Source organism: Erigeron canadensis, chromosome 1, assembly GCF_010389155.1.
Source record: "Erigeron canadensis isolate Cc75 chromosome 1, C_canadensis_v1, whole genome shotgun sequence".
Classification (NCBI taxonomy): Eukaryota; Viridiplantae; Streptophyta; class Magnoliopsida; order Asterales; family Asteraceae; genus Erigeron; species Erigeron canadensis.
This window is the reverse complement of record NC_057761.1, coordinates 27031532-27100730: the sequence shown is the minus strand read 5'-3', so window position 1 is coordinate 27100730 and position 69199 is coordinate 27031532. Positions and strand designations below refer to the sequence as shown.

At 32.7% G+C, this 69199-nt stretch overlaps 5 protein-coding genes and 2 pseudogenes across 6 annotated transcripts in view; 4 read left to right on the top strand and 3 right to left on the bottom strand.

Moving 5' to 3' along the window:
• LOC122584716 (ubiquinone biosynthesis monooxygenase COQ6, mitochondrial) overlaps positions 1-326 on the bottom strand; it is an 8994-nt gene extending 8668 nt beyond the window's left edge. For both annotated transcript variants that reach the window (XM_043756763.1, XM_043756765.1), the window contains exon 1: positions 122-326. The gene's annotated coding sequence lies outside the window, so the exon portion shown is untranslated. The remainder of the gene's footprint in view (positions 1-121) is intronic.
• Positions 327-9907: 9581 nt separating this feature from the next.
• LOC122588533 lies at positions 9908-17788 on the top strand (annotated as a pseudogene).
• A 53-nt stretch (positions 17789-17841) lies between these two features.
• On the bottom strand, positions 17842-19938 carry LOC122588522. Its single transcript, XM_043760660.1, has one exon. It carries the CDS (start codon positions 19936-19938, stop codon positions 17842-17844), a length of 2097 nt encoding a protein of 698 aa, XP_043616595.1.
• Positions 19939-31760: 11822 nt separating this feature from the next.
• Positions 31761-39200, top strand: LOC122588513 (protein RFT1 homolog). The gene is made up of 15 exons (XM_043760650.1): positions 31761-31863; positions 31944-32023; positions 32896-32990; positions 33173-33333; positions 33436-33587; positions 34321-34439; positions 34589-34743; positions 35118-35192; positions 35975-36046; positions 36129-36266; positions 36500-36655; positions 37325-37377; positions 37487-37665; positions 37797-37873; positions 38181-39200. Exons 1-14 carry the CDS (start codon positions 31761-31763, stop codon positions 37855-37857), a joined length of 1599 nt encoding a protein of 532 aa, XP_043616585.1. The 3' UTR covers positions 37858-37873; positions 38181-39200.
• An 11529-nt stretch (positions 39201-50729) lies between these two features.
• Positions 50730-54257, top strand: LOC122586095 (leucine-rich repeat receptor-like protein kinase TDR). The gene is made up of 2 exons (XM_043758201.1): positions 50730-53525; positions 53719-54257. Exons 1-2 carry the CDS (start codon positions 50912-50914, stop codon positions 54117-54119), a joined length of 3015 nt encoding a protein of 1004 aa, XP_043614136.1. The 5' UTR covers positions 50730-50911; the 3' UTR covers positions 54120-54257.
• A 1294-nt stretch (positions 54258-55551) lies between these two features.
• LOC122588503 lies at positions 55552-58411 on the bottom strand (annotated as a pseudogene).
• A 10282-nt stretch (positions 58412-68693) lies between these two features.
• Positions 68694-69199, top strand: part of LOC122585638 (F-box protein At5g07670-like) — a 3218-nt gene continuing 2712 nt past the window's right edge. The window contains exon 1 of the mRNA XM_043757766.1: positions 68694-69199. This exon is cut by the window's right edge and continues 724 nt beyond it. Coding sequence (XP_043613701.1) covers positions 68782-69199 — 418 coding nt within the window. The 5' untranslated portion in view covers positions 68694-68781.

Genomic DNA, 69199 nt, shown 5'->3' with positions numbered 1-69199 from the left:
TCAGTAAGTGTAAAACTTCAGTCGAAAATTATTATTAATCAGAAAATTATATATATATGTCTATAATTAATAATCAGAAATTAAAAACGGAATAGATAATCAAGTGGTATAAAATACATACCTCTAATCAATCGCTGGAAGAAGAAAATGGAGCTTTGAGGCAACTCAACACCCCACCGCCAGAATCGTCTTGTTAATTTAGGGTTTGATTTTTCTTTTGAAAGTTTGATTGGTTTGATGTGGGAATCGTAGAAGGAAAAAAGAGGGGAATTAGAAAAGAAGGTGAGCAGAGGGAAGAAGCCCCCAATCAAAACTTGTTGAATTGTTAATAGGAAAATAATTAATCGTTAATTAATTATCTTAATTTTTTATTTTTATTTTTTGAAATGCATCTCAAGCGAGCAAAATAATTACACTATATTGAAATTACACCAATCATCCCATTTAAGGATTAACTTCTTAGATATAAATTTATACCAAAAAAAGTGAAGTGTTTGAATACTTTGAAAATTTGCGGCCGGACAAGCTTCCTTTTTGCCGAACCTTTTGTCGTTCTCAGTTTTTCAAATACACCAACACGTTATCCATATAGTACCTTTAAACACCGTCTTCTCTTGTTGACCAAAACCCACCATTTGTGCAAATCCAACAGGTCACTAACAGACTAAATTATAAGTGGGCGAGTTTTACACCAACCGCTAACCAAGCCCCAAACTAGAGCCGCGACTCGACATGAACATAGAATATGTTCAATAGTTTCGCTAGCTTATGTATTATATCTATTTGAATGTGACAAATGATTTCTAGTTGATTCCTTTCATGACTTAACTTATTAATTTTTCATATCTGATCATTTTATAATTTAAAAAAAAATAGTCTTTTTTTAATGTTACCTTTTATAAAAATCGACCCAAATCACGGTTAACATTATTACGCTATGTACAAAATTTATGAAGATACAATATTACATAATTATATATCAATAGTGACCTAACACCTCCAATCTATGGTATATTCTTTTGATCTATTTTTAATCCACATGTAAGTTAAATTTATAAAGGTAAAAATAAAATTTTTAGTTAAACTTATAAATTAAAAGAATTATCATTTTACTTAATATTAATGTATCCCAATTTTTACTACATATTTTAACCCTTAACCTTTTTATGTTTATTTATATTGTATTATACAATAAAATACCTCTATTGTTAAAATTTAAATTGGATGAATTGTCCAAAATGGTCTTAATAATTAAATTACACTATCAGTTTTTTATCTTTAAAAATATTTCTATTAACTATTTACATTAATTATCTACAGCATTTGATGTCGTCTCTACTATCAACAGTCGCCCCCACTACGACACATTGTTGTCATGACTACCGACACATTGCCCGAGTACTATGCTAGTCCAATACTAATTAATCTTCTGTATATTCGTTATTGTTTTTCTTTATTGTTTTTCGTACAATTAATTTCTACCTTTAATGTATATATATATATATATAAGGCCGGTGCTTATAAACATCTTGGAGGAGCGTTCGCTGGCGTGGAGAAGCTGGGCGCCTTTGACAGCAAGCGTTCTTGAGAAGCTGGACGCAAAGCCGGCCTTGCTACTGGGCCAGAAGGGCTTGAGCCCTGAGCAGCAAATGGGTAGAGGGCAGCGGACTTTAAGTCCAAAGTAGTATATAGTAGGTCCAATTTTATGTTCACAAGTCTGGCCCAATTATTATTCACACATACGGAAGAGTAATAATATAAGGAAACTTCGAAATTTCGGGAGTAATATTCTCGATCATCTAAACGTCAATATCAAAGACATATCAATTTCAATTGTTTTCATCTTTTTGAATCAAATCTTTAAAACTTGGAGTTTCTTGTTCGATCGACGATCAACACCATCTTTTTTATATTGTTCACTACTTCACTAAATAGATTGTTTTATTCTTGACTTATTTATATTATTAGGGCATTAACCAACATACAATTTAAATCATGGAGGAGAGTGATAGTAAACTCTAAAACTTAACATTCAACAAGAAAAATAGAAAGGAATATTTTTTTCCCACTGTTTATATATAATAAGTTTATTTATAATTTTATATCCACTAGTTTTATAAATCTTTTGTTTATCATTTGTAAACTACTAAACCACATAATCTATATATTGTTTTTTTTTCTTTTTTCCAGGAGGTAAAGAAGATAGAGTCCACCAAATAAAAGATTAGAAGCAAGACACTTTTGGACTTTGGAGTTTTTTAGGTGATATCTATCTAAAACTTTATTAGGTGTTTAGGATATATAATATATATTTGTTTGTTAGTTTTTGTAGAAATTAAATAGTTATGTTTCCTCGTAAACAACCATCCGGTGCCCAAAATAGAAAAAGAAAAAGAACACAAGATGAACTTACTCAATCCTTACAAGGATCGTTAAATAGGTATTTTGTGAGACATGAAAATAATGTTGATAAAAATAGAGTTGAAGAAAGTAACATTGAGGAAAATAATGTTGAGCATAATGTAGATGAAAATAATATTGATAAAAATAATGTTAATGAAAAAAATGTTGAAGATAATATTGTGGAAGAGAATAATGTGGATGAAAATAATATTGATGTAAATAATGTTAATGAAAATAATGTTGAAGATAATATTGTGGAAGAGAATAATATTGATGAGAATAAAGTTGATGAAAATAATCCTACTGAAGATAATAATGGAAGTCTTGAAAATTCTTGTGATATTGGAGTTAATTACAATATTTTTGATGTGAGAGTTTGGGATGGTTTAGATTCAAAAATGAAAGATTTACTTGCAAGTAAATGGCCGGTTAGAGAAACTAGTTTAAGTTATCCAATGGATAAAATAGGTAGACACTTCTCTTGCTCATTTTATATACGTAAGTTACAAAATGGTGATGCTATTGATAGAAAATGGCTGGTTTACTCAAAAGAGGTGGACAAAATATATTGTTTCTGTTGTAAGTTATTTAAAACTGCAATAACTAGAAGTCAATTAGGAAGTGATGGAATAAATGATTGGAAACATCTTGGTGATATCTTAAAAAAGCATGAGAATAGTTCCGAACATATGATTAATTTAAGAACTTGGTCTGAGTTGCGGTTAAGGTTGAACACTAATCAAACAATTGATAAAGAGTTACAAGAACTTATTAAAAAGGATACAGAAATTAGGAAAGAAGTTTTAGTTAGAATAATTGCTCTAGTTGAATGTTTAGCAACATATAATTGCCATTTCTTGGTACAAATGAAAAACTTAATGAAAATTCTAATGGAAATTTTTTAGGATTACTTCAAATGATTGCTAAGTTTGATCCCGTAATGAAAGAACATTTTCGTAGAATTGAAAATAAAGAAATTCAGTATCATTATCTTAGTCATAAAATTCAAAATGAATTGATTGAAATGTTAGCATCCGAGGTAAAAAATGCAATAATTAAAAAAATAAAAGAGGCAAAATATTTTTCAGTAATTCTTGATTGCACTCCTAATATAAGTCACAAAGAGCAAATGACTTTAATTATTAGATGTGTTGATATGTCTAATATAGCTATAAAAGTAGAAGAGTATTTTTTAGAGTTTTTAGTGGTAGAAGATACATCAGGTTTAGGTCTTTTTAATGTGTTACAAGAAGTTTTAAAATATCTTGATTTAGATATTAAATATGTAAGAGGACAAGGGTACGATAATGGATCTAATATGAAGGGAAAACATCAAGGTGTACAAAAAAGATTACTTGATATAAATCCTAGAGCTTTTTATATGTCATGTGGTTGTCATTGTTTAAATTTAGTATTATGTGATATGGCAAATTCTTGTCATAAAGCAAAAACATTTTTTGGAACTTGTCAAACAATATATACTTTGTTTTCTAATTCTACAAAACGGTGGAGTGTATTACTTGATTATGTTGATGATTTGACCTTGAAATCATTGTTTACTACTCGGTGGGAAAGTCGTGTAGAAAGTGTTAAGGCTATAATAACTCAAATTCCCCAAATAAAAAAAGCTTTAATACATTTAAATAAAATAAGTGATGATCCAAAGGTATGTAGAGATACCGATTCATTGATAAATGGTGAATTTTCTAGTTTCGAATTTACTTTAAGTTTGGTTATTTGGTATGATGTTTTATCTAAAATTAATTTAGTTAGTAAAAATCTACAATCGAAAGATATGCTTCTTGATATTGCGATTAAAAGTTTGGATGGATTGGTTACTTTTTTGATAATTATAGAAACACCGGACTTGATAAAGCTATTATTGAAGCAAAAAAAAATTGCTGAATGCATTGATCTTGAACCCGAATTTACTGTTAAACGTGCTAACTGTAGAAAAAAACAATTTGATGAGATTCCAAACACCGAAAGAGAATAACAATCTGCTAAAGAAAATTTTAGAACAGATTACTTTCTTGTTGTAGTTGATATGGCTCTCTCACAAATAACTACTAGATTTGAACAAATGAAACATTTTGAATCTATCTTTGGTTTCATGTTTGATGCATCAAAGTTATATTATTTAGATGATGAACTCTTAAAAACAAGTTGCTTGAATCTTGAATCTGCTTTAACACATAATAAAGATTTAGATATTGATGGAAAGGACTTGTTTATGGAGTTACAAATTTTGCAGGTCATGTTGCCAAGTGTAGCATATGGGGGAGAAAAACCGTGGACTTCTATTCGAATCATGGAGTTTGCAAAGAAGATGGACATGTTTCCAAATGTTTTACTTGCATACAAGCTTTTGTTAACCATACCTGTTACGGTCGCCTTTGCAGAACAAAGTTTTTCAAAACTGAAGTTATTGAAGTCGTATCTAAGAAGTACTATGAGTCAAGAGCGGTTAAACGGGTTAGCAATTCTAAGTATTGAAAGTAGGTTTTTAGCTAATGTAGATTATGACAAAACAATTGAAGATTTTGCATCAAAAAATGCACGTAGACATCATTTTAGGTGATTCGTACGTTGTAATTTCAATTCGAACTTTAGCTCCTAAGGCTGTAAATTTGTAACGTTTCATTTACTTAATAAAATCGGCGTGGGGATGAGCCGCCTAGCATGACTAGGTTCCAAACCCTTAAAAAAATGTGTTGTATTATTTGAAGTTTTTGAAATGGGCATATTTTTGACCTTCAAGCCCTGAGCATCTAAATCCTCAGGACCGGCGCTGGCTGGACGCCATTGACAGCAAGCGTTCTTGAGCTTGTGTCTGGCCAAAACTTCTCCCATAAGAAGTTGGAAGACGACATGAGGTGGGGCCACAAAGATGTAGGTTTTCGTTTCTTTTTCTTTCTTTTTTTTGTTTGTAAACATATATATGTATGGTGTATGCATATAGATATGTGTGTGTGTCTGTCTGAAATTGGTTTGGCCGGAGGGTCGACTTTCGTGTTTTGGCCGGCCGATTACATACAGTGTATGTATATTGATGAAGACGAAGTACATATAGTGATGTGAATGTGTGATGATTTATATAGGTAATTTTCAAATTTAACCTTTAAATATTAACACACTGATGAATATATTTGCTAGTTTTATAAACTTTAAATATACCCCTTAAAATTAATTTAGTATGTTAACATTTGTATGTTTTAAAGTTTATTAATTTGTATGTGATTTTATTTTACTTTTTTATCATTTAATTATAAAGGGTTTATGTTTATTTTTCTTAAGTAAAAGAAAATAATAAAATATTTGATGATATGGGGAAAAAGTTCCAAGAAGCTGTCTTTATACACATGGAGAGTCTTGAGGGGAGTCCTGAGTGATGATGTTGATGTGGCAGACAAGAAGCTATAAGAAGCTTGCCCTTATAAGCACCGGCCTAAACTAACTTCTTCTTCCTCGCATACTACATTCGATCTCATTTTCATAAAGTACACCCAATCCCTTCTCACTCATTCTTGCATCATGAACATGAGCTCATCATCATCTGAACCCGTTCTCCCATTCAAACTGACTTGACAATTGCCGCTACTGGGGTGGCCATCGCTTCAAATAATGGTTTTTCCTCTTTCAATGCATTTGTCGTAACAGAGGTAAACCATCCCATTAATTTCACGTTCTCAGTTAATTTCAAAAATTAACGAGAAAATGTACCAACACGTGTATTACAGGTCAATATTACTCCTTCCATTGCTGCCCCATTCGGTGATGAGGTAATCTATACATCCATAATTCGTTGGTGTTAACCACTTGAAAAGAAAACTATTATGTGTATTAGTGTATGCATATGTTGTCGTTACACCCGGATAATGGGGGTTAGTTGAAAAGTTTGAATATTAAGAAATACGAGTAGTAATGTGGGTACCCTTCTGATTGAGTAGAATGGACTGAATGGTAAGAAGAGCAGAAGCTTATATCACTTTTATTGTTTCCTTTTTAAGTTTCATGTGTCACCTTGAAACCTCTGATCGGTTTAGGGTTACTACTCTTCATCTTCCTTTAACCATTATACTTCTGAATTTCTGATCGATAGTGTAACAATTTGGACTTTGGAAAGTCTACTAAGAGCTGTTGCGTTTTAATTAGTTTCATTGCATTGTTGCTTTCTTAAATCTAATATCATACTATTAAGGGTGGAGGGAGAGCTTCCCCACTCCTCCCCTCCCCTCCCCGATTTTGCTTCTCCTCCCCTCCCTTCCCCTAATGCTAGGAATGCCTTACCACTCATCCCTTCCCCTCCCCACTCTTTTCTATTTAATTTACTTTTCTATCTATTTTTATTTAAATAATAACTAAAACTAATTTTAAATAATAATAATAGTAATAATAATAATATATTGTATAGAAAACCAAAAAAAAAACTTTAAACTAGTATTATATATAGTTTAAACTCTAGGGGTATAAGTTGTAAAATTAGATTAAATTAATAATATATATATATATAGATGGTCACGTGGATCTTCTTCCCCATCCTTGATTCCCTGTAACATATATATATAGATATAGATATATATATACATAAAAAATGGCAGCTTGTGTAAAAAAAAAAAAAACATAAGCAACGGTCATCAAATCGGCAGGAAAACCGGCACCACCCTCCCCAAAACCCTCCCCACCCCACCCCACCCCACCGGTACCGGTTGGACGGGGCGGTGTTCAAACCGGTACCGGTCCGGTACCTATCTCCTCCCCTACCCACTCCGTCCACCCTAAGTGACACACTATGCTATATAAAGCATATATCGTTTGACTGGCTACATGAATTCCATAAAATATGTGCAGTAAGGGATTTCTCATTTAAAAATTCGTGTTGAAATCAATTTATGACATGGGTTGGAACTAACTTCACATAGTCCTGGACCCGTAGCTATTCATATCATATCATTGCAAATGTAGAGCCATGTATGTTGGAGGCTTCGAGTTTTGATCAGCTCTAGCTTCTCTGTGTTTAGAGAAGTTAATGCAAGTGTGTACATGGTGTATTCAGTTTGCCGCAACGCGTGGATATATACCATGTTAGTTTAACTAAACGAACGAACACGTGTGAATAACTGTTCAGTTCATTTACTGTGCTACTAACATCTAAAGTTCTAGAAAATGTGTGGTGACGGTGAGGATTGAGATCGACTGGACAACTGCCACATCAATAGATGCGGATATGGAAGACATATATATTGTTGCATCGACTTTGGACAATCGAAGTGATTTGCATACCAACTTTTTTGATGTGTACGTACACCAAATATATGCATAGAATGTGTTTCCCACACCATTCTAGTTTGTACCAAAAAAAAATTATATTGAAACGTAGAGATCTAGGCAAATAAACAATGAAATGATTATGAATATGAATGGGACGGCTGGGAAAAATCTAAGAAATATCGAGCAGGCGGCTGGGAATCATGAATGTGTTTCCCATGAGAAAAAAAAAAAAAAGGAAGACTAGACGGCTCCCACTCATCGCGTCGTAGCTGTCACTGATGGCACACCCACATCGTGGCCACATACCAGCATGTAAATCCGCCACCAGGTAATCACACTACTCTAGTGCTTTATCACGTCTTCTCAGCCTCTTTGGTTAATTATAATGTTTTCTACCGAAATCTTCCACTCTTTTAAGGCTCTTCTATTACTCAGACTAGGTTTAAACTTGAGTGATTTTAACGGAATTGAAGTCGAATAGCAGTGATGATAAGCTCTGTCAGTTGGCTAGCACTCCTTGTTCCGGTGTAAATATACTTGCATTTTGCTCTTGCCAAATAAAGTATATTGCAGCAGCTACTATGAGTCTTCCAATAACACTTTCCACTGAATTTCTTTTTGATGTTTCAACAACTTTTTGCCTATTAACCTTTGGTTAGTTGCGATTCCAAACCTGTAATGAAAAAGAACACTAAAAGAAAAGATGCGAGTGTGAATCAATGCCCAACTTGCACAATGGACAGAATATAATTAACATTCAGATTTCTTCCACTTCCAGCATCCGAAGGTTTCATATGATCCTCGGTCTTCAACTTATTCTTAGTTAAAAGACCAGCCGCAAGTGGAAAGCGTGACGGGGATGCATCCTGAAAACCATATACAACTGTATGCCAGCGAGCTTCCTTTTGTTTGTACCTAATAGCACGCCAGACTTCACTCGCTGAGTAGTCACGCTCAGTTCCATTCCGATCTTTCCATATAACACGATCATTTCTAGCAGTGAGTTATGGAGGCTGGACATAAATTAAGACAGGGAAGAGGTCATACCATGCTCGTGGCCAAATCCATTCTAAATTGTTTTTTTTTGGGTAAAGGATACCCTTGTGAATTTAATACAACATAATAGAATCAGTACAAGTAATATGGCTGAATTGCCACATTAGAACGTTTGCAACATACTGCAAACAACTTACAAGTAACAAGCTAAATAGCATAACCAACACCTATCCTACATTACACTCAACAAAAACATAATGCCGGAAGAAAATAATAATAAAATGGCTAAACAATGTTGGATTTGGATAAGTTCCATACGTCCAACAGATGCACATCAGCCGCGGAGGATTTAAACTTCAAAGAAGCCATCTTCAATCTAACAGTATCCTTGGTCAGCACTTCGCTCTTTAATTGAAAACAACCGTTGGTTCCTTTCTTGCCATATAACATAAGCCGAAGCAGCAACAAGAATTCTTCCAAGTACACTCTTAATTGAATTCGACCTAGCCATAGGAATCAGCCACGCTAGAACATCATGCCACTTCGTTGAGAGGTGATGAGCTCCCATCAAAGGTTTAATACAATACCATACCTGAGAAGAAAAAGCACAATCAAAGAATAGGTGGTCGTGAGAGTCCGGCCCATGTTTACACAACGTGCAACACATTCTAAATTGTTTCAAACAACATAAACTACATTTTTTCGAGCAATGAAACAAACATCAAATATCAAATTAGTTGTACCATAATGAGTTAACTCCTCGTCAAAATTTGATTACGAGGACTTAATGGTGGTCTATATATGGAGTTCACTCGGGATTTCAATCTGATCAAAGGGTGAATAGGAAGCCGCTGAAAGTCAAGAAGGAACATAACTAGCTAGAGATGTAACTGGTGATTATTTAACGACTTTTTAATTCTAAAACGCCCCTTTTTTACTAGCTTTATTGCCTTGGTTATTAGAATTTGATCATAAATTGTGTATGAAGGAAGTGCTTTGTTGAAGTACCTGATACCATAATATGTTTTGTGGCCCTCTTCATCCTTTCTTATCATATTCATTTAATTGGAGTTCCTATTACATCTACGTTACTCATATTGCTTACTATAAGATGTAACGTTCAATGTTTCAAAATGTTCATGGTCAAAGAAACTTAGTTTCTGGTGTGTGTCGTTACTCTAGTGTTATCTGTTTTATGTTGAACCCTTCATTTGTAGCGCTAAACTAGTGATAATATATACTGGGCCATGTGATCTATCGAGTAAGTGTGAGGCGTAGTGGAAGAAAGAGGCCAGTTCCTAAATTAAGGTATTGTTTATACAAATCATGGTGTCACACTGTCACTCAACTGCAGTTCCAATGCAGTACTGGCTGAGGAGCGAGCTGGAAGGAAATTAAGCGGTCTTAAGGTTCTTAATTCATAGTGGTTGAACAAGGTATTCATTTGGTTTATATCTATATATGAACACCATTTGGCCTTTTTATTTATGAAGAAAAAGCTTTATATTATGCACATCCAGTATATGCTTTTATATACCAAAAACTGGTATTGCCAGTTTTTTTTTAGAGGTAGTATAACCCAAATGGGTATTCTAATATGACTATCATTCAAAGAAAGGAAAGGAAAAAACTTATTTGGGTATCTCTGACTGAGTGAGGTCTTTTTTCGAGATGGAGTGAGCCAAACATCAGTTTTAACACATGCACTTATGAATGGTATGATTTGAGCTATGTCTTTCCTAATAGTTAGTCTGTCAACTTTTGGCCAAATAAAACTAATCCTAAAAGGTTAAAAGGAAATGGGCTAAGCCGGCCGAAAAGTTTTCAAAATGTCATTTGATTGAATAAAGTAGTAATCTAGATAAATCACTAATCATTCAAAATCTTTGGTCATTTCCGAATTAACATATTGTTTTCAAAATTACTTGAATGTAGGATTCAATTTACAAGTACTTTGTGGTTATTTTGTGGACCCTGCACATGTTGCAATTTACAATTATCCCAGAAGCAACTGGATCTGCAACCTGGTGCATAAGCACAAAGAGCTGCGAGGACTCACATCTGTTGGCAAAAAGTACAGAGTGTAAGAAATCACAACACAATCCAAGAATAATCTTACAGAAGGGATAAATAATACAAATAAGATACCCGAACGAATGAATGATTTATATTAATGTTTAAATGTTCTGATACAATGATAAATCTAAAGAGAAATATGAAACAATATAGAGATATAGATACAGATTTATTTCTGATCTAAAAAGAGAAGAATATGGCTGCTCATATTTTTGTGAATAATGATTGAATCGGGTATTAACCCTAAAAGGGGAAACAATGTTTGTATATATACACCCACTAATTTATATCTTCAGCCCCTCTATTCTGCTTCCTTTCAATTGAGTCCTTTGACTTCTTTCTCTCCAGCTTTAGTCCACTAACATTAGCCTTTAGCATCTTTGATTCTTGTCTACAATTAAGCAAGACATAATAAGTAAATGTTGTATATGATCAAATGATCTTGCCTTCATAACATCCCCCCTCAAGATCATGCTCTGAACAGATTCAGAAGCCCAAGTTTGTTACACAAAAATTCATGTTGGCTAATGCTTAAACTTTTGGTGAACAAACCTGCAATGTTAAGTTCAGATTTCACCTTAACAGTTTTCAAAATTCCAGCAGAAATTTTTTCCCTTAGGAAGTGCAAATCAATTTCAAAGTGTTTTGTTCTGTCATGAAATACAGGATTTGCAGCAATCTGAATAGCAGCATTACTGTCACAGTGTAATTCTACAGGAATTTGAACATTGATTTTTAAGTCAAGTAACAAATTTTTTAGCCAAATAATCTCACAAGTTACTGCAGCCATAGCCCTATATTCTGCTTCAGCAGAGGACTTGGCCACAGTAGTTTGTTTTTTACTTTTCCAAGAAATAAGGTTACTACCAAGATAAACAGAGAAACCAGTGACAGATTTTCTAGATACAATGCATCTTCCCCAATCAGAATCAACAAAACCCTTAAGAGAAAGGTCATTACCTTTCTTAATGTGTAATCCATTACTTGGTGCTTTCTTCAAGTATCTCAGAACTCTTACGGCAAGATTAAAATGCTCATAAGTAGGAGCATGCATAAATTGAGACAAGCTTTGAACAGAGTAACTTACATCAGGTCTAGTAAGAGTTAGATAAATCAATTTACCAATGAGTTTCTGATAAACAGAAATGTTCTCCAAAGGTTTGTGGTTTTCTGAAGCAGGTTTCAAGGTTTTATTCATTTCCATAGGAGTTACAGCAGGTTTGCACCCAAGCATACCAAAATCATTTAAAAGTTCTAAGCAATATTTTCTTTGAGACAAGCACAATCCTTCTTTGGTTTCTAAGACCTCAATACCCAGAAAGTACTTTAACTTTCCAAGGTCCTTAACTTTGAATCTAGAGCTTAACATGTTTTTTACAGAGTTAATTTCCACTCTACAATTACCAGTCAACACAATGTCATCTACATATACTAATAAAGCAACAAACTTGTCATTAACTTCTCTAGTGAATAAGGAGTAATCAGACTTACTTTGAACAAAGCCACATTCCAGCAAAGCATGTGTAAACTTAAAGTTCCATTGTCTTGGAGCTTGTTTAAGACCATATAAGGATTTATTTAGTTTGCAAACTAGATTAGCATTGTTCTGATTATAACCTTCTGGTATATACATGTACACATCTTCATCTAAATCCCCATACAAGAAAGCATTATTAACACCAGTTATGATGAACAGCAACATATATCAAGCATCTAACAGTAATAATCTTAACAGCAGGTGAAAAAGTTTCATCAAAGTCTATACCAGCCTTTTGACCAAAACCCTTGGCCACAAGTCTAGCCTTGTACCTTTCTATTTCACCATTTGACTTATACTTTATTTTGTAAATCCATTTACAACCAATTGGTTGTCTACCTTCAGGTAAAGTGACAATAGACCAAGTGTTGTTCCTATTTAAAGCTTCGATTTCCTCATTCATGGCATTAACCCAATTTATATCTTTACAAGCTTCAAATAAAGATCTAGGTTCTATACTTTTGTTAAGGTTTGTGGAGAAACAATACAAGTCATGATTAAGATTAGTATAATTCACCACTTTGTCAAGACTATACTTAACTTTACCATCTAATTGAAAATCAGAGAGATATTTAGGCAGGTTGGTATGTCTTTTAGATCTTCTTAAGTTAACTTGTTCATTTTCAAGACAGCTGCCCTCAGAATTGACAATGTCATTCACAAGTGAAGTTGCAGGCTCATTGCAATGTACAGTTGCCAAGAGGTGATTCAACATCTCTGGTAATCCTTGTTGGACTGCCAGACATATGCAATGAACTGCCATCATCACTTGAATGAATATTGATACCTTCTAGTTCATCACAGGGACTTTGATTAATGGTATTGTCCTCACTTAGGAGATGATCAAAGAAGGTTAACTTGTTAACATTAGAATCAATTTCTTCAATACTTTTAGTCATGACAAAAGGAAATATGTTTTCATAAAATCTCACATCTCTAGAATGAGTAAAGGTTTTTGTTTCCAGATTAAACAATTTGTATCCTTTTTGAGAATTCAAGTACCCAACTAAAACACATTTTTCAGCCCTAGAGTCAAACTTGTCAGAATTATTAAGTAGAGTAGCAAAACACAAACATCCAAAAACTTTCAGGTGTTTAATGGGTGGTTTAGACCCATAGATCATCTCATAAGGAGTTTTACCATTTAGAATAGAAGAAGGTGTTCTGTTAATAAGATAAGTAGCAATCAAGACACATTCACTCCACAAATACAAAGGAATTCCCCCCTGAAACATAAGAGACCTAGCAACATTCAAAAGGTGTCTATGTTTCCTTTCAGCAATTCCATTTTGTTGAGGTGTATAAGGAATAGAGGTCTGATGGACAATTCCCTCATGAGTGAGTAAGGTATGCATTTTGTTATTAACAAACTCAGACCCATTATCAGATCTAATGATCTTAACAGTAGTGTGAAATTGATTTTTGAGAAGTTGAAGAAAGTTAAAAATGTGATCATACACTTCAATTTTGGAAGTTAACATGAAGGTCCAGACAGCTCTTGTGTAATCATCCACAAGAGTTAGAAAATACTTGAACCCTTGTTTACTAGTGACCTTGTAAGGTTCCCAAACATCAATGTGGATTAAATCACCCAACCCTTTTGATTTATGTTCACTCAAGGGAAAAGGTATTCTGGTCTGTTTGGCTTTATGACAGATGTCACAAGGACCAACAGAACCACCAACAATATTATTTTGGGTTAAGAAGACATCCAGTGCAAGATCTGCAGGGTGTCCAAGTCTCATATGCCAAAGCAATTTAGATTCACAAGGTGTACTAACAGAATTACATACCACATTGGCACACAAAGGCATATCATCATAAAGATACAAACCACCCTTTTCACTACCAGTCCCCATCAGGTTCTTTTGAGCTAAATCCTGAATGTAGCATTTAGAGTCATCAAAACCTATATAAAGTTTATTGTCTCTAGCCAATTTATGAACAGACATTAGGTTGACATTGTATTCTGGAACCACAAGAACATCAAACATAATGACACCATTTGGTAGATGCAGATTTCCAATTTTTTTAACAGAGGCAAAAGAACCATTTGGGTGACCAATAGTTAGGTTTAAGTTACTAATATCAACCACATTAGTAAGATTATCTTCAGAACATGTCATATGTTGATTTGCCCCAGAATCAATGATCCATTTTAATATACTTTTTAGCATGACAGTGCTGAAATTCCACCAATTATTATGACACAAACTAATACCTGCCATATTAGCATGAAGACCAGAAGAAGAAGTAGTGCCAGATTGAGAATCTATCAAACTAAGTAATTTGGAGAGTTGGTCAGCAGTTAAAGTCACAGGAGATTTAGAAGAGTCAAAAGAAGAGTGCACATTGTCAGGTTTAGAGCAAGCAGGGGTTTTATCAATACTAGCATTATGGTTAGACATTTTGACATTTTGATTTAAGGACCTTTTATTAGCCAGAAGAAAACACCTTTCTATGGTATGACGTATCCTGTTACAATGTGTGCAATAAAGATTAGGGTTTGGGGGTCTCAGAGTTCTTTGAGAGGGTTCAAAAGTTTTTCTAGATTCAAAATGATTATCATAAGTTTTCTTAGAGTCAAAAAACTTTGAATTTTTGTTAAAATAAGTTTTTGCAGCAAAGGCAGACACATTGACAGGCTTACTACCCATCCCCCCTTTATGAGATTCTTCTCTGGACACAATATTGTAAGCAGTTTTGACAGAAGGAAGAGGGTCTTTCATAAGAATGTTAGATCTAAAGGACATGTAAGCATCATCTAGGCCCATAAGAAATAGCATGAGTTTCATTAAATCATTGTGTGATTGTACTTCTTTGGCAGCTTTGCAAGAACAAGCAGGCAGTTTCACAATAGCATCTAGTTGTTTCCACAGAGAGGTTAATTTGTGATAATATTCAGAGAGTGTAGAACCATTTTGTGACAAAGAATTAATTTTTTGATATAGATTGAAAATTACAGAACCATCCACTTTATCATAAGTTTCTTTTAATTCTTGCCAGACAATGGTAGCATTTTTTGAATAAATTTGACCTAAGTACAATTCTTGAGACACACAATCAAGAATCCAATTTAGAACCACATCATTACATCTATCCCACTGCTTAGCAAGAACAGGATCATCATCAGATTTCAAGCAAGAACCATCAATGAAGCCAATCTTATTTTTTGTTTCAAGAGCCAACTCAATAGCACAAGACCACACTTTGTAATTTTCTGTTCCTAACAATTTAAATCCAATTAAAGGTGTACTCAGAGTATCACTAGCATGCAAATACAGAGGATCTCCAAAATCTAATTTATTGATTTTAGTTGTTTCATCATATTCAGTTTCATTTAAGTTAGGTGTAGGTGGAGTAGGTGGTGTGATACCAGTATGAACAGGTGGAGTAGTACCAGAACCAGACATTGTAAAAAACTAGAAATAAGTATGAAGAATGCAAGAAATGTTAAATATTCAAGACAAGAAAAGAAGAAATAAGACAGAGCATGCAATAGAACCAGATAAAGAGTAAGAACCAGACAAGAAGCAAAGCCAAAAAATAACAGATAACCACAACAAAGGCAGATCAAGAATAACACACAAAGCACAGAGAACAAAAAACCCAAATAATCTCTTCTCAAAAAAATTGGGAAAGTATATCTTAATCTCACAACAGCGCCAGTGACAGGATTCCTAACCTCTCATATGAAGGCAGGTCAAGTATTAACGCTATTGTTTTTATGAGAAGAAGATAAATAAAAAATTTGATATATATATATATTATAAAATTTCAGAGTAGAGAAGAGACAATAGGAAGAGTTTTGTTAAGAATAAATAACATATAATAATTAAAAAATAAAAGGAGAAGGGAACAAGAAGACAAACAGTGCTCTCGGATGGAAGGAAGAGGAACCCTAACTATTTCTTGATTCACTTAGTCAAGAAACAATCAGGATCTGAAGATAAGGTAGTTCTGACCTTGATTCACTTAGTCAAGATACAAAACAACAAGCAACCAGGATTTGATCTTGATTCACTTAGTCAAGAATCAAATCGAAGATGAACAAACCCTAAAAAATCAAATCTAAGGTTCCGTAGTGGAATCCGCCTTAGATTTGAGAAATAACAACCATAATATGAAATAAGAGTCCAGAATCACCGTAGTGCTCTGATACCATGTAAGAAATCACAACACAATCCAAGAATAATCTTACAGAAGGGATAAATAATACAAATAAGATACCCGAACGAATGAATGATTTATATTAATGTTTAAATGTTCTGATACAATGATAAATCTAAAGAGAAATATGAAACGATATAGAGATATAGATATAGATTTATTTCTGATCTAAAAAGAGAAGAATATGGCTGCTCATATTTTTGTGAATAATGATTGAATCGGGTATTAACCCTAAAAGGGAAAACAATGTTTGTATATATACACCTACTAATTTATATCTTCAGCCCCTCTATTCTGCTTCCTTTCAATTGAGTCCTTTGACTTCTTTCTCTCCAGCTTTAGTCCACTAACATTAGCCTTTAGCATCTTTGATTCTTGTCTACAATTAAGCAAGACATAATAAGTAAATGTTGCATATGATCAAATGATCTTGCCTTCATAACACAGAGGACTCCGTGGAAAGGGATACTTAAACCACAAGTAACGTCTCCATAAGGGCTACCTGGAAGAGGAACAACACCTTGTCTGGTTGTCCCTTCGTCGTTACCATAGATAACCTGTGTGTTGCCTTTGTTAGGCCTATTAAGTTCTGTTGTTTGAGAATTGAGACTAAAAAAGTTGCATCATTTTTGATAAAAGCATGGCTGTGGTTGATGATTGATATCTGGTTGTTCCAATATCCTAATATGTTAAAACTGTCCTTGAAATGAAAGATTTTTCAACAGGTTTTTGATATTTTTCCATGGCGGAGATTCACAGTATTTTGTTGGTATTCGAATGCATGATGCAAATTATCCGTCAAAATAATTTCTATTTAATTTGCATCATTTGGCATACACATACAAATATAATTTGAAGTAACAAAGTTTGATATTATATTAGCATTGAAATACTGAAGTTTTCCTATTGCTTGAACATCTTGTACGTGCTACAATGGTGCATAAATGTGTAAGCAAATTAGAAATTTTGAACATTTTATGTTACCAATGTGAGGCTTTCTTGCAACTCTATGAATGCAAGAGGTTTGTATTCCCAGCTATTTTGCAATTTATAATGCCTCTGGCTAATTGGCTTGTTTGTTCAATTTTGGTTGTCATGTCACCGTTAATATTGTTCGTGTACTTTAACTCTCGTGTTCTCTTTGAGAGAACAATAGATTTGTAGATTTAAACAAGTCAATTTCTAACTTTTCCGTCTTTTGTAACCATGTCATTTCATTAATTTGATGTTGCAGTTCTTATTCAAGGTTTAGTACAAGGGCTGAAAGAAAAGGAATTTAGCATAGGAAAGCAAATAACAAATGATGGTATCCTTGAGCAAAATGAAAAGAAATAATGACATGTTTTTATAAGCTTACCTTATTAATACTTAAATAACATAAATGATTTTTAAGGAATAGAACATTTAAAATAATCACGCCACTTGTCAAGAAATGGCAACTCAGCTGGATTCAAATTTGGAAGTTCACGATCTTCAAGGCTATCGATTATTTTCATAGTCTCACCAAGAAGTTGGGCTGCAGCATGAACACTCACCTCCCTGTTCTCTATGGCATTTGTGTGGCATTTCAATGCAATGACTTGTGGTAAGTTGGTAAGACAAGCAGCTAATATGTCAGAGATCATTGATGATAATCTCATAAATAGTTCCTCGTGGCTTGTCTCTTCAATGTTTGCGTAGTAGGAAAGTAAGATTGCCTGGGTGATACGATACATTGAATTGGCAGAAATAAACCTGCAGATGGAGTTATCCAATGGGACATTAATATCTGTATTTTCCACCTTAGTGATCAAGTATTTAGCTGCATCCGTGAACCGTTGAAGGATTTGTTCAACCGAATTTACTTGAGTAGCAACACTTTGCAGGTTGTTTCCTAACCATTTGTAGTACACTTCGACTTCTAGCCACAACATTTTAGACGCCTTTTGAATGTTTGCATAATCATCCGTAGAATTGAGGCTTTCTTCAACGAGTGTAACATATGTAAGACCTTCACTTACACCGCTCAGCAACTTATCAACTATTTCTTTTTGGATGCTAGGAAGAGAAATGGCAATGGTTGTCAAAGTTACCACCGTTAAGCTCCAACACTCTAAATATTCACCTGCAAGTGAAGGTGGAACTTGGTTAATGTCATACAGTCCGACTCCTTCAAAACCACGAGATCCCTCTAGAAGCTTCATTAGATTGGTAGGTTGTTGCTTTTCGGCCTTTTGGATCAAGTAGTTCACAGATTTTGAAATGTCTTTCAATGTTCTCTTAGTGAGCTCCCTATCATCTTGAAGTTGCAAAGCATACTGACTAAGATCTTTATATTGTTCAAGTTGATCGGGCTTTTCTACGAGTGCAGTCACTGATGAACTAAACTTGGCCTTCAACCAGTTCCAAAAATGTTTGGAATACAAGACACACATTACAACAAAAACTGGAATCATCATTGTCATCTTGCATGCTACCACAATTGTCTTCTGAAATCCTATACAAAGGCTGAGAATTAGGACCTTCAGATTCTGCATAACAATCTTGCATCTGCGGTTACTGAATTTGAATGGTATACTTCTTTGTTTCCAATCACATAACTTCTCGGTACAATAGCTCTCTACTTTGTAAACCTTGATATCATTCCAAATCCATTTTATAGACACCTTAAAACTCAAGCATGCAAAACATCTAGAAAGAGGGGCGATTGTACCCAATAATACACCGATAAATTGAGTTAGGAGAATCAACAAAGTTGACCAATTATAATCTGACCCATAATACATCATATACGGTCTAGTGAAATGCATAATTATAATAATATGTATGACAGTGCTTGAAACACATATTACCCCAGCAGCACAGGTTGTTGCTGAGCACACTGTGATGAATTGAGGGCTGCTAGTTCCTGCCATGATCCAACAGTGGTTCACATGCTGCTTTAGCTTCTCGACTGTTGATCTTCCTTCTTCTTGTGACTCCAGGTCCTTCAAAGCTGTTTCATGACCTCTTTGGTATTTCGATTCTAATATTTGTTTGGATTTGAGAATTGTTAAAGCTGAACATGTGTAAATTATCAGCAAAAAGAGTAGCATGACAACATATATAATGGCGATCAACCAATTATGAGATTTTACAAATCTAAGATAAGCACCGCCATTAAAAATAGCAAGACCGCCATCATTAGCAACCAAGCCAGTGTCTATTTGAATGCACACATTCACAACCAAGGTGATCACCAGAACATCCAATGCTATGATATTTGTAAGAAGTTCTTTGTTGTTCATGGATGCTAACGAAGGTAATATATTAGCCATCATCGTGCACATATAAGCCATACTTCCCAGCTTTGCAGCCTGATCCACATTATATGGCATTGAATCATTTATATCCATGGGCAACTTCATTGCGACAGCAATCACAGAAAGAGAAGCAGCATTTAATGTGAAATATTTACATGGGAACCAAAGTTTTCTGTCATTCAAACCATGTAATAGATCAGCCATCATTTGTAAGATACAAAAAAGAGAAGCTATTGCGATATATATCCCAATCCACATCATAGGTTTGCTGAACTTTTTTTGGAATTCTGACTCGGACATTAGCATCCACATGGAAGATAGAAAATTGCTTGGAAGGTTGCTGCAAGACGCCAGATCTTTTTGAAGTTGTAATAGAGCATTCCACGATAAATTAGGGATGATCATGTTCCTTCGAAATGATCTACAATTTGAATGAGTATCAATTTTATGTTGCTTCAAAAAACTATAAGAAAAACTAGCAAGTTAAAAAAGCCCCCCGATATCAGGTTTACGTATGTTATTAATACTGATACTATATGCCATGTGTAAATACAAACATTCATTTGATGATCAAAATATCAAATACATAAAAAAGCCAAATGAATTCCCAAATCGGGTATCTCAAAAAAAAAAATCACTGTCACATTCTTTTTTCCAAACAACAGTTTTTTTTATTATAAGTTTTCAGCAAGACATCGAAGAGAAAGAATGTTTACGAAAAGGACTAATTTGCCAAAATGGCCATCATAATGTAAACTAGTTACACCTAGATGATACCCATTAAAAAAAAAAAAAGTTTTTTCTCTAAAACTCCTATCTACTTTCATTTTATCATTTCCAGACCATCAAACTTTTTTATCCCCCACCAGGTCATTAAAAGTTGTCGAATTGTTCCATCTAGGTCATCGAACTTTTTTATTTCCTATTTGATCACCAAAAGATGTTATTAAGGGTACCCACTTTCCCCTTTTATATCGTCACGGTCATTTGATTCTCAATCAGTTTTAAGAAATTTGAAGTATATGAGCCATAAATTAGTAGTTGTAATTATGGGATTTATGACTATAATTATGTTTTATTTAGATTTTCAATTTTAAAAAATCCATTGGTACTTAGAGATGTCAACGGGCCTAGCATGGACAGAGTTTAAGTAATTCTGGACCCAAACCCAATTAAAAATCTTTATCCCAAACTTGAACCTGAACTCGAACCCCGCGATACAACTTGTAAAACTTAATAACATCTTTTAGTGATGAACTAATAGGAAGTTAAAAAGTTTGATGACCTAGATGAGACAATTTGACAACTTTTAATGACCTATTAAGGAAAAAAAAGTTCAATGGTCTGAAAGGGACAAAATGAAAAGTATATGGGTTTCAGCCTAAAAAGAATAATGAAAAAGTGGAATAAAAAATATGGTTACGTGTTCCAAGGAAAAGCATGTCTGATTCAATTAGACCACAAGATCCACCACCATTCTATCTAGCCTAAATGTTTGACACATAAGTATTTCTTATTTCATGAGGACTTCTCCTTTAATATATTAGTAGATAGTAGACCGTAGACATTGTTTTTCTTGTATATAGTATTCTAAATATATTTAATTATGTATTTTCAAGATCTAAGACAATATTTAATTTTTATCCTTATAAAATGTTAATGTTTCATTTTCTAAATATATTTAAACTCATAATATGTTGAAATAAGTTTTCATTTTATTTCTCACCTTTTTTGGATGATGTCATAAAAAGTATCAAGATTATATATTAAAAAGTCTTTTTCATGCATGATCGTGTAAAGACAATCTATATAAAGTTCGTTTTATAATATCACATAAGCTATCATTCTGTTCATGGGTTTCATGTAAACTTCCATTTTTTTTTCTTTTATTTTTTAATAAAAAGTTGTAACTTATATGAAATTTCTAAATTAAGAAGAACCAAGAAACAAACAAACAAAACTTCATAAGTAATTGCGACAAACTTTCATTCCTACCATCTAACATGATTTGCATCAATAATATGAAAATCTTAGATTAACTAGATTATCAAGGAAAGTAAAAGCATACTAAATTAATTCTAGGTTAGTTACAAACTGGAACAAAGCAATTGGGTTATCTTTTCATGTGTTTATGAAACTAGCTTGGTGCCCGCGCATTGCAGCGGAATGTAAAGTGGTTGTTAAGTATGGTGGTTTATGGATATGACCAATTACGGCGACGGCGACAGGGTTATGTGCTTTTTAAGATGTGTGTTTGTTTGTGAATATGTGTTTATAAGATGTGTGGGTTTTTTGTTTGTGTGAAAGGGTAATTTTGAATTTTCAAGGATAAGGTAAGGGTATTTTCAGAAAAAACAAAATTATGTTTAATGTTTTAGTATTATTCTATTTATAAGGGAGTATAGATAGATATAGATAAACTGTAAAAAGTTTTTTTTTTTTTTTTGGTAAAAGATGAATTCTATGAACATGTCCTCTTACTAATAATGCATGCATTGCTAGAAAAATTGCTTCTAAAACCAAATATTATCACATACAAGTATTACAGGTTACAATGATTAAATTTAACTCTCATATTGGACTAGAAAAAAACCTTATAAATGTGTTCATCCAAAATACAATACAAAAACAAAAAAAGAGTTATAAAATAAATAAAGTGATGATTTTTAAATTTTAAACCAAACAAAGATTTTAGAATCATTTATGACTCATGGACATAAAAATGGTATCAATTACAACTCTCAAATGATGATAATTGATGAATCTAATGAAAATTCCATTCAAACATATAAAATTCGTGTCTGGACATTTACTACTGCAATGTACACACTAATCTAATAAAACTTGTCTTTAAGTTATATAAATTTCACCTTGTTGAGATTATGGAAAAAATTTAAATCTAAACTCAAATCTTTAAGAACTTTTTCTTTGTTAGAGAAATATATGGAGTATCTCTTAAAGTAACAATAATGTTTACAAAATAAATGGCCACAATTTAGGCAATTTGCAATTGAAAATTTAATCTCAATTTTTTTTTTCCAAACTCCGACCTTGGCCACATTAGGAAAAAGTAGTAGTAGCATAATGCCACATTGACAAAAACTTAACATGGCAAAACAAAATTAATGCCACAAAAGCAAGAAGTTCCTCTTTACTCTTGTAGTTATATAAAGAGATGAGACTTGAAACATTTCTTCAATTATTTGATTTAGTTCTTAAGAATTAAAAGATTACCTTTAGGCTAAGGATGAGTAAACTAACTTGAAATTCAGTTGTTGATTATTGATTATCAGTATGATAATTTCTTGCTTGAATCCCTTTTCTCTCTCTCTCTAGTCGTCTTCTTTCGCTGGAAGATTTCAGAATATGTACATATGTAGTTGGATTTTTGTTTAGGTGTAAGATACATTACTTAGCTTGCAAAACATATGCATATATATATGCGTGTGGAAATGTACGTATGTAGTTGGATTTATGTATAGTTAAAGATACATTTCTTAGCTTGCTCACCTAATTAAAGGAAAATAGAGCCTTAAATACGGCGGCATAATGGTAACAACGATGGTGTGGTGGCACACGGTGGTGGGTTGTATTGATAGTGACCGGTGGTGATGGTACCAGCGACAAGTAGTGTACGTATGCTATTAATGTAAAGGTAATTAATGTAAATGAGAATGGTTTAGTTATTTTAAAAAATTAATAAATAGATGTTGTAAATTAATTCATTAAATGTATTTTTCTTAAACCATGTTCATTAGTTGTTTGATGTGTTGATTCAATATGGGTATACTTGATTATTCAATTACCTGTATATGGTGTTGTCTCATGTATAAATCAAAGAGAACTCTTTTTAGAAGGTTTTTTACAAAATTAACTATGTAATAACTTTACATTCTTTCTTTTCATTTTTTTTAAATCATCACATCATATTCAGAATGATAATTAAAATGTATAAATATAAAATTTTAACGACATTTTAATTGTAAAAAAGACTAACTAATCGACTCAGGTTTTAACAGGGTCAGTTAATTAAAAATATAAAACCAAAACCTATGTATAAATACTAGCATGGTACTTGTGCAAATGCAGCGGTATTGTGGCAACGACAGTGTGGTGGTGGAGGTGGCGTCGAGTGGTGTGAATAATTGATGCAAAAGTAATTGATGTAAAGAGTTAATAAAGATATTTTAAAAGATAAAGAATTGAAAGTGTAATTTAATCAGTAATGTTAATGAGGTAGTGTATGTGAAAGCATTTAAAAGGGTGCTAAGTAAAAATATTACATATTTTTCAACATTTCTAAAAATAAAATGTTTTTCTTTTTATAATATAGTATAGATATAAATATATGTAATTTGTTGTTGATACATTATAATTTTGATACGAAGATACAAGCATACTTATAAAGATAAATATTAATTTATAAAACCGATTAGGGTGATAAAGATAGTAAAAGGTAACTATCTATATCTATACTATATTAATAAACAAACTACCCTCCCTTATTTTTAACTCTCTACCTTTATAATACCCAAAATACCCTTAATTTTCAACACATTCCTAACTCACACGCTAAATCTACCCAATATATCCCTAAATTATTTTATACCCATATTTATCCAAACTATCCATCTCCTTTATTAATTAATATAAATATTTATACCTAATATCTCTATAATATTTATAATAAAGTTATTTACAAAAGATATCTCTCTTAACCATAAAATAACTACACTAACATTTACGTCAATTACTTTTAGATTAATAACCACATTTGTGTAGATTAATCTACATTTGTGTAGATTGTGTCAACCTGACCCAACCCAAGCTAACTAAGCTGACCCAACCTGACCCAGACCCCAAGCTGACCCAACCCAACCCCAAACTGACCCAACCCAACCCTAAGCTGACCCAACCCCAAGCTAACCCAACCTGACCCCAAGCTAACCCAATCAGACCCTGACCCCAATCTGACCTAACTGATCATGCTGACCAACCAAGCTAATCAGAACCCAAGCTGACCCAACCCTGAACCGAAGCTGACCCAAAACCCATAATCAACATTTGTGTAGATTATGTGTAAATTGTCTCACACTGACCCAACCTGAACAGACCCCAACCTGACCCAGACCCAAGCTGACCAAACTGATTATGCTGACCAACCAAGCTGACCCAGACCCAAGCTGATCAGAACCCAGGCTGACCAAGCTGACCAACCAAGTTGATCAGAACCCAAGCTGACCTAGACTTAAGCTGATCGGAACCCAGGCTGATCACTTCAGAAAATTTGATTTATCTACCAAAATGCCACCGCGCATTTTTTTCATTTTGACACATGTCGCGTTCTGATTGGTTCATAGGACCTTCTCTCCCTTCTCTCCTTAAGACACCTTCTTCCAGGATCTCTACCCTATATATATATATATAGGGGAAGGTTATTTAGAGTCAACCTTATTTAGAGTCCAGAAAGGGTCCATATAACTTACACATGTAAGTTAACTTACACATGTGTAAGACCGTCCATCTTCTCCGGTGACTTTCCGGCGACTTTTCCGGCGAGAATCAGGTTCGTTACACATGTGTAAGTCGTGGTGGTGTCAGTGACTTACACATGTGTAAGCTAACTTACACATGTGTAAGTCATGGTGGCGGTGGTCGCCGTCGCTGGAAAATCATGGTAGTGGTCAGAGATGATGGTGGTGGTGGTAGAAGGTGGTTGGAATTTCAGGAGATGGAAGAAAATCAATGGACCCTTTTTGGACTCAAAATAAGGTGGATTCTAAATAACTTTTCCCTATATATATATATATATATATATATATATGTTTGATCAAAGAATCGCACAGACCTTCAATCGGAAACAAGGAGGAATTTTGACCGATTCGTTGGCGATTCCCTATCGGTGTAAAGCTTAGAGAAGCTTAACGCCACAAGATTGGAGGTATTTGTGTCGGTGGTGGAGATGACTCCGTATAGGAGCCGACCACCTTAGGTATTATGAGGGTGAAGAGAACATGTCTCAACTATTGGGGATGACCTCTATTTATAAGAAGAGCTTATCTTGGGGGATAAGTTAGGGTTTTAGAAGGATATCCTAGTGTTTTTAGGGAAAGATATGATAGGCATGTTTATGGGATTTACATGTCATATGATAAATAAATATATTTAATAATAAAGGGATATGGAAACATACCTTTTCTTTAGGAGGAAGAAATAAGAGATTTCCTCCATATTTGGCGGAGCTCCGTAATTCTGACTGAGGTGGTCCATTCTGACGGAGGTGAGCTCCGTAATCCTGACAATCCTGACGGAGGTAAGCTCCGTAATTCTGGAAGAAAGCATCCTTAAGCAGCCTTCGTAATAGCAAATTCATATATACGGAGGTAGGGCTCCGTATAGGGTATATCATCAAGCCCCTCAGTTTGATGGGAGAGTCTACCTGTAGATTATCGCATTAGACTTCTAAAAGATAAACAAATAAGTATCATACTGATGTGACCAAATTATACCCATCGCCCACATCATTATTGACCATTTATTTAAGTACTTTAAGTCGATTTTATGTGCATTTGGCGCGTTTATGGTGTTTGTTAGTGTTTTCAGGCTCTAAACAGGTTACGCGTTCATTTGGTACATTTTCGGAAGACTTACTGGCCTAGAAGTTGATTTGTATTTCCGAGAGTTGTTTCAAGTGGAAGAAATGCAAGTTTCAAGAATGGAAGAACAATTTGTATACATGCATGTGACTGCGCCGCAGTTGGATATACCTTGTCCACTGCGCCACAGTCCAATCCCACGAAAAGATTATGAACAGACCCCACTGCGCCGCAGTGGGGATTGCAAGAGGTTGACTGCGTCGCAGTCGTCAAAAGGGAAAAGGAAGCCGAGGAGAAGGACTGCGCCGCAGTGGAGGTATCTATTGCCACTGCGCCGTAGTCACCCGAAAGTGAAAGTCAAAGGCCTCTCACTGCGCCGTAGTGAGGGAAGGCACATCCCACTGCGCTGCAGTGGGTGCACGGGATCTGAAAGTTTAGGTTGTTTCTGCATCAGATTTTTGAGAGGGTATAAATAGAAAACAAACCCTATTTTCCCATGCACCAAAAAATCTTTCTAGGAGCTGTTCTACAAGGGTTCTTCAATCTCCAAGCAAGTTTTTCTTAGGCGGATTCATTGAAGATTCACGAGCACCCATCTAGATCGTATCTACTTTTATTGTCTTGCAATTTCAATTTATCAAACGAGTGGTACATCATGTTTCTCTTCTATTTTAATTATTATCTTGAATTGATCATGAGTGGCTAAACGTTTAATCATCCACCTTGATGAAACTAGACGAATGATGTGATTGCAATATTTTTAATTCAAAAGGGTTTATTTAATTATCGTTGTTTTGTGATCTTGATGATTTAATTCTTTTTATTAATTAATATGATATTGGTTGCATATAAATTCTTCGTTGGTGGTACCAGCTGAATGTATGTGTGATTTTAAAACGGTTACTTGTCTATGAGTAATTATCACTAGTTCATGGTATGATAGTGAATATCATTTTAAGAAAAGAGTAATTTTGTCAACGTGATTCATAGCGGTTGGTGGTACCACGTTATTGTCACATAGGTGCAATTGATAATTCGATAGTCAATACAACTAATTGTTGGAAAAGTTGTCTTAGCTTTGTGGTACCGGCTTGGGTAATTTAACTAGCAACTTAGGTGATTCGGTAATTTATTCACGGTTGGTGGTACCACGTGAGCACCTTAATCTTGTCGCGATTATCTTTAAACTCAAAACGAATTTGGTTTCTTTATGAAAGAAAAAAGACACTACGTAACTTTATTGCATTGTAAAAGACTATGACTATGTTATGTACCCCCTATTTAGTGGATTACAAGGGGTAAACCTTGACTCCTCTATTGTGACCGGCCTAAGATGGCCAATAAAATTAAGAGTATCCAGACCACCAAAACCTAAACCACCCACTTTTTTACCTGACAATTGTCTTCCAGTAGATCCATTACATTTCATTTTCCGAGTTCAACCCATTTAACCTCTATAATCACGTTGTATTTTATCTTATTCATATTTAATCATTATTATTATTATTTAACATTGAATTCTTATGTTATTGTTATTATTATCTTCTCGGGTCGGTTTGGCCCGTTTCCCTTTATATGCAAAACAATTTGTTCAAATCATGCATAGATTTAGGGGGAGTTTGTTTATTAAACCAAAACTTCCAAAGCCGCGTTTTAGCTTTAAAGACGCAATGAGCTATATAAGCATCGAGAACTCGTTGGAAGTAGAATCCTCCTAAGTGTATGTACGCATGGTTTCGGTTGGTTGAAATGAAAGGAAATTTGTTGGACTAATGGTGTCCAACTCACGAGGTTAGTGACAAGGACCGTAACGGTAGTCTAACCCCTAATGGCAGTGAGCGAGACCTGAACAAAATACACACGCATACACACTTTCTCTGTAGATCTCCTCCTTCTCCTCCTTGGACGACCACCATCTCCGTCACTCAGACGTTGCTCCGAGAGGCATCTTAATTATTGTGTATGATTATAGATGATCTGTTTGCTTACTATAGTCTACATCGTATGGTAATTGACCCAACGAATATACAAAGATTTCTTTTGGATGAATCAACAAGTTCTTTAGATGAAGCCAATGAGGTACTTCTTTAACAATATTACAGATGCCATCATTGGGGTCTGCTATGTACAGTTAAATCTCAAAAGTAGATTATTAAGCTTCTTTATGTCCACTGGCTGGTCAAAACGCGCAAACATCTAGACTCACATAGTTGAGTGCCTAGGTGGTAACTATGGTGGCTTGGACCAGATCTCATTCGATTTCACCCTCTTTTCGTGTTTAGCTAGAAAGCAATTTAATTAATTATAATCACTTTCAAAGTTGTTTACCCTATACGCTTGCTGACCACATCAATTGAATGTATGTGTTGTGATCGGGAGAGAATATTTAGAGTTAAGGATGTTCGACCAGATTGAGAATTTGTTCTATATCATGATTGCACGACAAAAAACTCTTAAAAAAATGCAATCACATTTGAAGTTAAGTGAATTCAAGGTGGATGACTTTTATTATTATTGTCTGAAGTTCTTCTTTACTTTTATGCAATTTGTCTTTCAAACTCATTTTAATTTTATTGTCAAAAGGATTTTCGAAGCAACACCCATTTTCCAAACCATTTCATCAAACAACTAATCGATCCAATCCCTGAGAACGAACACGGTCTTACCTCTTAGCTATATTACAAATTGTCGGGTCCACTGCCCGATAGTGCGTAGTAGTGAGTTTTTAGGTAATTCTATTTGTATAAATTTAAAGCTCGATTTTGCACATTACATACCTTCGAAGATCAGAAAGTGTCCTCGAATTTCCGGAAATTGCGGTTGTTTCTCCGTGATTGATGTCTTCCTTGGTAGATCCAATGAGTAACCGTCTTCTAGGGTTACAGGCTTTAGTTTGGATAATCTAATGGCGTTTGCCTTTGCAAGATTATTCCGTAAGGCTGAAATATGCACAAGATTTGCCTTGTCGCCAAGACTCTATCTGTGAAAATTTGCACAAGACTTTCCCTATTGATCTTTTTGTCACCAAGGCTTTGTCCGTGATAATTTACACAAGATTTTCCCTGGTCGAGGCTTTATCTGTGACATATATACTGGGCTTTATCTTTATCGAGATTTATTTGATATCGTTGGATTTCATGGGCGTCAATTGTTGGAGATTTAACCCGGTGTAGAGGTAGGGACGTGTAAAATATTGTCCCACGGATGGCGTCAATTTGTTTGATCAAAGAATCGCACAGACCTTCGATCGGAAACAAGAAGGGGTTTTGACCGATTAGTTTTAGTATTAATAAGTAGTAGTTTTAAGTAGTTTTAGTATTTAATAAGTAATAGTTTTAACTAGTTTTAATATTAATAACTAGTTGTAGTAGTTTTAAGTAGTATTTCTATTTATTACTAGTTTAAGTAGTTTTTAGTAATATAAGAAGTATTTTTATGTTTTAATGTAATGGAATTATGCGTTAAATTTTATTAAGTTTGTATGTGTTAATTTTATAAAGTATAAAATAAATATTGAGTAAGAAAATAAGAGGGGTTTATATGAAAATAAAAATAATTAAACAAAAAAGAAAAAGAAAAAGCGGGATTATGGGAACCCTTGCTCCAAGGGGAACAACCCATCGGGAGGAAACTTCACATGTCACAAAACTAGTAAAAAAGGGGTACAAGAACCCTTTACTCCCCATGGCCTAACTTAGGCACTTCCAATTCTCTTACACTATAATCTTGAGTTTTTTTTAAAAAAGAAAAGAAAAGTATACGATAAATTAAAATCAGTTGTGTTCTTGAGGGGTTCTTATTATGATAGAAAGGAAGTGAAATGATATGAATTAAAAGAATAATTTAGTTGATTTTGTTTAAACAATTTTCTTTTCTTGTTTAGGGTGATTTGAAAGTTATCTTCCAATTTTTTTTTTCTTTTATAAATTAATCTCAACAAGACATTAACGAGAGGGGTACTCGCGCAATGCAGCGGCGATCACGTCGATGGGTGATGGTGGTGGTGGTGATGATGGCGGTAACGGTATGGTTATTAATGTGAAGGTAATTGATGTAAAAAGGAGTGATGTAGTTATTTTAAAGATTAAAAGATGTATCTTGTAAATAATCTCATCAAGAGTATAGTAATTAATTAAATATATTAGGTAAAAATACATAAATTAGTGAAAAAAGAAGAGAAATACTTTGGATTGATAAGATTAGAAAATATTTTAAAGATATTTTTGGGTAGATGTTGTGTGTGAGTTAAGAATGTGTTAAGTTAAAGGTATTTTAGGTATTTTAAAGGTAGAAAATTAAAAATGGAGAGGGGTAGTTTGTTTTATATAAAAGTATAAATAAAAGTATAGATATAGATATAGATAGAATAGATATAGATGAAGATTAAAGAGGGGAAGTGATATTCGTATAAAGTACTGTATTGTTAACTGTACAAGTCAATAATGCATAATTATGATATATCAATTAAAATAAATGATAAAGAATGTAATGTTATTAGTATTTCCACCAAAATTTTTGAAAATCCCCAATAAGGTATATATGTCTTGTTCGTTCGGTCAAAAAAGAAAATAAAACTATTAAATAATCCGTATTCAATCGAACCAGTGGGTGGTACAAACATTGTTTGGGCAATTTAATACAATCAAGTGACATCTTTTTTACTTATATTCCATTATAATAATATAATTTTAATTTTTAATATAACAAAACTTTTATTTGATAAAATGAAATATAAATTTAATAAAATGACTTAGAATACATAACTTCAAATTATAATATAATAAAACTTTTATCTGACAAAGTAAAATATAAATTTGATAATAACTTAAAATACATAAATTTTTATCTTTGATTTTTAAACTATAATAGTGATACATTTTCATCACATTTATCACGTCATTTTTCGCCATCAACTACATATATCACTTGAATCTGTCACCACCATCAACGGTTGGCATCATTACTATCCGTCGTTGTCATCATCACCAGTCGATGACATAACTACACAGCCGTCACCGTCGTCGTCACATTATGCGGGTTGCTAACTTTTTCTAAACGGATCTAGTTTGTTAATTATGTTTGGATGAATGTGAAATTTTTTTAGTTTATATAGTTTATATCTATTTACGATTAAGAATATGTATAACATGATGAACTTTCCACCAAAATTTTGAAAAATGCCTCAATATGTGTTAATGTGTAGACGGCCAGTAAAAAATATATCTTGCCGGCCTAAGGGCTGCTAAAACAAATAATTTTTGGTTTACTTTTAATATTTTCAAAAGTCTTCCAAATATTCGATCTTCAATCTCTTTATTCAATTTTAAATTGTTTCCACCGAATGATAAGGGTTCCTAAATTCCTTTTTTTGTATATATCTCTGATTGATGTTATTATAAAAAAGAATTAATTTAATATAATAATAATATGATGAAAAAAGAAGATGATAATGAATCTACATCAACAATCACTAGTGTATCTGCTGCTGCTGCTGCTGCTGCTAATCTCCCTCGCACTTTTAAGTATTTACTAGGTATTATTCAAATGATGAGTATTATTATGTGTTTATATTGGATGCTAAATAATTTTATAATTATATATTCTATGTAACAGCAACACAGTTTCTATCTAGAGGAATCCCCTTCATTTTCAATTCATGGATTGTCAGACATTTAACCGAACAGGATTACGCTGTAAGTTAACAACAATTGTTAACTCTCCTTGTTTGTTTTTTAATGTTCCTACAACTTATTATAGCATGATTCCTTGTTTCTGCTACTGTAACTATATGTTAGATGATCATTTACCCAATTGCTTATCTTAGACTTCTTTAATATCTAAAATCTCGACAACAAAACACGGACCTAAGGATTCCAATTTGACAATGCCGGGTGCCCAGAATCTTTTTCTTTTTTCTCTCTCAAAAAGGTTCAATTTTTGACAGAGTTGGTTGTAAAAGTTTGATTTTTGACAACTCTAAGAACCCGCATTATGAAATTGTAGATTGTTGGTTACTTTAATTGTTTTTGTGTAGCAATGGCAATTTTTTTTCTTTTGTATATCTTGAATTTCCCTATTCATTCTCTGATTATGCAACAAGAATAAATCACCACTAAGGTGGTGTGGTGGTTGCACATTTTGATGTTCTCTCAAAAAGTCTGTGGCTCAAACCTCCTTATGTAAATATCTTGGCGCTGGCCATGGAAAGGGTTCGGAAACCACGTCAATACCCCGGTTAGGTTGCATACATCTGAGTCAAACTCATCCTTCCTGGGTAACATGAACAGTGAAAACCCCCTTCGTTTACACGTTTTATTCTCTACTTGTGAAAAACCAAAAGCATTTGTATTGAAAAGTATCATAAGCTAGTAGCTGATTGATTATGATTCACGATTTATTATTTAGTCAGGGATGAGTTGGGTAATTGATCTGTTGCAAAATGTTTGCTTGTTTTCTCCCCTTTAATTAACACAAGGAGAAAAAGGATACTTAAAGCTTAACCAATTTCTTATTATTAAGGCTTATTGTTTATAAATGTCTCACTTTTTTTCTTTCCACAATGCAGCTGTATGCTGTGCAGTTCCATCTATTTGTGACGTGTGTCTTGTTCCTTAGCCGAGAGGGTTTTCGGAGAGCATGCATGAGGGCAGATATTAGATGGTATTTTGACAGGCTTATCTTATTACTGAATCACAAGTAAAACATATCTGATGACTTGCCCCATAGTGCATGAGCACCATCATGCATGATTATCATATGCCACATTGCCACGTTACAGTTATGGACAATTGAAATCATGGAAGATTACAAGTTGTGCCTTACCGTGTTCTGGCTTTTGTTAGTGAAGGTACTTTAACGGATGAAAATGCTGCAAAGCTGTTGAAGTTAGCCTGGATCACTATCCCCTGGGGAGTGATTATTACAATTATTGGATGCGTGTTTGTCTTCTGGATGCAAGCTTTAAGTTTCTCAAATGCATATGCGCAAGCCATCTTAATTAATGGTAATATGTGATTTCTGTTTTTGAAAAGATCACTTGTCAATGCTTTACGTAATACCGGGTGTTATGAACTAAACTATCAGGAAATTTGATGTTAATTTGCAGCTTTTGCATGTATATTGGAGCTACTGGCAGAACCCCTGTATATACTTTCACAAAATCTACTTCTTCTCAAACTTCGGTTGATGGTTGAAACTGCTGCAACTCTTTTGCGATGCATAACAGTTTACGTCTTCATCGTCATGCAGATTGATGTGGTAAGGAAGTTAGTTATAGTAAATATCAACCATAGCAGTCTTATGTTAAACCACTTCTAGAATATTCTCGTGAGCTACTTATACAGTTATACAGTGATCAGCTGTTGGAATATGAATAGTTTTAGCTTGCACTTATTGTCTTCTGTTGGTAATAAGCATATATTATACTGAAAGTACACAAAACTGTTTCCTTGTTACAGTTTATGTGTGGTGCCTTCAAATCCATGGGGCCAAAGTTGTCTAAAGCGTATATGTGATGCATTAAACCTTCTAAGTCAGTTTTCTCAAAAAGTCTGAGGATCTTGGCATCATACAGTTTTTGTAATTATATTTTCACACTTTATATATGGCAAAGTTTTAAAAATATCATTTTAAACAGCAAGTGTTGTGTCTGAAAATTGATATGTTTTTCCTTGATCTCTTTGCTTATTTTTGGTCATGAATTGATAGATTATGCAGGAATAAGCTAATGGCCGTGCCCTGAACATGTTGGGCTAATGGGCCAAATAACAATAAACAATCTAGACTGATTATATTGGTTAGCAATGTCGACCCATATTGTGTGTGTGTCTAAAATTTACCTGTTTTGACCTTTACCCAACCTGTGACCACCTCATTTTGCCAATTCCATTTAGAAGGCACATATATGGGATCTGGGTGTACATTATTAAATAATATGCACCTAAATGCTTGAACTCTGTGTTTATACGAACAATGTTATATTTTCTTGCAGGAGAGGGCAATTGTATTTGCCTTGTCTCAGACTGCATACGGAGGATGCATTTTCCTGTGCTATTGGGGTTATTTCTTGCTTCTGCATGGATATACATTTTCTGTTCTGTTTCCTTTCAGGTATTAGTTTCTTATGAAACTAGTGTATTGTATCTCACAGTGTTTCTATATTAAAACATGATTGAGGACTGAAAATGAATGTGTCAAAGAGCATTTGCTGAGTTGCATTATATTTGTCTTGTCACATAAATAATACGGAATGTATGCAGGGTAGGAAACTATGATAAAAATCTTTCAAAAATGTGTACGTTATTTACCCTTCAGTCGTTCCAAAAGTTGATTCTTCAAGAAGGAGAAAAGATGGTTCTTGTGTGGTTTGATACTCCATATAACCAAGCTGTATATGGGCTCGTAGACAAATTAGGTATGTATGTGCCTTTCTCCAGAAACTTATTATACTTTCTGAAAAGATTCTGCATGCGACCTGTTTGAAAGCTCGCAAGTATAAAGTTATGTTGATTTAGCCTTTTTAGTTCTTTCGCGACAGTTCTTTCAGTAGATGTTATTCTGCAAAATCATTTTCTTCTTTCATGGCCTTTTGAAGAATGAGGATACAACACATTGTATCATTCATTTGACTGAGGCCAGAAAACACCTTGCTCTTATGGATTTGCGGTCCAAAAAGTCTTAAATAGGACAAATCAATGATTGACCAACCTGTCCGAGAAAAATGGCATAGAGATCTAGATCTACCTTTCTTCCTTTAGCATGCCTAATCAGTCATCTTTTGTGTTTTAGGTAGCTTAGTGGTGAGGTTGGTGTTGCTTCCTTTTGAAGAAAGTTCGTATACAACATTTGCAAGGTCTGCATCAGGTTTAATTCTTATCATAAGTTTTTTTCTATTACGCAATGGCAGTCTATGCAGTATAATACTGATATATGTTACCTGTAATCTACTACATACAAATTGGTTTTTTTGGTTCAAACCTTATGCCCTGGATGGAAACTTTATTAGTGTGTGTCATTTTTCCATGTCATTACTTGGTCTGCTATTTTTCATATACTTGTTTGCATTTTGTGCTCTAAGTGGTTTCAAATTCAAAGTTTGCTAGTATCTTTTTTTGCACACGAACTTCTAGTGGTGTCTATAATATATGGACTTCTGCATTTCTTTGAATCATTATGCATGGGTAAATAGTAAAGTTTTTTTTTGGGTAAAAGGATATACCCTATGAATTGTATTAATCAAAAATAAATCAGGCAATGTGACTAAATGTCACATTGGCTTGTACAAACAACGCACCATTGTGCAAATACAGAAACTATTATGGGCATTGACATGCCAGTCCCATAAACTACCTTTCCGACTATGAACAAAACAATGGGCTAGATAGACAAAAAAGTAGAAGCCTACGTCTCGTTAACAATGGGTAAATAGTAAAGTTTAATTGCTATAAGCCTATAACAAGCTTTTAGTTTGGTCTATGTTTTGAACGCGTGTTACTGTATTAATTGTAATACCACATACTGCTCTGCAATTTCCCATTCAGTATTAATTATCTTAAAAATGCTTTGCCAGCAATATATTATGTAATATATTTGATCTGATTCTATACTACATAAATGGTTAAAAGTATTACTTTATTTACTTGCAGGAGAGGACATGCACAAAAAAAGAAGATTGCAGACTTCCCTAAGGGATGCTTTAAAGCTTGTTACCTTAATAGGTATGATGTCACAGTTAATTTGTTTTTGTTGCATGTATGTATACTTATTAATTGCTTTCTGTTCTTGTTACATGCTATGTAGGATTGATATTTATGGCATTTGGGCCCAGCTTTTCTTATTCACTCATAAGATTGTTATATGGTCGCAAATGGAGTGATGGAGAAGCCTCTGCAGCTCTTCGATATTATTGTTTGTATGTCGTTGTTCTGGCTATGAATGGTAAGGCCATTTCATTCGCTTGTTCTTTGTTTCAATTTTTTTGAATTAAACTTGTAACTGAATTTTAAGGTACCAAAAAGAATCTTAAGTAACCTTTCTTGCTTCATGCAATCAAAATATCACTAAAACATTGTCAGAATTAATATTCACCGAGTTTACATTCTTTGCTGATTAGAGCATTGGTGCAACCGATAAATTTGCTCTTTCAACCGGTTCATCTTCTGTTCTTATAGGAACATCTGAAGCCTTCTTGCACGCAGTTGCAACAGAGGATCAACTCAAACGTTCAAACAATTCACTGGTTTTGTTTTCAGTGATCTATGTAGTCCTCAACATCCTGCTCATCCGATCAGCTGGTGCAGTAGGATTGATATTTGCAAATGCTCTGAGTATCCTTCATATAAGTCCCTATGTGGCCTGGGTTTATGCTGTAGCATAACTAGTTCTGACTTATGTGATCATCATTTTGATTTTTTTTCCTCCACTGTCTTACTAATCTCTGTGAAATGCTCAGTTTTTAGATACTAAGATCTACGTTATCAGTCAAAGAGGTTCTTAAGGTTTCTTAAGGGTGGCGGTGGGTTAGGCTGGTTAGGTAATATGTCAAAAGATATAACTTTTGAATTTTGATGCAGGTTGAGAGAGGCCGTGTATGGTTATTGGTTAGCCTGCAAAATAGTATTACAAAGAGTTAAATTATTGATAATAATTTAATAATTAAATCAAGTGATTGTCCATCTTGCTATATGTATGTTGTCATATCTTAATAGTATTGGAAGCCTTTGTGAAAAAAAGTGAGTCTTTAGTTTGTTACTCATTTTAAGATTTTTAAAACTTATTTAATCTGTTTAGCATTTTGTTAGTATATTCAGTATTCATAGCAATGCTTTCTGGGATATAGGCTTTTAGCTTTTCAACTATTACCAATTATCTCTTTCTTGCATTGATGACCTATAAGCAACTGATTGATGGAATGCATAGAGTGATTGGCACAATTTTGCAACATTTGATTGAGTTTTGATTAAAGTTAATATTATGGTTCCTTGACAGCTTGTTAGATATGGTTTTTCGGATAATTTACTCTGCCGTTTTTATCAGGCGATACTTTCAGGTATACAACAAGATACCACAAGCAAATTATCATTAAGCTAATTTATAGTTTTGGCGGAACATTATTACTGAATTTAACTTTATGTATTGGCGGTATTGCCTTGTTGTAGGATTCTTCATCATTTTCTTTCGACAGCTGTTTACCTGCTGGTTGGACAATTTTGTTGATTTCAAGTGCTGTGACCCTCGTATCTGAAAAAGTATTTCTGGACCGTGATAACTTCTGGCCAACATTTTGCATACACTTTTCAATTGGGTTTACTTGCTTCTGTGTTTCATCATTTGTAATGTAAGTTGTCTGTTCTACCTTCTGGCACTATTTCTGTCAAAGAATTTCCAACATAGTACTTTTTTGAAGTGAAGAATAATGGCATAAACCCGAGTTTCCTTACCAACACCTTTTTTTCTGTGTGCACGCAGTTACCACCGCGAGAGATCTTTCATCAATAAAGTTGTTCGCTTCCGTGAACATTCTGACTGACACCAAGTGGATTTAGGTGAGATCAAACTTCCACTGAATGTTAGAATTGCAGTTTTTTACCCATCTACTTATGAAAGGTTGATTTTGCTTATGTTCATCTAAAGTTAATGAAAAATGGACAAAAAAGTATCAAGTATTTATAAAAGGTAATGAAAATTGGACCAAAAAGTATTTGAAGGTCAACGCGACCCGAACCAATAAACGACACATTTCAACCTACCCCTTTTCCCTAGCTATTCAACCCGCCCATCTTGCCACCTCTATCAAATGTCGATAGCTAAGTGTCTCCCACCCTGAGTAATATGTTTGGTCTATATGTTTAGGCAAACAAGATCATGAAGGGAAAACAGCTTTCTTACCGTGGAACGATCTTGATCAAAAGCTTGTAGGACCATTCACTGCATACTATCTTACTTTTTCAGGTTGCAAAGAGTCTCGCATATTGTTTTAATAGTCTTACAGAAATGCCGGTACCCTTTGAATGACTTCCAAACCATGGTTATAGAGCTATTTGACATATCATTTATCTGACTAAATTCCGCCTAAAATAGCCACAATGTATTTCCATCATTTTGTTAACCAAATCAATTCAGTCTTTGTTCCCATATCGTTTCCGTTATCTTACAATTTTTCCTTTGAGACTTGCCTGGTGGATATGACTATTTTCAAGCAGATCTGGTTTATCCTGAGCTTACCTCTAAAACCTTTTCAAAAACAAGATTGGCGAAGGTATGCAAGATTTATATTACTGCTAGGATAGATGCCTCTGAGATCATGTAGATTTCAATACCTATGTCCATCTGTGGAAAATGTTATATTGAATCTTGATTTTTGAAATGTAGCTAAAAACAGAAACGGGTATATACCAAGTTTTTTAGTCTGTACCTCGATGCTCGTCTTTTTTTTTGCATTTCCTCCTGGAATGCATCCATACTTTTAAATTTTCAACGGAATAGTTTAGCAAATGTAACGTATACCATCCGTTACTATCAGTTATATTCCGAAAAAACCCACTGGGGTCATATGAATACTGACGTCCATTCAGAGATCTGAATGTGCAGTGGCACTGATGATTGAGATCGACTGCAACTATAACTCATGTGGATATGGAAGACATTTTTTATGACTTGACTTTGGACAATTGAAGTGATTTGCATACAAATTTTTGATGTGTACACTAAATATATGCATTAGAGTGTTGTATCACATGCATTGAATTGGTGATATGCCCAAAAGGCCAAAACTATGTTGTACAAATCACATCAATATCTACTTTTATTGCATATGGTATTATTAAACTCGTAAAATATTTATTCCAATCACGAGTGATGATTATTAACCTAGCTACTAAGTGCACTTCTACATTCTACTCTAACAAAATGTTTTAGGGCTTCTGAATGACCATAACATTGTTAGAATGTCAGCCATTAAAGGCATGCCCAGTGTATGTATCAAATTTTGTGTCAAGTGTGAATCTTTTTATATTAAATTTGGTTTCACTCTAATATATATACCAAATGTTCAACCCAGTTTGAAAGTTTTGCATCACATGTATAAAATTATATAAATTAATCGGTAGATAGTTATGGTAAAACACTAAATAAATACAAAATAGTGTGTAAAATGACTTAAATAGAAGGTACTGAAGTTTGATTTTGTACCAAATTGGTCTAAACTGTTCAAAAATTTAGTGTCGTACTGAATTAACAATAACTTAGTGACTTGACTTTAGATTGATATTTTACACTAAAGATGGTCTTTCAGGTAGTGTACGACTAAAAAAGTGATGTATGTATCGTCGACAATTTGTTTTTGTTTTTTCTAAGTTTTTTGAGTTTAAAAATGGCCAGCTGGAATGAAGTTATAATATCACTAGTATTATGCTTTCAAAACAAGCAATGGAGTTGTATCAAGACTCAAAGACTGAAGTAGTAACAAAGGTCATGCCACTATCTATTTTGCACCGAATCCTCCACCAATTTCTGTAATTGGACCAATACACCACTGACTCAGTAGGTCTGCCCCCACTCCTTTATAAAATTTGTAACCTTTTAGTAATAAAATGTCTTACTTATTTTTATATCATTAGTATGTAGAGTAACTTTACGAAAAATAAATCATTTAATTTGTGTGAAGACTTCATTAAGTAGTTTTTTGTTATGTAGCTATTTAAACAATAGATAGAATTGAATACATAAATAAACTAACAACGTTTGACATTTTTATCAGTTATTCTATATATTTTTATTATTATACATTCATTGTCATTCAAACAAGTAGGTAATATGCACACAACAACATTTAGCTATACGGTGTTGGTTCATACAATTATAAACAATTTATACAAGTGCTTAAAATATAACTGGTGGTGGTACTAGCACACTTTCTAGTTTAGACAAAACAGTATTGCTGAATGATATATGTTACTTATAGCAATAGCAACGCCAGCCGCTTTATGTAGTTGTAATTTGTGCTTAGACAGTTGTATTTGTACAATATGGTATGAAGGTTTTAGGGTCTAGATAGAGATAAAGTGATGAACTATTAATAAAGTGAACAACTCATGCACTTGACAATTAAGATGTTTGGAGTTAGAAAAAAGGAGATACCAATAAATCAAAAAATGATGATTAGAATGTACAACTTTTAGACCTTTATTTCAATACTAACAAACAAAGAGTGAAAAAAGTTTCAAAAAAAAGTTGTAAAAAGTCCTTCTAATCTTCTAAAATAACATCATGATACACTTTGATCTTTGCTTAAAATGTTGTATTCCTCTTGCTATTGTTGTTATTCTATGTATGATTTTGGATTTATGTTAGAATCAATTGTAATTTTGATTGGATGGATGGACAAATAGCTAGATATATATGACTGTGTTGAACGTGTTTTGTGGGGGGGAAAATTGTAATCTTATAGGTATAAAATTATCATTATTACAAATTATTATGTTTTGACATTGTGGCACCAACATGGATAGAGTCATTATGTCAAATTGAAATCTTTTTTTTCGAACATGGGTTAAAGTTCATGATGTTAATTTACTTTATAGCATATAATATATATATATATGGCATCCGATGAAAAGTTTTAACAATAACTAATGATGTCGAGTTGAGATGTATATCAAAGCTTTGGATACCAGCTAGAGTCACAAGTGATCGCATCGAAGGTAGGTATTGACAGGCAAAAGATAGCTAGTCGTGTTGGTCTATGGGAAAATGTTGTGATCAAATCATTACTAAGTTGTTACTAATAAGGTTATTTGAAAAAAAAACGATTAACAAATCTAATTGGTAGGTCGTAATAGACTAAAGATTTATTTAGACAAAAAAACAAAGTTATAGCTAGATAGAGAGAAAATACTTCGACGATATGTAAATTATGGACTGAGTTAGTCTGATTTTTAAGCCTGCTAATTAGACATTGTAATAAATTAATAATGTAATCACTTTTCTATTACTATTACTATTAGTATATAACTATGTTAAGTTGTAACTGATGGCAAATGAGACTAAAAACTCAAATATGACAAAATAGTTCTCGAATGTCAAGTATATTAGGTGTCTAGTTTATCTCAAATGTTCTTTCTGTTCCTATCATACTCAATTGGTTACACACAATTATAAAAGAAAAAAAGTCAAAAAACTTTAATTTGAGTGAATTTCCATAACATCACCTTCCATTAACTCTTACTTATCTTTCTTTTAGCAAGTCATAGCTCAATGATAGTCTCTGACAATTGAAAGTTTTTAGTAAAAAACACAAAGAATGCTGCATACAGATTAATATTATCGTCAATAGTGATTGTATTGTGTATGGGTAACCAAAAATTTGATATAGACACGTCTTGACCCATTTTGCTTTTATCAATTTCTAATATTGGTCCATGATTTTGCATATCGAACTCTTTTGGAAGTTTAGTTAAGGTTATTAGGGACTCACTTTGTTTTGTTATTAATCAAACTCTTTTCATCAAAGCAACAACTTGCCAGCTTGTACACATTCAAAATTAAGGGATGAAGTGATTAGATCCTCAAACTATTTACCAACGAGCTTCTTACTGTAATAGTGAAGTCAGAGAGAAAAAATTGTAGACTCCTAGTTAACATCTTCTAGCTTTTTAGGTATTTAACTTTTTAAGAAAAAAATTCTTCAATTATCTAGTAGATTGTGCACAAATGACCTACCAGTAAATTAATTTATTAGTAATTAGTCGTTGATAGTTGACAGTTTATTTGTTTGTATAAGTAAACCCAAGATTGTTTATTTTATGGGGATGAGAATATAAGATTGTCGGGTATCTAAGCTAATGACCTATCAATAACTTAATTTATTAGTAATTAGTCGTTGATAGTTGACAGTTTATTTGTTTGTATAAGTAAACCCAAGATTGTTTATTTTATGGGGGATGGGAATATAAGGTTGTCGTGTATCTAAACTTAGATGTGGAATACTCACATATTGTTTTTCTAATCTATAAAAATCATGGGGCTCATGCATTTATTCATTAAACAATAAATAATATAATATTAGTATGTGAGGGGTTCCACACATAAACTTAGGTGTCGGACAACCTTATATTCCCTTTTTCTTTATTTTATTATTTAAGAACAGAATTCCCCAAGACTTTTTTACATTTTGTTTTATGTATCTTTAAGAATGAAAAGTGTTTTCACCCACAAAATTATCCCTACTTTAAGTTTTAACATGCCATCGGCCCATCATGAGGTGGGCTCATAATAATATCTTTCTGTCACATCTTAAAATTCTTTAGGCCCCTTCAGTGGATATTCCACCTTTTATAAGTGTTTTAAAAATAACAATTCTTTAAAAGAGAAATCCAAAATGTTGGGTATCTAGATTTTGATTCAAATAAAAAATATATTAAATAAAAAAATAAAACAAATATTTTATCATGAAAATTGGTATCCATCATGAAAATCTTCATAGAATAATGTATAGATATGTGTTTCGAAAATCTGCTCATATCAATTATATCATGATTCAATAGTCAAGATTTTATCTTATTTGTTTTATATTAATATTTATATATTTGTTTTATAATAACCATTCTTAGTTATTATTATGTGAATATATACAAGATTACAAGCTGGGTGTTATTTAGATTTTAGATGAATCAAAACCGATCTAATTAAATAAAGGAAGTAACTTATAAATATCTTGTGTAATAAAAGGGAAAAATTTATAAAAAGAAAATTTTTTTACTCAAAATTGTTAATATGAAGAACCTATTAGTTTTCGTTTATTAAAAGGATCTCATTAATAAAAATTTCGCAACAAATAAAATGTCGTTAATTTTTAATGTCAACCATCCGCTAAATGCCACATCACCGTGTCACGCCATTAAAAATTGGTGATCTACATCACCTTTCATCTTAGTATTCTTTATATTGACCAACAACAATCATTCAACATCTTTAAAAAAAAAGGTAAATGCCTAAGAACCCCTTAATTCATAGAAGAATTTTTCCTCTTAAGCTATCTAACACCTTTCGTCTTAATATTCAACCTATTTAGTTTTCTTGGACGTAACATTGAATTTAATCTTGATGATGTCAATGGATCTAGCGTCTAACCTATAAATGCTAGCTTAAGCCACGTTGGCAAAAGATTTAAGCTTAGTTCTTGGATTCAAATAACTATAAATATCTATGCTTTGATAAAGCATTTAATCCAGTTCAAATAACATATTTGATAAAATAAGCTCTATTGAAGCTCAACGTCTAAACCTATATATAGATATACATAAAACTTGACAATGAGTACACGCAATGGATTCGAAAAGCTAGACAGAAAATTAGAGTCAAGATCGATTCTTTATATACTCATATATTTCAAACTCATATTTGTACTTGAGTTCCATACACTTTGATCCAGTCAACAGATTGATCTTTTTTGTATCCCTGCTTGTCTACTTGGTCATTGAAACTGCATACAATGATCGAAATACTAGCTAGTTTGTCAACAAATGCTAGTCCATTTGTCCTTTGTTACGCCCTGGACACTAGGTCTCATCACCATCCTTCAAGTTGCAAAGCCGTTGGCGTTCAATAATGGATAAACAAGTCATTTAAAACATAAAGGATTAAAACGCAACTAGATACAGGCTGTTGTAATGTTGTGTTACACCGAGAGATTTTCACTTTCAGCCAGAGTCCACGTACGCAATTTTTAATGACGTGACATTTAACGGAGGACTGGCGTTAAAAATTAACGACATTCTTTTCATTGCAAAGTTTTTATATGTGGGTCTCGAGAGTGAGTTTACCTAAGGTCCCAGGTTCCAGTCTTGGGGTCCTCATCTCAAAGGAATTTTCCATGAGAAAGGAGTTGGAGGTCCAAAAATTTTCTGGTTAAAATTGTCTCCAACACGTCTTAATCGAAACTCACTTTACCAAATAAAAACAACAGATCTTTTTTAATAGATGAAAACTAAATAGGTTCCCTTATTATGAATTTTGTGCAAAAAGATTACTTTTTTTATAAATTTTCCCCGTAACAAAAATGTGATATAATCATTAATAGGTTTGTCCTTTTTCTAATCATCTTAAAAATATATATTTATAATACTTCAACATAAATACTCATACAAGATTATTATGGTGTACGTGCAATGCGACGGTGGGAATGTGGTGGTGACGGGTGGCGGCAACGACTGATGGTGGTGTCGATAAGTAATGTAGGCTATTGATATAAATTTAACCAGCTGGGTTGGATTAGTGGTTGCAGCCCTTGCCTCTTGAGACATAGGTCAAGGGATCAATCCTCATGCCCAGCAAGGTTAGAGGTCCTAATCTACCTATGGTAGAACATGAAAGTAGTCTATATATCTTTGATAAGGGTAAGGCTGTTTATATCTCAACCTCTCCCACACACCGTCGAAGTCGGTATTAGGACTCCAAACCTGTAGAAGACGGCATTGGGAGTTACTTTATTAATTATAGTTATTTTAAGAGGTTAGAAACTGATGATGTAATTTATTTCATTAAGGGTATTTTAGGTATATTAGTGGAATTGCTAAAATTAGTGAAAGTGAATGATTTAGAATAAATGAAAGGGGGTGTTTCTCTCATGTTACGTAGGGGTATTTATGTCATATTGCACAGAATAACTTTCAAAATTTCCAAAAATAAAAAGGATCATTCTTTTTATATAAAAGTATAGATATAGATTTAGAAGTATAGATATAAATTACAACAAAATTCAATAGATATAATCAAATTACTCGTAGTATATTTTTCATATATAATACTCCTTCCGTCTCAATTTAAATATCAAAATTTGACTTTCCGAGTATTTTTTTTTTTAACTTTGACCATAAGTAATTTTGTTTGTATAATATAATACCTAATGAAAGTTATATCAATGAAAAATATTTATAAAACTCAACCTATTCATATATTTTACATCAATTATTATATAATAAACATGAAATAATTTACGGTCAAAGTTACGGAAAAAAAATTCAAAAGTAAAAAAAAAAAAAAGAAGACATCAAAAGTAAAAAAAAAAAAAAACACATTTAAATTGTGATAAAAATAAAAATAAAAAATGCACCAAGATTTGAACGCATGCTGGTCACAAGGACACTTATGTGGGTTTCAACACATTTCAATTTAGATGGAATTTTATTATTTTAATAAAGATAGAAATAATTATTTTTTTTAGTCGTTTTAAAAAGTGTTTCTTAATCTAATACACCATGTACCGGCATATTTATATACATCTATAATACTATATAAAGTTTTTCAAGCCTCCCCAAATTGCTGAAAAAAGAAGCTGAATTACATAAAATGCTCTTCATCTTTATTCATTATTTTAAACACTTTAATTTGATATACTTATAATAGTTTTTATAAAGTTCATTTATATATAACATCTACAACTCATAATAGAACCGCACTACTCCTTTTTACATCAATAACTTTTGAATCAATAGTTTATGTTACTCGCTGCCGCTATCATTATTGTCGTTGCATCATGTAAGTATTCCCTTAAATATTAGAAATTGGATTTCACACTCTTTTGTAAACATCCATAAATTCAAAGTTCTTTTGTCAAAATTGAATTTTAAGTATCTTTTTCAATAACTCTTTCATATTATAATTATAAATAATTATTTAATAAAAATCACTACGTACTATTTTTCAACAAATATATATGAAAAATGAAAAATATGTGATGATAAGTGGAAAGATTCGAAAAACAACATGGGACTTGGGCGGGTCACACGTCACAATGTCATATGTCACAATGTCATATGACATACAAAATACGAAGTAGTAGTATCAGGCTTTCAATGTTTATATTTCCATTTACATCTATATATACATTGACACAATTTTACAAAACAAACCAAACCATTTTCAATGTGTAGGCTTGGTCCCACCCGCATTCTTCAAACCTCTAAGACCATAGTGTGGTTGTGTGGATCTTGAAACTTTTAACGATGGAGGCCATTTTTTTTTTTTTTTCCAGCTTTGTATCCGAGTATTATATTAGGGTCATGTTTATGGGTCGGGTCGGGTCAAGTAAAAAATAATACTAATATTTCGAGTTTTTTATTCAAATTACCAATACATAGTTTTTAACAAACAAAAAACTACATATACTTATGAAAATACCAAGACAAAAGGAGTGTGTTGGGCACTAGAGTTACAAGGTTGTGTTACAATCTTTAAGTTTTTTGAATAAATCTACTATCCAACTCATGTATTTGAATATCCAATGTGGCCGTAAACAAATCTACTCGGAAGTAATGTTAAAATGTGACATGAAGATATTTTTACGAGGCCAAAATCGAGTAGATATATATGGAGCTTTCATATCCGGCATCTCTACTTGATGCTTGTTATATAAAAAGGTCACTTCGTCAAGTAAAGAATCAAACCTACTATTTCTGTAATTATTTAAACTCACCTTAGTTATTGAAACTAAAAAAAAAGACAAAGACAAGGCCTAAAACATAAAAATTATTAATGGACTAAGTGAACCGTATGGTATAAAAACTAAAAAGGTTAAGTTTATTGGACTATTAAATTCATTAAACATGACAAATAAAATAAAAAAAATAATAATTCCTGGGGGCCGACATAATATACATAAAATTTTTCGAACGAAATACAGGTATACTAGCACTACTAATCTAAAAGACGGTGGTGGCCCGGGCCCCCACGGCCCCCTATAAAGAACCGCCCTTGTGTGTGGGAAATTTGCTCCCCAATACATCAACCCTCGTATTGTCATTGCTGGGGCTTTGGCTAGCTAGCTAGGAGGGCAGGAGGCCCGTTTGTTAGCTTCGATATGTCCCTATTAATGGTTTTTTTAGGTGTATGAGTATGTGTGTTATTATTGGACTTAAAAATAGTTTAATGTTTTGATGAGTCGACTATAAGACCGAACGGAATAGCCTCTCAAATGGGTATTGCAATGATTGGAATGCCCCCGGAATGCCCTCTTTGGCCCCAAGGGGCATTCCCGTCCAGTTTTTCTATCTCCCTTCTGATTTTGAACGGGCTTTCCTCTTCTTCTTCTTTTTTTTTTTTTCCTGACTTTCTCTGACTTTTTGACAAGTGGGAAGCAAGCATTGAAATGTTTTAGATGTATAAGAATAAAAATAAAAAATAAAAAAATAAGGGAATGCCTCTTAATGAAATGTTCTACTCCTAATGAATGGAAAGAATGCTCCTTATGATTAGTGTTAGACACGTGTCATGCAAGGAATGGAGGAGGGATATTCCCTTAATGCTCCACTCTAACAAACTGGAATTTTGATGTGTATTATTGAGAGGCAAAAATCTACAAGCATTTTTTTGTTTTTTTCACAAATGTCTACACTTCAAAACAAAAATTATATTTAATGTCTCTTATGTCTTTCAGCCAAATATTGGTCACGAGTTCAAAACCTTTAAAAGGCATATTGGGAAGTTTTTGACAATGAGGTGGAGCATGGGAGTTTTCTCTAGCATTATCTAATTTCCTCCAGTACGGTAGTGGGACTTCCACCGCCTGTCATACCTTCCGATTGACTGTGTTAGTTACGTGGTCGATCTCTACCGGACGATCCGGACGATGAAGAGACATGCCACTGAGTCCAATCACCACTGTTGTTCAATATATATATATATATATATATATATATATTATAAAAAATTATATACAAAGTTACATGTTTTTGTGTAATATGTTAATGGCACTTTTCCAAAACATTTAATTTTCGTTTCCAAAGTAAAAGTTCGCGTATTTTGGTAACTTTAATTATCCCAACATTCACACAGGCTTTGATGCAATTTATTTTGGAATCAGAAGTATTGCTAAAAATCAAAGTTTTCATGAATATCAAGCAAATATACTGGTCAACCTCACTTTCATTTTATCTTAATGTCAACAAGCATTTAGATTAATCATATTTTATGTCATGTGCGTGCAAACTATTATTTTTGTGGGTTTTCTTTTACATTCCATATTGTTTTAGCGAATTGTGTTTTAAAGTAATATTATGCGAAAATGGATATGAGAAAAGTGGCATTTCTATTTGGAAGTATAATGATGAGAAAAAATAGTGACAAATATGACATCCTATCTACCATCAAATTAAATAAGATCCAAATTCCAAATACTACCGATCAATATTTGAGTTTATGGTATAAAATCTAGTGAAATATACTTTTACAATTAACACAATGATGTAATATTGCTTAAAAGCAATGCCTAAAGACCCGCAAGTCTTATTCGATGAATAATTTTTGAAACATACTTTTTGAGGCAACTTCTTTGATAAAGGGTATTTGTTTTCTCAAAGAGTTAAAGTACATAACGCTAATTTTAAAGCATTTGATGGACAGATAACCATATACGGAGTACAACAATGAACAAAAACTGGTAAAAAATTAACAATGCTTACATTTTCTTTTTTAAACAGCAATATATAAAAATCAAAGACCACTAGTAAAGTGCTAGATGCCTAAAGATTACAAGAATGAAACAAAGTACAATAATAATTACAATTATGTGTAAAGTTTGAATTTATATATATATGTATGTGTATTTTTTTATGACAAGTAAAAGTAACTATTACTACTAATTTTGAGTGATAAGTCTATACAGGATTGTGTTATTCGTAGTATGGACTATAAATAACACGCATTAGAATATTCTAAAAGTAACTGATGTCTTTGTAGACAGTAATCTAAGAAAAAGACTCATTTCAATAAAGTGAAACAATTCTAAGCTTGACAAAATGATACCACTATTAATTCTTTCAAATTTACTTTTACAAACTCTATATAGTAATGGTTTTTAACAACCCTGGAAAAAGATAAGGAGTACGTATTTATTAGGAAGCAAAAGAGGAAAATATTTTACGTGACCTAATATAAGGTTAGTGAAAGACGAAACCTTAAAGCTGTGACATAAGAATGTTTTAAGATACATATATTGCATGGTATACATATGATACGAAAAATAAGTTCACCATTAAATTAGTAGCTAAGATAGACGGTTACTTTGTCACACATGACTCTCATGTTTCCCAATGCATATGTACCTTTCGGTCATCCATTCCCTGAATTCATTCCCTATTTAATTTGCACTTATTAGCACACAAATATTTATTGTTAACTTTATATGTATTTTTCATACTTTATTACTACTATACCACACAAGGGAAACATGACATATTTACTTACTATATAAAATTAATAAGTTGTACTTCATAAACTCATGTTAAAAGATCTTCAAAAAGCTTTTGGGGTAAATATTTATATAAATTATTACATTGTTTTGTATTGTAGTAATCACATTGTTTAGTAGAGGTGCACAAAATAACCGGTTAATCTAACCTATAAATAACTGGTTAACCTAACCGGTTAGGAACCGATACCATACAAATTAAACCGGTTATAGGTTACCATTAATCGTAGGTTAGGGATCGATCATTACTTTCAAAACAAAAAGTAGTTATTAACCGGTTAATTTATAACCGATTTTTTTAATAAATATTAACCTATAACCGGTTAACCTATATATCTATTATCTATCTATATTATTTTATTTATTACATACCCTAAAATATTGTCTATTTTCTTCTACTTCAGTTAATAAAAACCAAAATTGGTTAACCTATATCGGTTAACCGGTTTTTATTAACATAAACCGGTTACATCGGTTAAGGTTTTTAAGTGTACAAACCGGTTATTGACCGGTACCGGTTAACCTTAAACGGTTTTTTTTGTTAAAAAAAACCGGTTTCAGTTAATAAAAAAAATAACCGAAACCGGTTAACCTATATTTGCATCTCTATTGTTTAGTACATGTAACTCATGTTAAAAAACCCTTGTACGTATCTTGTGATTAACACTTTTATGAGCACATCATGCCGATCATCTGAAAAAGGAAAAAATTGCTCGATTCATGTGATAGAACGTGTTTCACATAAACTAACACGTACTCTAACAAACTAAAAGATTTCGATACTCAATACCGTGTTAGGAAAAAATTTAAATTTTTTATAATTATCTTTAATGGTAAATTTTATTAAAGTCAACCCAATATAAGGTCACATCTCAAATTAGTGATTAATTTGAAATTAGTGATAAACATTAAGCTCAATATAAAGTACGCAAACTCTCCCACCATTTCTTGATAATAAAATACAGATTTTAGTAAAAGGAAAAGTAAACAGAAGAAAAGCAAGAATGTGTGTGAACAAAAGTCAAAATGAAAGAAAGAAGACATACCGGTTGGAGGGCGTGGCTTATGTGCTTCTATATCTATATATCTTTATTTTCATACCAAAAAACAAAACAAACAAACAAAACAAACCCCACTCAACATAACAATCATCATGAAACATCCTCTGCACTTACACCACTCCTAAAAAGCACCACCAACAACAATCAAAATCCTACATTTTTCATTCTTACTTTCAAAAACTAAATTTCATTTCCATCTCATTTCACCACCTTTTTAAACTTCACCCAAAATCACCACATTCACCACCACCATATCACATTTTCAAAAACTTCATACCATGAATCACCATTACATCCTCCTCCTTCTCTTGTTTTTACAAGTTGCGACGGAAGCTGCTGTTCCGTCGCAACTTGCTTCACTTCTTTCTCTAAAGTCATCTCTCAAAGACCCTTTGAACACATTTCAAGAATGGGAAGTATCTGAGCCCGGAACAGAACCCATTTGGTGTTCTTGGTCCGGGGTCACATGCGACCCAAATTCATACCAAATCATCTCCTTAGATATCTCTAACCGCAACCTTTCAGGTATCATTCCAAAAGAGATCATTTACTTAACGAGTTTACGTTATTTAAACATTAGTAAGAACCAATTTTCCGGGCCATTTCCAACTACATTGTTTGATCTTCCATTTCTTCAAACTCTAGATATCAATCATAATCTTCTTAGCTCACAATTCCCACCAGGGATTTCGAAACTTAAGTATCTTAAATACTTTGATGCTTATAGTAACAGCTTTACAGGCCCATTACCAACAGAATTCGTTCGTTTAGCATTTCTTGAGCATCTTAATCTAGCTGGAAGCTACTTTGAAGGCGAAATCCCAAAAATTTATGGCTCATTTCAAAAACTAAAATTCTTATGCTTAGCAGGAAATGATCTACATGGTCAAATTCCATCAGAATTAGGCCATGTTACATCTCTAGAACATCTAGAAATCGGGTACAATGCATTTTCTAGCGAAATTCCCATACATTTTTCTTTTTTATCGAATTTATCTTTTCTTGATGTTTCTAATAACAAGATATCTGGTGAGTTTCCTCTTGGTGTTACAAATTTAAAAAAGCTAGAAACTTTGTACCTTTTTAAAAACAATCTTCATGGTCACATTCCTGTTGAGATTGGAAAATTACAATCTGTTCAGATTCTTGATCTTTCAGATAATCTTTTTTCGGGTAGCATACCTGAACAAATTTCTTTGTTGAAAAATCTAAAGCGTTTGAGTCTCATGAATAATAACTTGAGTGGAAATATTCCTCAAGGAATAGGCGAGCTTCCAGTACTCGAATATTTGTTCCTATGGAACAATTCGCTCACTGGAAGCTTGCCACAAAAATTAGGCTCAAATTCTAAGGTACAAAGACTGGATGTTTCGTCTAACTTGCTCTCCGGGCCAATTCCATCTCATTTGTGTTCTGGCAATTTGTTAGAAAAAGTTCTTTTGTTTTCAAACAAGTTTTCTGGCGGGCTTCCAACGTCTCTTGCCAATTGTACTTCTTTGTACAGGTTTCGGATCCAAAACAATATGTTAAATGGATCTATTCCTATCGGTTTTGGTAATATGGCAAGTATTAGTTTCATGGATATGAGTAATAATAATTTTACTGGACCATTTCCACCTGATTTAACCAATGGGCCTAATTTGGAGTACTTAAATGTATCTGGGAATTCGTTTGAAGATATTTTGCCAGATAATGTATGGAATTCTCCAAGTTTGCAGATATTTTCGGCGAGTTTTAGTAAACTTAGAGGGCAGATTCCGAAATTTGGAAAGTGTAAGAAAATTTATAGTATTGAAATGGAAGGGAATGAGTTAAGTGGTAGTATTCCTTCAGATATTGATCATTGTGAGAAGCTCATTTCGTTTAACTTACGAGGTAATTTGATATCGGGTATCATTCCTTTAGAGTTTTCGTCGTTGCCATCAATTACAGAAGTTGATTTATCTCACAATCTGCTCACGGGTACGATTCCTTCAAGTTTTGGCAGTACCCGAACTTTGGAAGGATTCAATGTGTCTTATAATCAGCTTACTGGGCCTGTCCCTTCATCTGGCATTGCGTTTTCGAGTTTGCATCCTTCTTCGTTTGCAGGAAATGAAGGACTATGTGGTGAAGTGATTCATAAGCCGTGTAGAACAGTAAATGAACCCGTGGTGAAACCAAGTCAGCCGAAAAAAACAGGTGGAACGGTCATGTGGATAATGGCTGCAGCATTTGGGGTTGGGCTTTTTATTCTTGTGGCTGGAATCCGGTGCTTCCAAGCGAAGTACCAAAAGCGGTTTGTAGAAGAGGAAATGGAAACCGGGCCGTGGAAGTTAACGGCTTTCCAACGGTTAAACTTCAGTGCTGATGATGTTGCAGAGAGTTTATCCATGACAGGTAAGATTATCGGGTCAGGTTCAGCTGGGACAGTGTACAAAACAGAAATGCCAAGTGGCGAGGTCATAGCAGTTAAGAAGCTTCGTGCAAAGCACAAGGAGACAACGAGAAGGCGGAAAGGTGTGTTTGCTGAGGTGGAGGTGTTGGGAAACGTGAGGCACCGGAATATTGTGAGATTGTTAGGTTGTTGCAGCAATAGGGAATGTACAATGCTTTTATATGAATACATGCCTAATGGCAGTTTGGATGATCTGTTACATGGAAAGAACAAGTGTGAGAATTTGGTTGGGGATTGGTTCACAAGGTATAAGATCGCATTAGGGGTGGCTCAAGGGATTTGTTACCTGCACCACGATTGTGACCCGGTGGTTGTGCATCGTGATTTGAAACCAAGCAATATTCTTTTGGACGGAGATATGGAAGCCAGAGTCGCAGACTTTGGGGTGGCTAAGCTCATACATTGTGCTGAATCGATGTCAGTGATTGCAGGGTCTTATGGCTACATTGCCCCTGGTATGTTTTTTACACTGATCTATATGTTTTTTACATACTACCTAATGCTTTAGAGGTCAAAATTTGTTCTATTTTATGGTTTGTTTTGATGTTTCTAGCAATCTAGGTTGTTTTATATATATTTGGATAGGTTCATATAAGTCTGACTTTTGATTTAGTTGAAGTTAATTAATAGTACATTTCTATTGTGCAGAATATGCATACACTCTACAAGTGGATGAAAAAAGCGACATATATAGTTTCGGCGTGTTGTTAATGGAACTCATAAGCGGAAAGAGATCAGTGGATTCGGAATTTGGGGAAGGAAATAGCATTGTGGATTGGGTAAGGTCAAGAATCAAGAGCAAAGATGGTACAAACGAAGTACTAGATAATAATGCAGGTGGTTCATGTAATTTGGTCAAGGAAGAAATGTTGTGCATACTGAAAATAGCAATGTTATGTACAAGTAGGAACCCGGCTGACCGACCTTCAATGAGAGATGTCGTGACAATGTTGCAAGAAGCTAAGCCTAAGAGGAAGTCGCCGGACGACTGTGGCAGAATGGTTGTTAATGGTGGCGGAAAACCTCAACCACCAAAGGCTAATGTTTAAATGTTAATAGATGTGTTTTCTTTTTCTTTCAGTGGTGGACTAGTGGCAATTGGTATAGAAGTATTTTTTGTGTTGTTTTTTCTCCTCCTTTTCTATTTTGGGGCTATCAATGAGAAATATGTATTATGAGTTTCTTAAGTGAGAAAAGCATGAATCAGTTCTACTTTTAGCTTTTCTTTTTAAGCAATGGTTTTGGTTTTGTTGGTTTTGAGTCAGAAAATCTGAAAACATTACAACTTCTATCATATACTGTAAAAGAAAGGTTCGCCATTACTTGATACAAACATATACATACAATATCAAACTGCAAGGCAAGAAAATTGTAACTCCAGGCCAGAATCGAATTTGGCCACAGCCCACATATAGTGATAGTGTGATACAATATCAAACTGTAAGTTTAATTTGTTTTGTGTATTCTAAGCCAGGCGGCCGGTAGTTTGGTTTCTGACCTGGCCAAACCAGTTGCTATTGTGGCCCGGTTAGGCCAAGTTTTTTGGAGCACACCCCTACATCAGTACATTGTATATTTGTATATAAAAGGGGGTAGCGACACAAACTTTTTGCTCCTACTAGCCTTTGTATTGTAATGCCTTTTTTTTATTTTTTATTTTATCATCAATACATATTTGGAAGGCATTTGAGATACCACACTAAAATAAGTGATTAAAGCAGTAGGAGAGCAAACAAACAGCCCATTATATACTGATTTTTAGAAGATCTCTAGAAGGGAAACAAACAGCCCATTAGTGTTGGTTCAATCGGAATGTATGATGGTCACAACAACTGGATTAAATCCAAAAGTTTTAACAAAATGGAACCATGAACCAAAGTGTATGGTATTGGTTCAGTGTTGGTTTAACCACTTCAGATGCAAAATACTCCTACGTTACAACTTTGAGTCTGCTGAATCAAGAATTATATTTCCAAACATTGATGTTTTCAGAACATTTACCAGAGTTTGATATATTTTCATGCATTTATCTCTTTATTATGTCAGTAATGTTCGAAAATGGACTTAAATTTGGAAACAGTCATAGATCTTTATAGCTTCAGACATCGTTATATTTTTCAATGTAGTATATCCAAGGAATATATAGCTTGATTTGAGGGGATCATACATCTGTCATAAAGTAAATTTGAAAAAAAAAATCAGTATTTAAGTAGGATTACTATTGTTGTGGCTGTATAATCACAAACTATCCATCATTTCATAAGTTAAGCATACATAGATTTGGCTTCACCGGATCTTATCCATTGTCATATCTACTCGTAAACTTTTATCGATTATTTCTAAATAAAAATATATCCAATAATCTGTTAAAAAAATGATAACTTCATGGTTATGATAGATGTAATCATAAATATTCAAGTTCAAGTAAACAGATTTATCCTGGGAATTTGGCTTAATTAACCAAGAACCATAGTCATTTTCTTCCGCTGTAAATTTTACTTTCTACCATCTTCAAGGTTATTTTTATTTCAAATAAATAATCCCAGGGGCATTACAGAAACAAGTTCAAGAGTGGCATTTTCGTCTGTGTGAAAACAACTACACTACAAGTTCAATCAAAATACTAAGTTCTAACATGATATTTTTCTGCTATCATTCAGTTGACAAGCAGACAGCAAAATTCAACCAAACCAACGTTGGAAGAACAAACGGAAACAGTAATTGGAGGGATAAAAAAGTGACTTATATGAACAACGTTTTTGAAGACAACAAACGAGATAGAGGCCTATGCATCTCTCACTAACTGATGCTCTGTGATTGATAAATGAACCAGAAATTCCAGATGTTCTGAGAACAGTCACCTGCAAATTAGAGAGGAGTACAGTTTAAAGAGTATTACCAGATTACCTGATGTACCATAAGCTTAACCTAAGCATGAGAAATTCGATTAAAAAATTTTTTTGATCACACAAGGCAAGAAAGAATGATTAAAACAACATAGGCGATCTTCAATAAAGGTGGAAAAACGGGTGGGTTGGGTAACTAATTGTACAGGTCGAATGAGTCGGTAAAAAAGTTGGCCTGATAACCAAACTTTCTTATAAATTGTTAACATGTTAAATATGAATACACTTTGGGCAATTTGAAAATTGCCCAAAGTGTATTCATATTTAACATGTTGGACCTATTTGACCCATTAGTGATAAATCATAACCCAAATCTATACATAACCCAGATCTAAACATTCTTAGTAAAATTTGGCACATCTTTCTCAATTTGCTAACAGATTAAAAGAAGAGTATAGCAGATAATATAAGCAGCTGTTACTGCCATATTTAACAGCTAATGGATCTTCTGAAAGGGATCATGTCAATAAGATCTAACATATTGACTTGGGTGCATATTCATGTGCAGCCTTCTTTATTTTCTTTAAGAAATTATCCATGCTCAGCATGTCAATAGTTATGACCTAGTTAAGGAACATATGAACTGATCCGAGTAAATGGTCTATTTATCTAAACTAAATTTTAAGTTTTTCTACCCAATATTAGTTTTTCTACCCAATATTAGGAAAACTAGAACACGTTCTTATTGCAACTTAGGTTGTATAACTACGATAAATTTGTATTTATGTCATACAAGTTTATGAGCATAACTGAACTTCAACAATGAAACATGTATTTCCAGTCTAACCATGGTAACCTTTTACCCAAAAACATGCATTTCCAAAAACAATCTAGTGTTACATTTACTACTTTACACGCCATGCAAAACTTAGTTACCAAGTCAATTCTAATGAAAAACCATGTTACTTTTATCATTTATATCATGCAAGTATTGTTTAATTGCCAAAAAACTTGTCATGACAAACCTGATATAAGACACTGTTATGCGACATGTTGGGTTTTATCACTTTGATGACAGATAATATAATAATTTATAAATCAGCAATATAAAAAACCGCATTTAAAATACAACTAGGTCAATTTTCAAAAAATTCTACCTATTTCATCTGTGGGAGATCAATCATAACCCGTATTTAAAAATTCTTGGATTGAAATTTCCACCTATATTATTCAACTATGTGAGTTAAACTCTAAATTTCGTAAAGAAAGAAGAAACTAAAATAGAAATATAGCATAAATGCCACTTAAAACAGGTTGTGGGTTGTCTGCAAGAATAATGTCTTCAACTAAGGCATGAAGATCCATCACATGTTAGATACAAACCTTAAAAACTCAACCACCAGTAGTCTATATGCGCGTGTAAGATATATATATATGTGTGTATATATATATATATAGAGAGAGAGAGAGTAGTAGTACATACCTTTCCCCAATCACCACCGAGACCACTGCATCTCATTTTCAGGAGTATCAGTTGCATCCCAAGCTCGTTCTCAACCTTTTCCTTCAGATAGCTCTCATCTGGTCCAAAAGAGTAAGTATGCACAGTAGCGTCCAAACCTACATGCCTACACTTAATGCATTGGCAATGTCATCGGATAAAGATTTTACATCCTGCAGCAAAATTTAACCAATTGGAACAATTTGGGTCAATATATGCATATAAACCCATGATTAAAAAAGAAAGAAAAAAATCAAAAGGAAATGTCACCTCGCCACTCAATCGAACACTGTCATCAATTTCCATTTATAAAGTGACAAGGAACCCACTGAACTCCTCGAGTCTCTCTGCAGCACGTAAAAAGTTTGCTAATGCCTCCTGGCTAGCCTTGTCTTCAGTGCTTTTAGACAGGGCTCTCTTGGTCTTATTAACAACAGTGTCTGGTAATTCAGCCCAGTTTACAGCCATTAGCTCCTTAAAGGCAAGTTTGATATCACCATCTTTTATGTCTGGCAAGTGTGTCAACTGTCAAGCCATCACTGAAACAGCGTGTACTTCCAAGTTCCAAGTCCTATTGCAAACGGAGAATGGGCATCTATATACAGGAAATATAAGAATCAGTTACCCACTTACCTAAAACTAATTGAAAAGAAAAGGTCAAATTGCATAAATATACTCATAGGTTAACTAAAGTACAGAACAGTAAGTAAATCCAAATAAGTATACATTGTATAAAAATTGAGAAGTTTTGGCCTTGGTGGTATCATTTCCCTAACGCAAATGCTTGGTGGGACCACTATAGAAGAATTTGGACCTTTGGTCAATAATGAAGATCACTAGTTACGGGTTTGAATTCGTTCCCAACTCCAAGGGTGGTACCCCAAAATAGCCGATCATTGCTCGGAAAAGGGTTGAGTCGAGTTCAATGGCTCACAAGGTCAAGGTTTCTCTGTTGTTCCAAAGATTTTGGTCAATATACCACATAGTTATTCATAACATACAAGTAAAAAATAAGCCATAAAATATACTAGGTAGTAATAAAATTGTTAGTTTTCAAAATACGTACTCAATTACTCATAGCACGCATTGAGACTTTTTATCGCTTCTTGTCGTGCAAACTAGGCCAACAGTCTCGAAAATGCGGCATCCATACTACAATAAGGGTTCCAAAACAGTCTAAATATCAAAATACGGCTATCGATTGTTGCGAGTAGGGATACTCGTTGATCCATCAAGCTCTAGCTTAACTGTAGTAAAGACCTCAAACCAACAAGCATATGGAATTTGGCAAATGTTAACAATTTCTCAGTTTATGTGTTATCTCATTTTATTCAATTGACCTAATTCTGTATATATTTATTATAAGCATCAATTTAGTATAAAAAACACCTAAATTAAAACGAATTCTTGTGAATAACAAAAAATTAGCCCTATAGTAAATTTGATATCTCAAAAACAGAAAAGCGATAATGTACATACAAAAAAGTGATGGAGTAGAATGTTACCGGAAATTGGTGACGGCTGAGAGTAGTGGATTCCACGGCGAAGGAGATGGTGGTAAAGAGATGTCATCATCGCCAATTTCTCCATTAGATAGTTTGATTGATTGACTAGATTATTTTCCCGCAAATAAAAATACTAAAACTTTTATAAAAATATAATTAGCAAATTTTAATATTTACTCAAATAAATTAAAAGACTTAAAATCAAAGAATGTATTGAATTTTTTTCAGCTTTTTTTATATCATGTAATTGTAAATTATTCTATTCAAATATTATTATATTTTTGATTTTTAAAGGCCCGTTATATTTGTCCAAAGACCTTATGTGAATTCTAACACGATTCATTTTACTTATTAAAATTCATAAAGAGAAGTTGTAAAGTAATATAATGATCCAAAAGATAATTTAAATGGTTCAGATACTATTCTAAAGATAATAAAAAGTATATATCTACACCTATACTTCTATACTATATCATAAAAGAAATAACACTTTACTTTTGTAAATAAAAAATATATAATATTTTCACTTAACATCTTTTAAAATAATTTTCACTTATTACTCTTTAAAATATTTTCACCTACACTATCCCTTAACATTAATGATTAAATTACGATATCAATCTTATATCTTTTAAAATATTTCCATTAACTCTTGATATCAATTACTTTTTCATCAACTATTTACACCATTCGACGCCTCATCTACCACCAACAATCGCTCTCACCACCACATTGTCACCGCCACAACCACTGCCGTATTACGGGGTGATATGCTAATAATAAACTATATAAGAAAGGGTACATCATACATTTGTATTTGCTATTTAAAAAAGCTATGTATGTTACATTTTGATGAATTTAACTTATTTACTAAAATAAGAGTAATAATCATGCATGAAAATTTCGAAAACTGAGAGTTTTGTTTATTGAAATTAGAAGTATATTTTTTTTGGCATATTGATTATTAGATTTTTAAATACGATTAAGTTTACACATTCATTTTTGGTATTTAAACGTTACCTATTATTAGTTTTACTAATTATAAATGTCTCTATCAAAAACTTCGATAAATAGATTCAAACTAATGTATATTTTTTAATAGCTTAGTATTTTACATTTACACCAATCTATTTCATTTCTATATCATCACAATTTTTTTAAGAAAATACTAAACAAAGCCTTTAAGGCTTCGCTTAACGTGCATAAAAAGATTGTACATTTCCATATCAAAAGGTCACCCCTGATTTTTATGGTAATCGTACAATTATTTAATGCACCTTAACAAAAGCCCTTAGGCTTTATTTAGCAAAACCTTTTTTTTTATGTTGAAGTTTGAATGTTGGTTTTTTTCTTAGAAAGAATAAACCTCTATCAAGTAGGGACTCCCATATTGGCTCAAAGCTAATGTATACGATATACAAAATTTGTGTTTAAAGTACGATATTGAAGAAGAGCCAACCAAAGAAAATTATAAAGAACTTAAAATAACCATTAACTAAAAATTCAACCAATAGTGCATGTTACTTGAGTTAGTCATCAACGTATATTCAATAAATATCATTATATGTAAATACAGAATGTAATTTAGTATTTAATTTAATAATTTAGTAAATTAATTTAAAAAAGGTAAATGATGTAAGTAAAGTAATCCAAAGGTTAAATTTAATCTTGTTTTTCATCCAAAGGTTATGGTTTTTTTTTAAAATGATTTTAGGAGGTTGTTTTATAATTATTGGGAGATTCTGGTAACATTGTTCGGGAAAAAATATACGAGTATTATCCCTCCGTCCATTTGAGTCTTTTTCGACCGTAATGGCCCATTTAGTTTAGTTTTCTAACTAGTACAATAACCGTATGTAGCTCCGGTAATGATTATTAAATTAAGAGAAAATTACACTTTTGGTATTTTAAGCTAGCAAATTTTGCACTTTTAGTCTCTAACTCAAAAAATTGTATTTTTCATACCTAAAGTTGGGTATTTTTTTCACATTTGGTACCACGTTCATACGACGTTAATTTTTCCGTTAACGCCCTCACATAACAAACACGTGAGGGGTATTTTAGTCTTTTGACCCTCCTCTTCTTGAGAAAATTACACTTTTGATATCCCAAGTTGTCAATTTTTTCACTTTTGGTACCTCAAGTAGACAACATATTTTTATTACACTCTCCAATTTCTATCTCACATATTAGCATCTATCAAACAACATACATTCAAAAATCAACACACAATTTTTTATTTTTTTACGGATCTTAAAAAAACACCCAATGGTGTGTATACATTCTTGAAATATTATATGTTGTTGGGGTAATTACGTGTGATGGTGGAAGAACTGAATGCATTGGTGGATCGATGGCCGAAAAAAACTCATGTCGCCGGAAAATGCACCCACTATCGATCTCTTTTCTTCATATTATTCATATGTAACAGATCCGTTCAAATCTCCTTTGTAGCAGATTCCGATCAAGTTTTGTTTGTAGCATATTCCGATCGAAGAAGAGGGTAATATGAAGAATAGACATATTTTTATTACACTCTCCAATTTCCATCTCAAAATATGTGTGTTGTTTGATAGATGCTAATAAGTGAGATGGAAATTGGAGAGTGAAATAAAAATATGTTGTCTACTTAAGGTACCAAAAGTGAAAAAATTGACAACTTGATTACTTGAGGTATCAAAAGTGTAATTTTCTTAAGAAGAGAGGGGTCAAAAGACTAAAATACCCCTCACGTGTTTGTCACGTGAAGGCGTTAACGGAAAAAATTAACGTCGTATGAACGTGGTACCAAAAGTGAAAAAAATACCTAACTTTAGGTATGAAAAATGCAATTTTTTGAATTAGAGACTAAAAATATAAAAATTGTCAACTTAAAGTACCAAAAGTGTAACTTTCTCTTAAAGTAAATCTATTAGTCAAACAAAAAAATAGGAAAAAAAAATACACCTCATCTTTTATTCACGGGCGTATTAACTTACATTATAATCCTGAAACACATGACAAGAGATGTCTCGGTGATTAACTTACATTAACCCTGAACAATACTCGTGCATCGCTCTAGTTAAACATTCTCATAAAAGTAACTATTCTTTCACGTACGCTTTTTTATTCTTTCTATGGTCATGTTTATGTCCTTTGAGCTCTTTAATTCGTATATATCCATGCTTGCTATATAAGCTACGTTTGTCATGTGTTTCAGTAAGCGTAACCCGTTAATGTACGTGTATTGTTCTATATTTTTCATGTGCTTAATAACCATATTGTTCTATATTTTTATTAATTTTTAATTTAAATGTAAGTTATTAAAGACATTTATTATGTGTGGGATATCATTATAAGTCTCTCTATATAACTAAAAGAAGATATAAAAAATCCTATGTGGCACATTTATTTTAATGATATATAAGTTTTTTGCTTAGTTGTAGTTTTTTAAAATATTTGGTAATTTTTCATGCCATGTAGATTATTTGTTATTAAAATAAATTTTGTACATATCTATATGTAATTTTTGAATTTATCTAATCAAATATGAACCATGATTTGATATCAATCTAAATTTAAATTTAAATATTTACATTTCTTCGTATAGTTCGTTTTGAAGAATTAAAATTCCAATCTTATTAGAATTTTATATACAAGTAAATGATTAGCATTTAGATATAAACATTAATTTATAATTGACTTTATGATAAAAATATATATATATATATATATTATCGATTATCATTTGTTCATTGTTATTTTCATTTCAAAGTCACATTAAGATTAAAGTATCTCGTGGCTTTTCTATTTTCAAAAACAAATTAAAATTTAATCTTTTCTTTTGCATAAGTTCATATAAATATATGTTTTATTAGTCATATATTAACATATTTGACATATATATCATAAATTCATTAAAAAATCAATTGGGTTGGATCAGTGGTTGGAACCCCTTACCTCTGAAAACAGAGGTCATGGGTTCGATCCTCATGCCCAGCAAAGCTGAAGGTCCTTTTCTACCTTTGGTAGAACCTGAAAGCAGCCTCTCTACCGTTGGTAGGGGTAATGTTGTCTACATATCAACCTCCCTCATATACCGTCGAAGACGGGTATTGGGACCCAAAACCCGTGGAAGACGGCATTAGGAGTTACTTACTTATCATATATTCATTAATTATAATCAAAAGTTTTTGTTTCATACTTTCATAACCTCTTTTACAATAAGTATCATTTTTTATATGCATTATTAGTTAACCTCATAATCACATGAGTTTAATCTTGTTAGTATATATAAGACTCTTTATTTTTTACTCACGGGCATTTTTTGGCATATAAATATAGAAAAAAAATACACAATAAAATTTTGGTGTTAATGGGGTGTAGAAAAGATTAATTAGTTCGATACGTCCTAGGTGCGCTCCAAGTCCTCCACGAATACAAATAATCCTTCAAGGTTCAAATCAACAACTCCTTGTAATCTCAAATCTACAATTTCGATTCATGTTTAATATTTTTTGATGCATTAAAAGTCCATAAAACTAACATAGTGCATAACTAATTATCATTATTTAAGTGTTTAACAGCACATTGATCAGTCAAAATAAAAAAAAATCACGTTTTTTTGGTGGATGCATCGTTTTGAAGAATATGCATCCAAGATGGATGCACAAAACAAAAAACATGATTTTCTTAATTTTGACTGACCAATGTGTTGTTAAACACTTAAATAATGATAATTAATTATGCACTATGTTAGTTTTATTGACTTTTAATGCATCAAAATGATGTTTTTTAAGTGTTCGCACCGTTCTTATTTTAAAACTGTTCTCATCGGAGTGTTACCCTATGTATATATATATATATGAAGATAAGTGTGTCTACTCGTACAGTCATAGCAAATATGTAAATAAAAGGAACCGACTTAATATTGTTCCGGGTCCTGTCATCCAGGACGTGATTTCCATGTGAAATTTTCGGTCGCAGTCAAACCATCAAAACTGAAAACCGTTTGTATACCAAGCATGGACCGTACCAAATTACACTACCCGGTAAACGGGATGACCATATAACTAATGTAGGATATGATTGTTACATGTTTTTTGTAAGCAATGTACAAGTAACCTTTTTATAGTTGGGAAGATACAATGCTTTGCAACAATTTAAGTTTGTTGACTCTCTAGTTTTATTTTTTGTTATATACAGTTCCTAATGACAATATTGGTGGCACCATTCGTGATGCTCTTATGGTAAGCTTCCATCTTATTTTTTTTTTTAAGATAAGTTGACATTAATTGTTATAGAGTTAATCTGTATTGTAACTAAAAAAATTTATAAGAGAAGTTTATGGTTTAAGAAATGCTTAAATGGTAAATACATATTGTGTCATTTACTTCAAATTTTGGTAATTAATGTAACTCTCATGGGTAGGCGTTATAGTTGTAGAGAATTGAACTGCAAACATCATTCATGAAACTTGTGAAATTTCCAAATGGCCCAAATCAAGTTGAGACCATATTTTATTCTTAATATTATTTTTAGTAGATTTTAGGGTGAGTGGATGTAAAAATGTGTATTGCTATTTGATATGCAGAATGGGCTCGGTGTGTATATGTCAAAGTGGAACACCTACCTTGTTACTTAAAAATGTGGATTAACCTGCTTATAGGACATCTTTATTGGATTTCTAAATTGTCTCATTCAAAGTATGGACTCTGCATGTTAAAGGGTCAGTATACGTAGCCATGGTGAAGCCATTTCAATGTTGGATGCTTTTGTAAGAGGTGTCATGATTCTTTGTGGATATCTCAAGGTAATCTTTTGATCTTTAAGTCTTTTGAATGGATTTCTTAAATCTGCTGTATAGCAATTAAAAAAAAATCAAAAAACGATAATAGAAAAGCACGAGTATACAATGTGGACAGGTTATTACCAGATTATCATGACCTTTGTTGGGTTGAATTTCATCCAATACAACAAAGTCATTGAACATGTCAAATTCATCATCACCTTACAAATTCTCCTATATATAACGTCAATTATTTTGTTAAAATATGCATTGAATAAAAGTTAGGAGTTAATATTGTAGATATATGTTACTTACATGGTTAATATTATTTTCGATAGGAGGAACATCATCCAAGACCACGAAGTTATCCAAAAAAGGAAAATCATCATCATCACCATCGTAATTCAATTCGGAAATGTGGTCATCATGATCATCATCACCATCGTAATGCAAATCGTCAATTTCTTCATCTTCCGAATCGCTAAGCACGATCACTTCTCTCTGCTTCCAATTTTTCAATTTATCCTCGCGTTTTTGTTTTTTGAAATCGTTGGATGACAAGGTAACATTTGTTTTGTTGTTTGGAGTCATTGTGTTTGGACGTGTATATATTTTTATTTGTTTTCTATAAAATAAAAAACCTTCTCATTTTTAAAAAATTAGAAATAAAAAAGCATAAAATATTTTCTATAACCAAACGTACCCTAAGGGTCCGTTTGGTTGTAGAAAATGTTTTATGGTTTTTCATTTTTAAATTTTTAGAAAATCAGAAGTTTTTTTATTTTCTAGGAAAAAAATTAAAAATTTTAAAAATGCGTTCTAATTAGAAAAACTAGAAAATATGTTTGGGTTGTGAGAGGAAGGGAAATGGAAAATGAAAATAGAAAATAGAATACAAGGAAAAGATGTTATTAAGTTTTCTATTGAAAAGTGGAAAACATTGTTTTCTATTTTCTTGAAATATATTTTATGAAAACTATTATTAGAACGCATTTTCTGTTTCCATGTTTTCTTAGAAAACAAAAATGGAAAACAATGGTTGTTTTCCATAACCAAACGCACCCTAAATATCTTGGTTTGGTTATATATAATTTAAAACTTAATCAATTCATATATGTTATATCAAGTCTAACATAACACAAGCAATAATATTTACGGTCAAAGTTGAAATAAAAAGACTAAAATAAGTTAAAATAAGATACTTAATATGGAACAGAGGGAGTATAAAATTACTGTTGTTTAATTGGATAAGTGGATAGAGTATAACGATTATTAACAAAGTATTTTTTAGTTATTTACTTAATAGATAATACAGTATTATTAAAATTTTAATAAACGTAAAAGAGTTAATTGCATGATTCGTCCATGTGGTTTGTTTATTTTCTTGATTTACATCTCTTCTCGTGAATTTTAAGGTGTGCCTGGTTCAAACTAAAAAATGAAAAAAGGAAAGAAAAAAGTAGAGTATGTTTGGCATGAGCTTTTCAAAAGCTTTTGAAGAGGTTTAGCTTTTGATTGATTGTGAATGAAAAATTCCTGTTATACTAAAAGCTTTGTTTGGATATAAAGAGCAGGAGCTTTTATTTTGTAACAAAAAGCTTCGAAAGTGAACGTTGCCTTCATTAACGTTCCATATGGGCAGCAGCTTTTCTTGCATTAATTTACAGAATTACCCCTATTATATTTAAATTAGAATTTTTTATCCTCCTGTTATTTAGTGTAGATTTTAACTCCCTCTTCTCTCAATACGATACATTAATTGCAAGCAACACTCTCTATTTTGTGACTTCGATTAGTTACGATGATGATGGTTATCATGCTTTAAAGTTTTTGTTTTATTTTTATTTTTATTGTAGAATTGAACTTGAGATTTTTTATATATATGGTATCATTTTTTTGTTACTCACGTTACCGAAATTTATAAATATAAAACTTATCTATATATATATAGGGTAACAATCCAGTGAGAACACTTTTAAAATAAGAACGGTGAAAACACTTAACATCATTTTGATGCATTAAAAGTCCATAAAACTAACATAGTCCTTAACTAATTATCATTATTTAAGTGTTTAGCAACATATTGATTCGTCAAAATCGAAAAAATCACGTTTTTAAAATAAGAGTGTGTTGTGCATCCATCTTGGATGCATATTCATCAAAATGATGCATCCAACAAAAAAACGTGATTTTTTCGATTTTGACGGATCAATGTGTTGTTAAACACTTAAATAATGATAATTAGTTAAGCACTATGTCAGTTTTATGGACTTTTAATACATCAAAATGTAGTTTTTAAGTGTTCTCATTTGTTCTCATTTTAAGTTTATTCTCATTTGATAGTCACCCTATATATATATGTGTGTGTGTGTGGAAAAAGTGAGTGTGGAGTTGTCACACCACTAAGTTGGGTAAAAACCTCTCACATAATAATGTTTTAATATTAATGAATAAATGATGGACCCCTGATTTTTATGGAATAAAAAATCAAGATGTGAGAGATATTTCACCCCAGTTGGGTAGTGTTGTTCCACACATTACTTCCCCCTATATATATATATAGGGGATGGGAATATAAGGTTGTCGGGTATCTAAGCTTAGGTGTGGAACACTCATGTATTGTTTTTTTAATCCATTAAAATCATGGGGGTCCGTGCCATGCAATTATTCATTAAACACGAAATAATAAAATATTAGTATGTGAGAGATTTCACACTTAAGCTTAGGTGTCAAACAACCTTATATTCTTTTTTCCCGTATATTACTACTTATAAATTTTTTGAATGTTTGTTATTCTCTTAAACGTTTTTAGATTTTAAGTCAACTATTGTTTTTGTTTTCTGGGTAAGTGATAAATAAATTTTTAATGAAAAATTATTACAGTAATAGAGTTTTATAAAATACAACCCTAATTGGTGTAGTTAAGACACATATATAGTCAACATTTGTAATAAAATTAAAGAGTTAACTTTTGATATAAAAGTTATAACTTTTTTATATATACTCGTATTAACTAAAACCTTTAGATTTTAACATTTTCCTTATTTACACAACCTTATAACCTTATATCATAGTTGTTAATTTATGGCATTTTATATATTTAGTCAAAAAATTTCATCAATTTAGTAATCTCTTTAACGTCAACTTAAACTACTTTTATAACTTATGTTTGTCTTTTTTAATTTTTAGTTAAAAACACAACACAATACATGGTTTCTTATAACACTATTATGCTGTAAAAAATCATGCAATACCGTAAAAGCCATATTGTATGATATATCATCAACAATAAGAAAACAATAAAACTTTAAAAACTATTTTTTTAAGTTATATTTTTAAAACGGTTTAAGTTGGTTGGTGGTTCTAACAAAAGCAGTGACATCCAAGCGTACAATATGATATAGTTTGGAACCCGAAAACACCCCTGTAGATCAAGAGTGTGATAACATGACCCACAACTATTTATTATTTCTACATTCATTGCAAAGTACTCGTATTTGTTTCCACCAAATTTTCAACTAAGTAGTTGATAACCTTAAGATACCTCTTATTTTTGTTTACTAGCTCAAACTTTTTCATCTAGTTATTTGCAACATACATCATTCAATCATTAAAACAACTATACAACTCCTTTTACATTAATCACTTTTATATTAACACACACTACTCTGCTACCACCACCACCAATACCCATTACCGCCGTCGCCACATCGCCGTATCACGCGAACATTTATTTATTTATTATTACACATCCATTATGCTAGATGTATATTAAATAATAATAATAATAATAATAATAATAATAAAAAAAATCCCAAGTCAAAAGTGGAAAAAAATTCAAAAGTTGGGTCCCCATAAATTAAGGCCGTTGCCTTCAAAATCTGAATAAACTGAAAAAGTCCACATTCCACACTCCACACAACTGATGTTGATTTCCCAGTTATTACCCACATAAGATAAAACACACATTTTTCATTTCCTTCAAGTTTAACAACAATCAAACATCAAATTTACTCAAATATTCGCACACAAAAACTGAAATAATTTAACAAATATTTATTGCTAAATCACACACTAAAACCCCCTTTTGAAATGTCATCATATTCTATTGAAAATCAAAACCCTAACAATTCTTTACCACTAAATCTCTGGCTAAACAACCAAAAAACCTTAAATCGTGTCTTTTGTTCCGCCATTCGTCGCAAAACCCTGCCACAAATCGCCGTATCTAATGATTTCACCTCACTCATTTCAGATGAGACACTACTTCACATCCTGTCCAAGATTTCTGAAACATCAGAAAGGAACTCCAATTGTTTGGTTTCGAAGCGTTGGCTGAACCTGCAAGGACGGTTAGTAAGATCGGTTAATGTTTTCGATTGGGAGTTTTTAATATCGGGTCGTATGTTTTTTAGGTTTCCTAATCTTACCCATGTTGATTTATTGTATGCAAGTGTTGTTTTTAGTAGTACTAATTATGGTTTAGATTCGGGAGTTTTTGTTGGGAATG

Excerpts from the sequence above, each read along its gene's own strand:
- LOC122588522 (XM_043760660.1), bottom strand. The coding sequence starts at position 19,938 with ATGGCTGATCTATTACATGGTTTGAATGACAGAAAACTTTGGTTCCCA.
- LOC122588513 (XM_043760650.1), top strand. The coding sequence starts at position 31,761 with ATGAAAAAAGAAGATGATAATGAATCTACATCAACAATCACTAGTGTA. Across the intron at positions 33,588-34,320 it reads TCGTCATGCAGATTGATGTG|GAGAGGGCAATTGTATTTGC; the intron begins GTAAGGAAGTTA and ends ATTTTCTTGCAG. Across the intron at positions 36,047-36,128 it reads AAAGCTTGTTACCTTAATAG|GATTGATATTTATGGCATTT; the intron begins GTATGATGTCAC and ends CATGCTATGTAG.
- LOC122586095 (XM_043758201.1), top strand. The coding sequence starts at position 50,912 with ATGAATCACCATTACATCCTCCTCCTTCTCTTGTTTTTACAAGTTGCG. Across the intron at positions 53,526-53,718 it reads TTATGGCTACATTGCCCCTG|AATATGCATACACTCTACAA; the intron begins GTATGTTTTTTA and ends TCTATTGTGCAG.